This window comes from Triticum dicoccoides, chromosome 7A, assembly GCF_002162155.2.
Source record: "Triticum dicoccoides isolate Atlit2015 ecotype Zavitan chromosome 7A, WEW_v2.0, whole genome shotgun sequence".
NCBI classification, from domain to species: domain Eukaryota; kingdom Viridiplantae; phylum Streptophyta; class Magnoliopsida; order Poales; family Poaceae; genus Triticum; species Triticum dicoccoides.
Genome location: NC_041392.1, coordinates 287603009 through 287675097, shown reverse-complemented (window position 1 = coordinate 287675097; position 72089 = coordinate 287603009).

The following is a 72089-nucleotide window of genomic DNA, read 5'->3' as shown; positions in this document are numbered from 1 at the left end:
GATCATATAACTATCCCTCAACATGCAACAAAGAGTTACTCCAAAGTCACTAATAGCGGAGAACAAACGTAGAGATTATTGTAGGGTACGAAACCACCTCAAAGTTATCCTTTCTAATCAATCTATTCAAGAGGCCGTAGTAAAATAACACGAAGCTATTCTTTCCGTTCAATCTATCCTAGAGTTTGTACTAGAATAACACCTTAAGACACAAATCAACCAAGACCATAATGTCACCTAGATACTCCAATGTCACCTCAAGTATCCGTGGGTATGATTATACGATATGCATCACACAATCTCAGATTCATCTATTCAACCAACACAACGAACTTCAAAGAGTGCCCCAAAATTTCTACCGGGGAGTCAAGACGAACATGTGTGCCAACCCCTATGCATAAGTTCACGAGGTCATGGAACTCGCAAGTTGATCACCAAAACATACATCAAGTGGATCACGTGATATCCCATTGTCACCGCAGATAAGCACATGCAAGACATACATCAAGTGTTCTCAAATCCTTAAAGACTCAATCCGATAAGATAACTTCAAAGGGAAAACTCAATCCATTACAAGAGAGTAGAGGGGGAGAAACATCATAAGATCCAACTATAATAGCCAAGCTCGCGATACATCAAGATTGTGCCAAATCAAGAACACGAGAGAGAGAGAGAGAGATCAAACACATAGCTACTAGTACATACCCTCCGCCCCAAGGGTGAAATACTCCCGCCTCGTTATGGAGAGCGCCAGGATGATGAAGATGGCCACCGGAGAGGGATTCCCCCCTCCGGCAGGGTGCCGGAACGGGTCTAGATTGGTTTTCAATGGCTACGGAGGATTCTGGCGGTGGAACTCCCGATCTAGGTTTCTTTCTGGAAGTTTCAGTATATATAAGAGGTTTTGGGATCGAGAACAAGTCAGGGGGGTCTCCGGGCTGTCCACGAGGTAGGGAGGCGTGCCCAGGGGGGTGGGGGCGCCCCCATCCTTGTGGGCAGCTCGAGACTCTTCTGGCCCAACTCTTTTACTCCATGGCCTTCTTCTGGTCCAAAAATAAGTTCCGTGAAGTTTCAGGTCAATTGGAATCCGTATGATTTTCCTTTTCTATAAAACTCAAAACAAGGAAAAAAACAGAAACTGGCACTGGGCTCTAGGTTAACTAGGTGGTACCCCGCATGTTGCTGCGGGATTTCCTAGATGAGAGCTGGTGCAATGGTACATGTTGAAATTTGTAAGCAAACATATACTTGCGTGCTCCATGCTTGCTATGCCTTGCTTGGCCTTAAGGCTTGCTGTAACATTTTGAGAAACTTTGCTGATATATATTGATGTAAACAATATTTTGGGAGCAATTTCATTGAAATTTTTGGCATGGCCTATCTTTATTTTTGTACCATCTGCACATAGTAAAGTCTACATAATCATCCCAATAAAGTGGATAGCAGCCCATATATACTTCACAATTCAGATTTTCATAGTTCCATAAGGTGAATCCATATCTCACTACATGCATAGGATCATCATGTAATTATTAATGGAAGTTCGACTCAGTTACAATTTTAGCCACAATATAAATAATTTAGATAGAGGCAATGCAGTTAAGCCATATATAGTTGCATAAGCTTAATCCATATACATGCATATGATCATCATGAAGTAGTACGAATGAGAGTTAGAACTGATTACAAATTAAGCCACGATATAAAAAATTTAAATAGAATGTAGTTCAATACCAGTTGCATGCGTGATTGACGATAGCAGCCCATATATACCTCTTCTCATAATATAGTAAAATACTGACAGATCCATAAACAGAAACACCAAGTGATGGATTACATGAAATATTAACCTAGTGGAATAATAATTGAAGGGCATAATCATTTTTTACCCGGAAGGGGATAATATTTGGTTGTGTTTCTATCATGAAATGTCAAATAGTCTCTCGAACAACATGCAAGGGCGGAAATTCAGTTTCTGTTGTTTGCTAATCTAAGTTACCAAAGCTTGTGGAAAGTCCATGTTGAATTCCATGATACTCTTCAATAGAATGCAAAAAACCTCAGTTAGTCTGGTCGGCAGAGGTGCTAATTCAGGTCAAAAAAATACGAACTACTATTCTCTCTTCCCCATCTTCAAAAAACTGCATATGACATATTTAATAGGTTAAACTCTAGCATTGACAGATTATTCCTGTTAGAATACAATCAATCGTACTTGGAACACATACATATCAAAAAATAATATAGGTACCACGAGAGGTTGTGTGATTTTTTTCTTCGATGAGCCAAGCACATGTCGATCCAGAGCGCAAGCTAACAGGTTCAAAAGGCATAAGCTCATGGTTAGGAAAACCTGACGATGGATGAGAACCGAGAAGAGGGAGCATCCACCTACCAGAGAGGATGGCTAGAGCCGAACAGTAGAGGAATTGTGCGTGCTCTGGGACGTCTTTTTAAAGAGGAAGACAACAGTGAGCAGAAGTGAGAGCGACGGGGTAATGGAGGGCGGAGTAATGATCAGCGTTTAATGCTGCTGTTTCATGTGCAGTAGTGGCTGCCGTTTCATGGTGGCGAGTAGAAGGGAAGGTGGCGACGGGAGTAGAAGACAGAGCGGTGGCAGCGAGCGGAAGAGAAAGATGAAGCCTCATAGACCTAGTACGATGAGTTAGATGGGCTAACAACATGACCAAATAAGCTTATAGGCCTGCCTTTTACATGGGATAGCATGGACAACCAACGGGCCAGAAGATGTCACACGTAGTAGAACAGTTGGGCTTCTTCTATAAAATACACTACTAGGCTGGGAGACGATGTGCATAAATGAACATACGTTTGTGCGGCCGCAGCCTCTCATCTAGCCCAGTTTGGGTCATCTTCAACCTTCAGCACAGGCATGGATGAACAAATACAGACGCACAACTACCACCAAATCCTATCATACTGAACAATTTAGGCCATGGATTGCATCAACTCTAAACATAAAGTTTATTTCCCTATTCGTCGCGAACCCATTCCACCTGAGCGCATGAGGTATTGTCCAGTACCGAAGGAGATCGAGAAAAAGCTAGGCCAGCCATGGTCAGCGACCAGGCGCACTGTCAAGAGAACCACGCAAGGGAGCGGCGGCCGGCCATGAACAGACACCGGGCGGATTGAGCGGCAGCGGCCGCCTGGTGCGCCCTCGTAGATTGTGTGCTGCCACACAGGAGCAATGCGATGAGCTTTTGAAAGTGATGCCTTTTTTATGTGTGTTGTGATGTGTCCGGCTTGGTCAGGAAGAAAGAACGGAAGAGAGAGAAGGAGCAAAGGGTTATTTTCACTTAGCGGTGGCAACACTTCATAAATTTCATCAATTCCAGATCGGGCGGCTGAAGACTGCGCATGTATACTACTTCAACAGTTATAACAATTTGGGTGACGTGGCTTCACGAGGAGCCAGGAAAATCAGCTAGTGGGGTGCCCCTATTTAGATATAGAAGATACGTTAGTCCCAAAAATCATATAAAATAGCATATAAATGCATATAAAACATCCAAGGTTGATAATATAATAGAAAGGAACAATGAAAAATTATATATACGTTGGAGACGTATCAAGCCTCTGAAGGTTTGGGAATATATGTGAATATATAGGACGAAGAATTAGGTCAGGGGGTGTTGGAGTAGGCCACAAGGTAGGGGCGCCCCCCTCCTAGGGCATGCCCATGTGGCTTGTCGTCTACTCTAAGCTCTTCTGACTTGGAGTCCAAGTCCAACAGGCGTTTTATGGTCCAAGAAAAATCACCATGAAGGTTATATTCCGTTTGGACTCCGTTTGGTATTCCTTTTCTGCAAAGCTCAAAAACAAGGAAAAAACATAAACTGGGACTGGGCTCTAGGTTAATAGGTTAGTCCCAAAAATAATATAAAATAACATATTAGTGCATATAAAACATCCAAAATAGATAATATAATAGCATGGCATAATAGAAAATTATAGATACATTGGAGACGTATCAATCACCGTGCCGAAGTCAAAGCCGGGGTCACGGAGGTAAAGGTGGCTGAAGACGCGTGTAGCTGCCACAGAGAGGAGGTCGCGGCACTACCCCTCCATGATGCCATCCACCTTCTGGGAGGCACCTCCGAGCTCCTCGGTGAGCTTGGAGGAAAGCTCGGTCAGGGAGTCCTGGATAAGGGGGTGTCCGGATGGCCGGACTATACCTTCAGCCGGACTCCTGGACTATGAAGATACAAGATTGAAGACTTCGTCCCGTGTCCGGAAGGGACTTTCCTTGGCGTGGAAGTCAAGATTGGTGATACGGATATGTAGATCTCCTACCATTGTAACCGACTTTGTGTAACCCTAACCCTCTCCGGTGTCTATATAAACCGGAGGGTTTTAGTCCGTAGGACAACATACAGAACAACAATCATACCATAGGCTAGCTTCTAGGGTTTAGCCTCTCCGATCTCGTGGTAGATCTACTCTTGTACTACCCATATCATCAATATTAATCAAGCAGCACGTAGGGTTTTACCTCCATCAAGAGGGCCCGAACCTGGGTAAAACTTTGTGTCCCTTGCCTCCTGTTACCATCCGGCCTAGACGCACAGTTCGGGACCCCCTACCCGAGATCCGCCGGTTTTGACACCGACATTGGTGCTTTCATTGAGAGTTGCTCTGTGTCGTCGCCATCAGGAAGGATGCCTCTCCCCATCTTTGAAGACGGCACCGTTGCTAAGGGAGCTTTGGCTGTCGGCCAAACGCTCCGGCTAGGTGGTTTTCTTATGACCGCCTGTTCGGCTTCTGCACCGACGATGACCTCTCGAGCCATCGAAAACAATCTTCATGTCAGCTCGGAACTCGCCGAGCAGTTAGATCCAATGGAGCTCTCCTCCATAAACGAGCTCTTGGATCGCATCACCGCTCTGGGAGTCGCTACGGATTACGACCAGATTGGGCCTAAACCCGATCTGAGAGAGATTAACTCTCCCCAAGTCACCCATCACGTTGCCGTGGTAGAGGGACAGTGCGGCGACCCTTCATCTATCTTAAGGACTAGCTACGTCCGGATTCCCGATCCCTCCAAGCCGGATACCCGCAGAGGGGAGGATATCACTCAAGACCTGAACTTAGAGTCAGGCGACGGACTGAATTCATTGGACAACATCCAGGAATCCAAATTTTCGAGTTCGGAAATTCCTTGGCCTCTGAGCCTCAGATTGGGTGAGGCTTCGGATTTAATTCCACCCACCGACCCGAACATAAGCGATATATCCCGAATCAGGCAAGAGCCCGATGAAACAGTACATCATTACCGGGCCAGATTCCTCCTGGTTAGGAACATGATAAGGGACTGCCGCGAGGAAGACGCAATCTCAATCTTCTGCAATAATTACACGGACAAGGGAATCCTCAACGCCATAAGTCGTCGTGATATTACACGCTTCGCTGACTTAGCGTCCATTGTACGAAAGTACTGTGCGATGGAAAGTTCCTGGAAAACCGAAATAAAATTTTGGGACGATCCAGCCCTGAATACAAACCCAGTCCAAAATAAAAGGGTGCATCATCGCCAGACACCCGGGTCAAACACCAAAAAGCAAAAACCCTCTACAGGGCATGGAACCGTACTGGAAGGATGGCTTAATGGACCCTGTAAAATTCACAGTACAGAGGATGCCACACCAACTCACAGCCTTAGAGCATGTTGGATACTCCGGCAGGTGGCCAAAATTGGCGAAGATCTCCTAATTCCGGAGGCCACAGAAAGCCACCCAGAGACACCAATACGGTATTAACAGTCTTCGAGACTTTCACATCAAATAATATGCGAAAAAGGACACTCTGCAGCCTTGCCGAAGTCTACCAAGTAGCAACAATAAACCCATGGAGTGACACGACTATTACCTTTAACGGCAGTGATGAACCTAAATTCCAAACAGCCTGAGCACTAGCCGCATTGGTCCTCAGTCCAATAGTGGACAGCTTTCGTCTTACCAAGGTACTCATGGACGGCGGCAGCGGATTGAACCTCATTTATGAGGAAACCCTTCAAAAAATGGAAAAGACTAGAACCGCATTGAGCGAAGCAGCATAACCTTTAGAGGAATAATCCCCAGTCGGGAAGCGCGCTGTACAGGAAAAATCACACTAGATGTGGTGTTCGGCACGCCGGATAATTACAGGTCCGAAGAGGTCATGTTCCATGTGGCTCCGTTCAGCAGTGGTTATCACGCTCGGCTAGGGCGGGAAGCGTTTACAATCTTCCAAGCAATACCCCATTACAGGTACATGAAGCTCAAGATGCCCGGGCCTAACAGGATCATCACTCTCGCTAGTGATCCGGACATAGCACTCTGCGCAGAAAACAAGACAGCCGCACTGGCCCTCGAGGCACTATCCGAAGCCCTAGCGGCTGAGGAACTGACTGCGCTGCGCTCCACGGTGAATAGGGACGATGTGGTACTCGACAAAAGATCCAAGTCCACCTCCTTTAAACCGGTGGACGAAATAGTCAAATTCCAGGTCCATCCAACGGACCCCAATAAAACAGCTTCCATCGGGGCACAGTTAAACCCTGATGTAGACGCCGCACTGCAAGAGTTCCTATGAGAGAACTGGGATATTTTTGCCTGGCACCCTTCAGACATGCCAGGAATCCCACGCAGGCTGGCCGAGCAGAGCTTAAATATCGTAAAAGGATTCAAACCTGTCAAACAAGCTCTTTGGCATTTTTCCTAACCTAAGAGACAGGCCATGGGAGAGGAGCTAGCAAAGCTATTGGAGGCCGGATTCATCAGAGATATAAAACATCCGGACTGGCTAGCAAACCTGGTGATGGTACCAAAGAAGGACAAATCCTGGCGCCTAGCTCAAGACGGCCGAATCCGGACCGGTGATAGACTTTATATCCGGGGTTGTACACCGTTACGGCGTCCCCCATAACATCATCACTGATAACGTCACGGACTTTACGGCCGATGAGGTAAAACTCTGGTGCAAAAACATGGGCATCAAGCTCGATTATGCTTCCGTCTATCACCCACAAACTAACGGCCAGGTCGAACGTGCAAATGGTCTTATCATGAGCGGAATCAAACCCAGATTAGTGCGGTCCCTCAAGGAATCTAACACGCACTGGGTAGAGGAGTTCGACTCCGTACTCTAGGGGCTGCGGACCACGCCGAATCGCACCACCGGATACACACCATTCTTTATGGTGTACGGCGTAGAGGCAGTTTTGCCTTGCGACATAATTCATGACTCACCTCAAGTGCGCATGTACGAAGAAAGAGAAGCCGAGCTCGATCAGCAGGATAGTTTGGACGCATTGGAGGAGGAGCGTGATGTGGCAAAAGCCCGTTCCGCATTCTATCAACAACACGCTCGAAGATACCAAAGCAGAGAAGTACGGGCCAAAAATTACAACGTTGGCGAATTAGTTCTACGCCTGCCGGACAAGAAAAAGGACAAACTCAAGCCCAAGTGGGAAGGTCCCTTCATAATTGAACAAGTCCTGACTGGTGGAGCGTACCGCCTGCGAGATGCATCGGATAACCAACTCGAGCCGAATCCATGGAACGCAGCCCGTCTCCGAAGATTCTATGCCTAGCGCCGGACTCTGTGTTCGTCTCCCTCCTCTGTCCATTTTTATATACTGTCTGTCTTACATTTCTCTCCTTCTCCCCTTCCTTTATCTTATAGCCTTTAAAGGCTCATCAAATGACGTGCTATTCGCACTCATTAAACCTGGGGGCTTCTTTTAACAGAAGCTTATTTATACGGGCTTCATGCCCAACACATGTGTTACACTTCCGCATGTACCTTTTATTTCACCATTATATGCATCGATATGACTTAAGTTTTGGCCAAGCTGGGTTGCCTGGCTCCTGTGCTTACCCCTACGTTCCCGATTATTTGGCTAGGCGGTAAAGGGAGCACCTCTGCGATTGTTACTGCCGGATCAGCCGGATGTGTACCTCAGACTAGGTGAAGCCGAAAGCTAGCGTTCTTAAGGGAATATTCGGTCGGTGACCTAAAATATGATCTTTTCACTTATTTATTTATGCGCCCCCATATGCTTTTTCCCGCGTCTTTTTCGCAGAATGGGCATGCACTTTAGGGCATGCCTCCCAGGGAAAGGAACCCCTAACGGAACTATTCTCCCTGGAAGATGTTTCTTACTAACCATGTAATATAACATAACTAGTCAGGCACTTGTCTGTTCACGCACTAATGACCCCTACGCCTGGTCTCCATGCATTCCCTGGTTCTTATATAACCGCATGGGAATTCGGACACACTCCGGATCGTCAGGTCCCGAGGCTGAAGCGAAAAGGTCGGCCATGACAAACGATCTACAATCCGGCTAGAAGGCATTATAAATGTCAATTAAATTACATAGTCATTCTGACTGATTGTATTCCTCTTCAATACCATCTAACATGCTGTCTAATTTACAGTCCTGCTGGGAATACTTTGCGGCCAATTCTACTTGTCCGTATACTAAGCTTACATGGATCTCCTTCCCATCGGGCCCCATAGGACCGACCTCGGCCATGTGGTTGGGGTCAGCCTTTGTGTACCGCATCTTCACCATGGCCCAGGCCTCCCTAGCGCCTTGACGACAGGCCGATAGCTTCCATAATTGGAAGCACCGCCGTGCTCCCTTTAGCTTCTCCGCAAGCTCTCCAAGACCTTCGGGCATGGAGATGGATGGCCACAAGGCCTGGGCGACGCCTTGCATCGCCTGCCGAACATGCTCGAGCAGTTGCGAGAGCTCGGGAAGAAGGTCACCCGTAGAACCGGGCATCTCCTCTGCAGGACGACCTGTTAGCACACCTACAGACATTACTCTATTACTCGACTTCCCCGCCGAACTTTTCTTCAAAGGTTCGTTCAAGCACTTACTAAATATGCCGTGCCGAAGCCGCTGATTCTCCTTAATGGAGTCTGACAGCTAGGCACGAACATCTTTAAGGTCGACGCCTAGCTTGGTGTTGGCATCTTGGAGATCGTTCTTCTTCCCCCTCACCTTTGTCAGCACCTTCTCACCAACCTTCAGCTGGCGTAGGAGTTGTTGCCTTTCCAGACTCAATCCGGCGCCATCTGCAATTTCATTTGTCAGATTCACACCCATGCCATGCTTCGCAAAATACTTATCTTTCGAAGTGTATATTACCAGAGGGGGTCTCCTTGGGCTCCCCTGCTGCGGCTAGTGCGGCCTCAAGTTGGGCTTTGCACTCTTCCAGCTCCTGGGACAGTAGGGAATTCTTTTCTGTAAGAACCTGCATAACAAATGATCCTTAAATCAGTTATTCTAACTGCTTCAAGTCTCGGGGGCTACTGGTATATATATAATTACCAAAATTTTCTTACCCGTATATCTTTTACATATTGCTCCGTGGCTCTGGCTAGACCATTTTGAGCGGCACGGAGGTACGCATCTCCTGAATTGAAGGCATCTAATGCCTCTCGGGAGAAACAAGCGTCGTGAAGAATTGTCCGGCGACGCCTGTGGTTCATGGCACTCTCCACCTCAGAGTTGGTGGCATACAACCTGTCCACATCCCCCGTCGGAGGAGCGTCCGGTGCGCGCCTTGTGTTCGCCTCCGCCTCCGGACCAGGCTTTGGAGCCTGGCTGGTGGAGGCGCGATTGGCAGCCTCTCCGGATATAGTCCAGCGAGGTCTCTTTGTCCTGAAGAGAGCACGAGTGTTAATATGCCTTGAAGGTATACCACCTGGGATAAGGGGGCGTGCCATACCTTTCCGCTGACGCCTCGGTCCGGACTGCATCTCTTTTCTGCCCACGGGGCCCTGCGGCCCCTCACTGGCTTGTCGCCGCAGGTTCGGCCTCCCGTCTCAAAAACCTCCCATGCAAAGCTCGGTTGTAATCAGGAAACTGAAAACACGAGAGGGCGGACCCCTATTCGGATTACTGGGACTTCGATCTCAGTTACCTGGGAGGCCGGGATTAGCCCTGGGTAATCGGCCGTAATGGCCACCAAGGTGTTGTCCTTGCTCAATTGATGGAACACTCCATCAATCAGCTCCACAAATAAGTCCAGATGCTCTTGAGAGGCCGGGTCGAGGGACCGTCCTGGGTCCTCGGGTTGTGGAGGGGGGCTGTTTATTTCTTTTACAGCCTGGCGCAGTTCATGCGTTGAAGTCATTAGACTGAATATTTAACGATGGTAATATAAAACAGATGGGCAAGTAAATGTGACCACTTACCCAGCTTGGGGGATTGTACATAGAAAATCCACCCCATGGGTTGACGCGGAGAAATTCCTCCTCTTCTCCCTTGTACAAAGCGGACAAGGTCTTTGTTAGGGCCGCAGCCGAATCCAGTCCCTTACGGCCGTAGCAGGTGGCGTCGTCCTCCCTGTTGAAATCCCACATGGGGTGGCCTCTATACTGTAGCGGCTACACCCCTCGCATGGTGCATGCGGCCATGACCCCGATCATGGTCAGGCCGGAATGAGCTAACAATCTTATCCAGCCCATCAGGTAAAGGACGTCCTTGTCACTTTCCCTCTGAGGGCTCAGTGGACGCCAAATTAGGCGCTTCTTTAGTGGAGCACTATCGAACTCAGGGAGGCCGATCCGGACAGGATCCGGCAGCGGGACGTCCTCTATGTAAAACCATTCCGAAGGCCAGTCCTCGGACACCTTCTTTGGGGTTCCGGATAGATATCCAGTCCCGGCGATGCGCCACATTTCGGCTCCGCCCACTTGATATATTGACCCCTTCTGAGAACGGGGCATAAGGCGGAATAGCTCTTTCCACAGCCCGAAATGAGCCTCAACACCCAAAAACAGCTCGCAGAGGGCTACGAAGCCCGCGATATGCAATACGGAGGCAGGCGTAAGATTGTGTAGCTGGAGGCCATAGAACTCCAGGAGCCCCCGGAGAAACGGATGGATCGGAAATCCAAGCCCTCTTATTAAATAAGGGACGAGGCATACCCGCTCTCCTTTGGAGGGATTAGGGGCACTCTCCGCTTGCTCTCCGCCATTATAGATGGCAAGACTGGCTCGAACCGGGACCATATAGGCCGGGGGGAGAAATCCCTTGGTCTGGAGCGTCACTAGCTCGCTATGCGGGATGGAGCATCTCTCCCAATATCCAAGCTGAGGGCTGGAAGGGCGAAAGGAGGAGTTGCGACGGCTGGCCATGGTGGTATGGACCTTTGTCGGATGCGCTCTGATGAACACTCGCGAGGGGGAGAAGGTGTGGTTTGGATCTAAATCCTCGTCCCCTTAAATGGGCGGCTCATTTACGCGGCTATGGGTGTGGATGTAAAAACACTCAGACTTTTCATATTCGTTTGACACATGGGAGATGGCCATTATTGGGCGTAGAAGCCAAGGAGCGCAACATTTACAAGAAACCGGACTTTATTCAACAGGTACACGGAATTTGGAGGAGAACCCACCTTGCAATGTCGAAGACAATCTGCGCGCCGTACTCGTCGTCATTGAAGCCTGGTTCAGGGGCTACTGAGGGAGTCCTGGATAAGGGGGTGTCCGGATGGCCGGACTATACCTTCAGCCGGACTCCTGGACTATGAAGATACAAGATTGAAGACTTCGTCCCGTGTCCGGAAGGGACTTTCCTTGGCGTGGAAGGCAAGCTTGGCGATATGGATATGTAGATCTCCTACCATTGTAACCGACTTTGTGTAACCCTAACCCTCTCTGTTGTCTATATAAACCGGAGGGTTTTAGTCCGTAGGACAACATACAGAACAACAATCATACCATAGGCTAGCTTCTAGGGTTTAGCCTCTCTGATCTCGTGGTAGATCTACTCTTGTACTACACATATCATCAATATTAATCAAGCAGGACGTAGGGTTTTACCTCCATCAAGTGGGCCCGAACCTGGGTAAAACTTCGTGTCCCTTGCCTCCTGTTACCATCCGGCCTAGACGCACAGTTCGGAACCCCCTACCCGAGATCCGCCGGTTTTGACACCGACACTCGGCATAGCCAGCGTCGGGGACGGCGAGTGGAGCCTCGAGCTTCTCACGGCGTATGTAGCTCAGCGCCTGATGATCCCTGAGCTTGAGAGAAGAGAAGGCGGTGCGGTCTGCCACCGCTCGCAATTCGGCGTCGGCTGAGATATCCTTCTCATTGGCGTCCATTTGGGCGCCTACCTCGGAGACATGCTCGGTGTAGGCCGCTTGGGCTTAGGTCACCTCCTGCTACAACTTGCTTAGGTGCTCGTGCTATGCGGCCTTCTCGGCGCCCACCTTTGTCAGTGCGGAGTCACAGTCCACAAGCTTCCCCTCGTGATCCTTGAGGTCCTCCTCCCGCTACTGGAGTTGTTGCGTGCGCACGACCTGTCCCTCCCGAAGCGCCTTCGGGCTGGCCTCCGCCTAGCTGTAGCACTTGGCGGCCGCCGCTACTTTAGCCAGCGCGTCGTCATGAGCTGCTCTGCATTGGTGGCTTCTTCCCTGCTCTCTGTAGCGGCGGCCTCTGCGTGACTCCAGGTCTCCTTGGTTGCCCTCTCAAACTGGAGCCACGCTGAGGCGAGCCTAGACGCTCCCTGGCAAGCCATCCGTCGGCATCCCGGAGGTCCGCCCTGAGTCGATCGAGCATGGTGTAAGCGTCGGCCAGGGCCCCGTGCCTGATCAGGGGCCTCCGGGTCCTTCCCCATGCTTGGCTTCCGCGGCACGGCTAGGGCGACTGCCGCCTCGACCGTCTGAGTCCTGGGGGTCAGCACCACTTGAGGCTACACCGTGGCGCGCCCTGAGTTAGGTTGGCCGGCGGGGAGCGAGACATCGCCCCCTTGTCCATGGTCGGAGCTGCCGCTTCCATGGTAGGGGACGCCGCGTAATGAGCCGCCATGTCCTTGTTGGACGGCCTCCCGGTGGTGCCGGCGAAACACCGTGAGGAGATGGAGCGCCCGCGCGCCTAGATGCAGTGGTGCCCATGCGCCAGATCGGCGTTGCGCGCGCCCACGCCTGCCAAAGTTGTGGCCGAGTGTCGAAACCGCCTTCAGGCCGGAGGGCACTTCGCAATGGCAGTCGCCTTCTTCTTCTTCTCTGCGCCATCCCCTCTGCTCGACACGATGAGGGGCTGTATGAACATATGGACTATGAGTGCGCAATCAGAAGGTAAGGCCAGGGTACTTACTCGTCTGGCGCGGTCCACTTCCTCTTCTTCTCCTCCTCGGAGGCCGATGTGCCCCCGTCCTTCCTCGGCGTGGCCCTGTCCTCACCCTAGGGGCTGTCGAGGTGACTCCCAATAGGCCCCACTATAGCACCACTATCCGCAGGGGTGAGGGGATCCCCGGAGGGGCATTGGCTGGTGAGGCCACGACCGCCTCAGCGGAGGCCACCATGGCCAATGGCTGTGCGTCCTGCGGGGCAAAGCATGTTTCCTTGACCACCCCGGTGAGGCATGGAGGACCTTTAGGAGTAGGCGGTGCCACCCCCTCGCCCGAAGCTGCCTCGCCAGACACCCACACAACCGGGGGAGCATACTCCGCCCTCCTGGATGCTTTGACGGGACCTGGGGAGTCCATGGTTGGGAGCTTGTCAGTGTCATCATCATCCTCGAGGCTAAGGAGGAGTTGGCGCTGCAATAGTGGGGACGCCCTCCCAAGGTCATCCTCCTCCATTTCCTTTGAGTCCTCGTCGCCGTCACTGTCCCCAGAGGATAGCACCACGGGTGAATTGGGGTGGTCACACGGCTCAAGCCCCCACTCGTTAAAGGTGGGCATGGTTGCAACCAGCTCCTCCTTGTCATCGTGGCTGTACAGCGGGGCGGCGGCCTCGAGAATATCCCCTGGGATATAGACGAGCAAGGTGAACATGGCCATGTCTAGCTCCTCGCCTATTAGGCCAACGACGTGCAGCCTCATCACGTCCCCCGCGCCTTCGTACTCCCACAAAGGCTTTGGATGCGATTGGAGCAGCGCGATGTGCTGCGCCAGGAAATCCTTCACGATCACCACCCCCGTCAGCAGCTTCGCCTTCATATGCGAAGCTATCCTCTTCAGGACGAGTTTTGCTCGAGGGTTGGTGAGCTTTGTGGAGCCCCACCCAGGGGACTCCTCGGGCAGCGCCGCCGGAAGCGTCAGGTGCAGGTCGGTGCCGCTAGTGTCCAGGAAAGCCCAGCGCTGCTGAAAGCCTCGTGCCTTCATCCCAGCCTTCATGAGAGAGTTTCCGCTAAGCACATTGACAAAAAGGAGACGCACACAGATCGCTGGGTCCGGGCGGTGAACCGCAAGCTGAAGAAGTGGTAGAAGAGCGCCACCGAGGGCCTCACGCCCATGAAAGCCTTGCAGTAGAAGGCAAAGACGGACAAGAGGAGAATGCAGTTGGGCTGAAGGTGAAGGGCATGGATTTGGTAGTGCTCGAGGATGGCATAGAAGAACTTGGAGTAGGGTGGAACCAGCCCACCGAATACGTTGTGGAGGAAGAAGGGGTAGACGGACTCCGCCAGGCTGCTCCGCGCTACGGAGCTGGGCCAGATCTGGGTCACGCCCAATTCGTTCTGGCGGTCAGCGGGAGCACCGGATTGAGGTCCTCCTCCTTAGCGATGGAGGAGGTTGAGAGCATCGGCGCGCGAGAGAAGGAGCTCGCGACTGGGGGTGCCGATTTTGCTTTCCCGGTGGGCGCCACTCGCGAAGTCGCTGACACAAACGAAGAAGAAGAAAAGGCAGCACTCGGTCTAGATCTGGAGGGGCCTTACAATGAGGAAGATGAGGAATATGCTAGACAGGGAAGATGCAGTGAGGGCCCTACGACGTGCACCAGGCTTTTTGTCAGCCTGGGTGGTTGCCGAGGCATCGAAGGAAGTGGGAGCGTCATGTGCCCCGCCGTGTGCCACACGTCGAGCCTGGCCGGCCGGTGGTTGGGGCTGTGTCGCTTCGCCTTCTCTTCTTCTCCTTTGCCTCGAAGCAAGGCCGTGTGCACCGCGGGCCCGGGGGCTACTATCGGGGCTCCGGGACCAGGGGTACCCAGGCTGTTTGCCTGTGGCACACCGTGTCGCGTCATCTAAAGGCCCGTCGTGGCCCAGCGCCAAGACAACACGAGCAAGCCCCTCGCGAGGGCCCACGCCTTGCGACGTGAACTACTTCAAGGCCTCTTGAGGGGCGGTCTCCCGATGCCGCCTCCTGAGGTCCTTTGCGGGGTGGATACTTCTAGGCTCTCGACCCAACCTCATGAGGCAAGGGTCACATGAACAATGACAAGTGGAGCCAAAAGGGTGCCAGCAACCGCAGGCAAAGACGTACGCAGGTTCCCAAGGAATCCCCCTAAGGTTGCCATTCTGGTGCAACGAGACCAAGACCACAAACTCGTCGGTATGGAGGTCATCACCGAGCCCACCTGCGCGTCATGATAAGAAGCTTTGCTGGCGAATGCCACCTTTAGTCAGGATAGGATGTACTACTGTCCCCTTCCAAAATTGGCCATTGTGGTATCCCTTCCTACTTAGAGCCTTGGCGGAAGACGACCAGGCCAGTATAAATATAGGCTAGCCTCCACGTAGAGAGGGATCCGGGGATCGAACCCATCCAACCTCTTGAGCCCTCATGAGGAAACTCTCACTTGTACTAGTTCATACTCATCCTCCCCGCAAGGCAATCCACCACAAAGCAGCAGTAGGGTCTTACACCGCAAGGTGGCCCGAACCTGGGTAAATCATCGTGTTCCACTCTCTTTCCCTCTTGCTCAAGCACGACGGAGCATCACCGCAGCATAGTGAATATTAAGAAGTAGCTTGGCGGATTCCTTCACTCACACCCCACTGTTCGAAACTCATCTCGGGTCCGCAGAGCCCCAATTCCAACAGAACTCAACTATGATTTCAAACTTGCCAGTGAAAAGAGGTTTGATATTATCTCACTTGATTAATGGGGCCCCCATGCCTATGAAAATGCCAAATTGTTTAAAGAAAAAGTCAAAAGATGGCATGATAAAAGGATAAATAGCGGGAATTTAATGTAGGCGACCATGTCTTGCTGTACAATTCTCGTTTAAGATTTTTTTAGGAAAACTTCTCGCTAAGTGGGAAGGACATTACATTATCGAAGAAGATTATTGTTCTGGTGCCATCAAGATCAACAACGCCGAAGGCACTAATCCAAAGGTGGTGAATGGACAAAGAATCAAACATTATATCTTAGGTACGCCTATAAATGTTGAGACCAAAATTATTAATCTAATAACACCAGAGGAGTACATAAAGGAAACCTTCCAGAATGCTCCAGAACCCTGAAAAGGAATAGGTATGTGATACAGTAAGTAAATCGACTGCAAAAATTTTGCAAAAGCATTTTTACTCCGTTTTGGAATCTATTTAAAAAATTAGGAAAATAAAAAGTAGTTCGAAAAGTGCACGAGCAGGAGAGAAGCCTAGGGGGCGCGCCTCCCGATCTTGTGGCCACCTCGTGTACTTCCCGGACTCTGTTTTATCCCAGATTACTTGTTTAGGATAATTGCATTTGTGCCCTTAGTTGTGTCACCATTGACAGGAATACCCCTAGTTTCGTAAAACATGCGGTCTTTCCCAACTCAGTTAGCTTGGCTTGTGCTTTTGCCCTTCCGGCATGGCTTCATCTAGTCAACGCTGTTTGACCGTAAGCGGCGCTAGATTTTGGACAAGGCTTGCCGCCCGGTCAACCTAACCATCTCACACTCTCTCATCCCCCATCGTCTGTATTTCTCTCTCACCAACCCTAGCTCGCTCGGCGGCGGCGAAACCCGCACCGCTAGATCCATTGCGAGGTGATGGGAGACCATAGGAAGCGTCGGCGACCGCGGCCGCCGCCGTAGGGACGCCACATCTTCACTTGAGCCCGGAGAAGGCGGCGGTGTTGGTGGAGCCAATGGCAACAAGGGCAGCGGATCTGCACGGGAGCACGGACAAGGCGACACTGGCGATGCCTGATACATCTCCAACATATCTATAATTTTTGATTGTTCCATGCTATTATATTATCAACCTTGGATGTTTTCATATGCATTTATATGCTATTTTATATGATTTTTGGGACTAACCTATTAACCTAGAGCCCAGTGCCAGTTTCTGTTTTTTCCTTGTTTTAGAGTATCATAGAAAAGGAAAATCAAACAGAGTCCAATTCACCTGAAACTTCACGGAACTTATTTTTGGACCAGAAGAAGCCCATGGAGTATCGGAGTTGGACCAGGAGAGTCCCGGGCTGCCCACGAGGGCAGGGCGCGCGCCCACCCCCCTGGGCGCCCCCTGCCTCGTGGACAGCCCGGAGGTACACCGACGTACTTCTTCCTCCCATATATACCCATATACCCTAAAAACTTCGGGGAGCACAATAGATCGGGAGTTCCGCCGCCAGAAGCCTCTGTAGCCACCGAAAACCAATCTAGACCTGTTCTGGCACCCTTCTGGAGGGGGAATCCCTCACCGGTGGCCACCTTCATCATCCCGGTGCTCTCCATGACGAGGAGGGAGTAGTTCTTTCTCGGGGCTGAGGGTATGTACCAATAGTTATGTGTTTGATCTCTCTCTCTCTCTCTCTCTCTGTCTCTCGTGTTCTTGAGGTGATACGATCTTGATGTATCGCGAGCTTTGCTATTATAGTTGGATCTTATGATGTTTCTCCCCCTCTACTCTCTTGTAATGGATTGAGTTTTCCCTTTGAAGTTGTCTTATCGGATTGAGTCTTTAAGGATTTGAGAACACTTGATGTATGTCTTGCGTGGGATAACCGTGGTGACAATGGGTTATTCTATTGATTCACTTGATGTATGTTTTGGTGATCAACTTGCGGGTTCCGCACATGAACCTATGCATAGGGGTTGGCACACGTTTTCGTCTTCACTCTCCGGTAGAAACTTTGGGGCACTGTTTGAAGTACTTTGTGTTGGTTTGAATAGATGAATCTGAGATTGTGTGATGCATATCGTATAATCATACCCGCGGATACTTAAGGTGTCATTGGAGTATCTAGGTGACATTAGGGTTTTGATTGATTTGTGTCTTAAGGTGTTATTCTAGTACGAACTCTAGGATAGATTGGACGGAAAGAATAGCTTCATGTTATTTTACTACGGACTCTTGAATAGATCGATCAGAAAGAATAACTTTGAGGCGGCTTCGTACCCTACCACAATCTCTTCATTTGTTCTCCGCTATTAGTGACTTTGGAGTGACTCTTTGTTGCATGTTGAGGGATAGTTATGTGATCCAATTATGTTATTATTGTTGAGAGAACTTGCAATAGTGAAAGTATGAACCCTAGGACTTGTTTCAACGCATTGCAACACCGTTTGTGCTCACTTTTATCATCAGTTACCTTGCTGTTTTTATATTTTCAGATTACAAAAACATATATCTACCATCCATATTGCACTTGTATCACCATCTCTTCGCCAAACTAGTGCACCTATACAATTTACCATTGTATTGGGTGTGTTGGGGACACAAGAGACTCTCTGTTATTTGGTTGCAGTGTTGTTTGAGAGAGACCATCTTCATCCTATGCCTCCCACGTATTGATAAACCTTAGGTCATCCACTTGAGGGAAATTTGCTACTGTCCTACAAACCTCTGCACTTGGAAGCCAAACAACATCTACAAGAAGAAGGTTGTGTAGTAGACATCAAGCTCTTTTCTGGCGCCATTACCGGGGAGGTTAGCGCTTGAAGGTATATCTTTAGATCTTGCAATCGAATCTTTTTGTTTCTTGTTTTAGCACTAGTTTAGTTTATAAAAGAAAACTACAAAAAAAATATGGAATTGAGTTTGCCTCATACGCTTCATCTTTTTAATATCTTTCGTGAGTATGATGGAAAGGAAAATTGTGCCAAAGTGTTAGAAGAAGAATGCATTAGAATATTTGGCACTAAATATTTGAATGATGAGCATGACTGCAATGTTGTTAGTATGAATTCCTTGAATATCCATGATGCTAATGATATGCAAAGCCACAAGCTTGGGGAAGCTATGTTTGATGAAGATGATATTTTTTGTCCCCCAAGTTTTGATGATAAAATTTTATATTATGAATGCATGCCTCCTATTTATGATGATTATATTAATGAAAGTGGAATTGGAGAGGTCATGACTTTATTTAGTAATGATTCCACTATCTCGGAAGAGGTTCCAATTGATTATGAGAATAAAGTTGCTATATATGATGATTATTGTGATGACTTGTATGCTATTAATAATAATCATAACCATGAAACTTGTCATCATGATTTTAGTTTTCAATTGGATTATGCCTCACATTATAGTTATTTTGTTGAGTTTGCTCCCACTACTATTCATGAGAAGAAATTTGCTTATGTGGAGAGTAATAAAAATTCTATGCTTGTGCATCATGAAAATAGTGCTTTATGTGATGGTTATATTGTTGAATTCATTCATGATGCTACTGAAATCTATTATGAGGGAGGAATATATGCTTGTAGGAATTGCAATAATATCAAGTTTCCTCTCTATGTTCTTAAAGTTTTGAAGTTATCCTTGCTTTACCTTCCTATGCAAGTTGATTCTTGTTCCCACAAGTTGTTTGCTCACAAAATCCCTATGCATAGGAAGAGGGTGACTTATATGTGCTAGCCATATTCTTCATGATGCTCTCTTTATGTTTAAATTCTTATCTTTTATGTGAGCATCATTGAAATCATCATGCCTAGCTAGGGGCGTTAAACGATAGCGCTTGTTGGGAGGCAACCCAATTTTATTTTTGTTCCTTGATTTTTGTTCCTGTTTAGTAATATATAATTCATCTAGCCTCTGTTTAGATGTGGTTTTATGTTTTAATTAGTGTTTGTGCCAAGTAGAACCGTTGGGAAGACTTGGGGAAAGTCTTTTTGATCTTGCTGTAAAAAACAGAAACTTTAGCGCTCACGAGAATTGCTGCCATTTTTATTTGGAAAGTGCTACTTAGTTAATTATTTTTTCAGATGATTAATATATAAATTCCTCACGTACATAAATTTATTTTAGAATTTTTGGGGTTCCAGAAGTTTGCGTTAGTTACAGATTACTACAGACTGTTCTGTTTTTTTACAGATTCTGTTTTTCATGTGTTGTTTACTTATTTTGATGAATCTATGGCTAGTAAAAGAGTTTATAAACCATAGAGAAGTTTTAATACAGTAGGTTTAACACCAATATAAATAAAGAATAAGTTCATTACAGTACCTTGAAGTGGTGTTTTGTTTTCTTTCGCTAACGGAGGTTACGAGTTTTCTGTTAAGTTTTGTGTTGTGAAGTTTTCAAGTTTTGGGTAAAGATTCGATGGACTATTGAATAAGGAGTGGCAAGAGCCTAAGCTTGGGGATTCCCAAGGCACCCCAAGGTAATATTCAAGGACAACCAAGAGCCTAAGCTTGGGGATGCCCCATAAGGTGTCCCCTCTTTCATTTTCATTCATCGGTAACTTTACTTGGAGCTATATTTTTATTTACCACATGATATGTGTTTTGCTTGGAGCATCATTTTATTTTATTTAGTTTTGCTTGCTGTTTGAATAAAATACCAAGATCTGAAATTATTAAATGTTAGAGAGTCTTCACATAGTTGCATAATTATTCGACTACTCATTGATCTTCACTTATATCTTTCAGAGTAGTTTGTTGTTGCTCTAGTGCTTCACTTATATCTTTTTAGGACACAGTGGTGGTTTTATTTTATAGCAATTAATTAACTCTCATGCTTCACTTATATCATTTTGAGAGTCTTTAGAACAGCATGGTAGTTTTATTTGCTTATGAAACTAGTCCTAATATGATGGGCATCCAAGAGGGATATAATAAAAACTTTCATATAAAGTGCATTGAATACTATGAGAAATTTGATACTTGATGATTGTTTTGAGATATGGAGATGGTGATATTAGAGTCATGCTAGTTGAGTAGTTGTGAATTTGAGAAATACATGTGTTTAAGTTTGTGATTCCCGTAGCATGCACGTATTGTGAACCGTTATGTGATGAAGTCGGAGCATGATTTATTTATTGATTGTCTTCCTTATGAGTGGCGGTCGGGGATGAGCGATGGACTTTTCCTACCAATCTATCCCCCTAGGAGCATACACGTAGTACTTTGTTTTGATAACTAATAATTTTTTGCAATAAGTATGTGAGTTCTTTATGACTAATGTTGAGTCCATGGATTATACGCACTCTCACCCTTCCACCATTGCTAGCCTCTCTAGTACCGCACAACTTTCGCCGGTACCATAAACCCACCATAAACCTTCCTCAAAACAGCCACCATACCTACCTATTATGGCATTTCCATAGCCATTCCGAGATATATTGCCATGCAACTTTCCACCATTTTGTTTATTATGACACACTCCATCATTGTCATATTGCTTTGCAAGATCATGTAGTTGACATCGTATTTGTGGCAAAGCCACTGTTCATAATTCTTCCATGCATGTCACTCTTTATTCATTGCACATCCCGGTACGATGCCGGAGGCATTCATATAGAGTCATACTTTGTTCTAGTATCGAGTTGTAATCATTGAGTTGTAAGTAATAAAAGTGTGATGATCATCATTATTAGAGCATTGTCCAAGTGAGGAAAGGATGATGGAGACTATGATTCCCCCATAAGTCGGGATGAGATTCCGGACGAAAAATAAAAAAAAGAGAAAAAAAGAGGCCATAAAAAAGAGGAAAGGCCCAAATAAAAAAATAAAAAAATGAGAGAGAAAGAGAGAAGGGGCAATGCTACTATCCTTTTACCACACTTGTGCTTCAAAGTAGCACCATGATCTTCATTATAGAGAGTCTCATATGTTGTCACTTTCATATACTAGTGGGAATCTTTCATTATAGAACTTGGCTTGTATATTCCAATGATGGGATTCCTCAAAATGCCCTAGGTCTTCGTGAGCAAGCGAGTTGGATGCACACCCACTAGTTTCTTTTGTTGAGCTTTCATACATTTATAGCTCTAGTGCATCCATTGCATGGCAATCCCTACTCACTCACATTGATATCTATTGATGGGCATCTCCATAGCCCGTTGATACGCCTAGTTGATGTGAGACTATCTTCTCCTTTTTGTCTTCTCCACAACCACCATTCTATTCCACCTATAGTGCTATGTCCATGGCTCGCGCTCATGTATTGCGTGAAGATTGAAAAAGTTTGCGAACATCAAAAGTATGAAACAATTGCTTGGCTTGTCATCGGGGTTGTGCATGATTTAAATATTTTGTGTGGTGAAGATAGAGCAGCCAGACTATATGATTTTGTAGGGATAGCTTTCTTTGGACATGTTATTTTGAGAAGACATGATTACTTGGTTAGTATGCTTGAAGTATTATTATTTTTTTGTCAATATTAAACTTTTGTTTGAATTTTATGGATCTGAATATTCTTGCCACAATAAACAGAACTACATGGATAAATATGTTAGGTAGCATTCCACATCAAAAATTCTGTTTTTATCATTTACCTACTCGAGGACGAGCAGGAATAAAGCTTGGGGATGCTGATACGTCTCCAACGTATCTATAATTTTTGATTGTTCCAGGCTACTATATTATCAACCTTGGATGTTTTATATGCATTTATATGCTATTTTATCTGATTTTTGGGACTAACCTATTAACCTAGAGCCCCAGTTTTTGTTTTTTCCTTGTTTTAGAGTATCACAAAAAAGGAAAATCAAACGGAGTCCAATTGACCTAAAACTTCATGAAACTTATTTTTGGACCAGAAGAAGCCCACGGAGTATCGGAGTTGGACCAGGAGAGTCCCGGGCTGCCCACGAGGGTGGGGGGCGCGCCCACCCCCCTGGGCGCCCCCTGCCTCGTGGACAGCCTGGAGGTCCACTGACGTACTTCTTCCTCCCATATATACCCATATACCCTAAAAACTTCGGGGAGCACAATAGATCGGGAGTTCTGCCGCCAGAAGCCTCCGTAGCCACCGAAAACCAATCTAGACCCGTTCCGGCACCCTTCCGGAGGGGGGAATCCCTCATCGGTGGCCATCTTCATCATCCCGATGCTCTCCATGATGAGGAGGGAGTTGTTCTCCCTCGGGGCTGAGGGTATGTACCAGTAGCTATGTGTTTGATCTCTCTCTCTCTCTCTCGTGTTCTTGAGGTGATACGATCTTGATGTATCGCGAGCTTTGCTATTATAGTTGGATCTATGATGTTTCTCCCCCTCTACTCTCTTGTAATAGATTGATTTTTCCCTTTGAAGCTGTCTTATCGGATTGAGTCTTTAAGGATTTGAGAACACTTGATGTATGTCTTGAGTGGGATAACAGTTGTGAAAATGGGTTATTCTATTGATTCACTTGATGCATGTTTTGGTGATCAACTTGCGGGTTCCGCCCATGAACCTATGCATAGGGGTTAGCACACGTTTTCGTCTTGAATCTCGGGTAGAAACTTTGGGGCACTCTTTGAAGTACTTTGTGTTGGTTTGAATAGATGAATATGAGATTGTGTGATGCATATCGTATAATCATACATGCGGATACTTGAGGTGACATTGGAGTATCTAGGTGACATTAGGGTTTTGATTGATTTGTGTCTTAAGGTGTTATTCTAGTATGAACTCTAGGATAGACTGAATGGAAAGAATAGCTTCATGTTATTTTACTACGGACTCTTGAATAGATCGATCAGAAAGAATAACTTTGAGGTGGTTTCGTACCCTACCATAATCTCTCCGTTTGTTCTCCGCTATTAGTGACTTTGGAGTGACTCTTTGTTGCATGTTGAGGGATAGTTATGTGATCCAATTATGTTATTATTGTTGAGAGAACTAGAATTAGTGAAAGTATGAACCCTAGGCCTTGTTTCAACGCATTGCAATACCGTTTGTGCTCACTTTTATCATTAGTTACCTTGCTGTTTTTATATTTTCAGATTACAAAGACATATATCTACCATCCATATTGCACTTGTATCACCATCTCTTCGCCGAATTAGTGCACCTATACAATTTACCATTGTATTGGATGTGTTGGGGACACAAGAGACTCTCTGTATTTGGTTGCAGGGTTGTTTGAGAGAGACCATCTTCATCCTACGCCTCCCACGGGTTGATAAACCTTAGGTCATCCACTTGAGCGAAATTTGCTACTGTCCTACAAACCTCTGCACTTGGAGGCCCAACAACTTCTACAAGAAGAATGTTGTGTAGTAGACATCAATTCCCACGGCGACAAGGGCAGCGGATCTGCACAGGAGTGCGTACAAGGCGACGGTGGCGGCGCCCGCAGCGAGAAGGGCAACGGATCTACACAGGAAATTCCTGCGGGGTAAGTATCATACCTAGATCTTCTCGTGTTTACTACCATAGGATTGATTCAATGATGCTTTAGGCTTGGTTTTGTTCGTTTTTTCATGGGAGATGGCATGTTTCTTATCGTAGGATGAATCCAGCGACTGCATTCTATCTTTCTATTAGAATGGAGACCGTTGTTCTAGTTTCTATGGGTACTAAAGGAAAATATTGCGGCTTCACTTTTCCATTGTTTGTGGACAACACTACTTCATACCAGGATTTTAGGACTGCCATTTGTGCCAAGGATCCATGGGGATTGTTTGATGCTGTTGAGATGAGATATTGGGATAGTAGCAATCTTTGGTGGGTCCCTATATAGTGTGACCAGAGTTAGGTGTGACATTTACAACAAATGCAGAAACTATGTCATGCAACTTGGAAATCACAGTGATACATAGAACTAGAACACAATGGTTTGAAAACCCATCTACTTCTAGGCCCTCTACATCTAGGCCATCTTGTTTTAATCCCACTGCTGGAGGGACAAGGGCTAGAACAAGGGCTAGCGGTAGAAGAAGGGCAGCAAGTGACACCTCTACTGCTCCTGGAACTCCAAGTGTTAATGAAAGTCAAGAACAACCAAAAAAAATAGGTGATCCAGTTGTGGAGGAGGAATTTCCTGATGCACCAGGTCTGGAGGATGAGATACTTTATCATGGATATGTTCAACACAATAATGAAGAAGAAAAAGTAGACAAGGACTATATTCCCGCTGAATTTTCAGATACAGATGCTGATGAGATGAAAGAGGATCATGAAATGGAAGCTTTTGAATATGTAGATGAGGACAGGCCTGTGATGATGTATGATAGGGAAAATCCTTCTATTGAGGAAGGTGTGGTCTTCCCTTCTGCAGTTGATTGCAGAAATGCAACTACATCCTACTCAATCAAAGCTGAAACTGAGTTCTCTATTCTGAAAAGTGACCCAACTAGGTTTACTGTCAAATGTTCTTATCACAGGTGTAAATGGAGGCTACATGCCTCTTTAATGAGGAGGAGCACACTGTTTTAGGTATTAAATGTTGTGATCCCTTAAATGTTTGTTATATTTTCTGCACTCACTGCTGTTATGTGTGCTTATTGTTTATCTTATTGTTTGTTGTGTTGTCTTGTTTCAGATTAAAGTGAACCAACATCAGCATACTTGTCCTAGTGTCAACAGATCTCAAAGATTGAGAGCTGCAAAAAGAAGGTGGATTGCAGATGCTTCTATGCCTTGGATTAGACAAAATCCATCTATTAGTCATAAGGAAATTCAGTTGAAGTTTTTAGAGAAGTATGGTGTGGAGGTTCCATATGACAGGTGCTACAATGGTAAAGAGATGGCACTTCACAAAATATATGGCAAGTACAGTGATAGTTTCCAACTTCTTTATTCTTTCAAAGCTGAAATGGAGAGGGCATCACCAGGCAGTCTTGTAGAAATTGATAGGCACACAGTTGAGTATTAGATTAAAGGCAAGAAGTACTACAAGGAGTGTTTTAGAAGGGTGCTTGTTTGCTTCAAAGATTGTTAGAAGGGTTTTCTGGAGGGATGCATGCCATACCTAGCTGTAGATGCTACAACATTGAATGGTAGGTTTAGAGGGCAGCTTGTAGCAGCTTGTGCACTGGATGGACAGAACTGGTTGTTTCCAGTTGCTTATGGTGTTCTAGAAGTGGATTCTACTGAGAGTTGGACATGGTTTTTCACAAACCTGAAGAAAATGCTAGGTCATCCAGAAGGTTTAGTGTTACATACTGATGCTTGCAAGGGATTGGAAACTTTTGTTGATGATGTGTACCCAGGAGTGGAGCATAGAGAGTGTATGAGACACTTGGCTCAGAATTTTGGTAAGAAATTTAAGGGTAAGTTCTATGATGATAACTTATGGCCTTGCTCACTAACCTACAGTATCAAGAAGCATAATTATCATCTGAACTAGCTCAAAAGCAAACCCAAAGTGAAGGAATTTCTGGAGGAGCACCACACAAAAATCTGGGCAAGAGCTGATTTCAATGAGATGTGCAAGGTTGACTATGTGAACAACAACCTTGCTGAATCATTCAACTCAAGAATCAAGAAATACAAGAGTCTTCACATAGTTGACCTGCTATACAAGATTAGGCAATACATCATGGAGAAATTTGACTTGAGAAACAGAATTGCCACTTAGCATTTCATTGGGCACTACATCATACCAGCAGTAATGAAGGTTTTGATGGAGGAAGACAAAAGGTTTGGAGATGAGTATAGTTAGGAGAAGCCCAACAAAGGCTGAGGTGACTACAACTAACAGAGAGAAAAGATAATGGAGGTACCCTGTTGACTTAGAGAAGTGGTCTTGCAATTGTAGGCAGTGGCAGATCACTGGTATACCCTGCATCCATGCCCTTTTTTTCATCACTGCTCTAGATCAGTATGTCCACAAATATTACTCAGTTGAGATGTTCAGAGCTACTTATTCTGACAATCTACCAGCTCCAGAAGGCAAAGAACAGTGGGACTGTATAGATCCAGGATTCAAGCCGTGTGCTCCTGTTCAAAACAAACCACCAGGCAGACCAAGAAAGAAGAGGATAACATCTACCAGTGAAGGAAAGGGACTTGGTCCTAGAAAGTATAAGTGGAAGAGATGTGGAAGATGTGGACACAAAACCAAAGGCTGCAAAGAATCTGTTGATCCAGCCTTTAGAGAAGAAGAACATTGGAGATCAGATAATGCAGATGATCATCCTACAGCTAATGAGCTAGCAGAAGCAGAAGTAGAAGATGAGGAGGAGGATGAAGAGCTGGAAGTTGATCTTCCTCAGCAGCACATGCCACCACCAAAGGAAACCTCACATGAGGCATCTTCACAAGCTAGTGTAGTCAGGTCTATGCCAGCAACTTGTGTTAGTCTTCATTCATATCTTCAACTTGTTTTAGTTTTCATTAGTTAATATGTTAAAATTTTGTGTAATGTTTGAACTTGTTTTAGTCCTACAAAGAATTATAAAATAGGAGCAGAGAGGGGAGCTTCTCCAAGGTGTTGCAAGCAGAAGATAAATGTACCAGCAGCAACATTTTGCTTATTTACTATAAGTAGTGTTGACAGCAAGGGTGTCTCTCCATTGAAAAAGCAGCAATAGCAGTTGAAGCTCCATCCAGTGCCCCCAATCCAGCAAAGAACACTAGAAGCAAGGAAAAGCTGGCTCCAAACCCAGCCAAGAACACCAGGAGCAAGAAACTTAAGTTTTAGCGCTGTTACTACATAAAATTGTTATGCACTTGATGATGTTATGTGTGCACTGTGATAGCCAGTACTTTTATGTTCTTAGTGCTTTATGCACTAGTTATGCCCGGTGTTTGGTACATTTGTGATGATCAACTTCTTAATGCTTTATGCACTTGTGCCCAGTGTTTCGTACATTTGTGATGATCAACTTCTTAATGCTTTGTGCCCACCGTGGTGTTTAATAAGTTTGTTGTTGATCTACTTTGGCATAGTTTTGTCATCGACATCGTCGACGACAAAAACTACATCTACTTTGACATAGTTTTGTCATCGACGTCATCAACAACAAAAACAACATCTACTTTAGCATAGTTTTGTCATCGACGTCGTCGATGACAAAAAATACATCTTCTTTGGCATAGTTTTGTCATCAATGTCATCGACAACAAAAACTGCATCTACTTTGGCACACTTATGTCTACTTAGGACATCTCAACCAGCATCTACTTTGCACCTATCCACACCATCATCTAGTTTGCAGAAACAAAATAGCATATTTCATCTTGACCACAACGGTGCATCATCGTCTTCAAATACATCATACTAGGTTGTACCATTCTGTCAACAAGCAAAAAATGATACAATTACAACACAAACAATAGTACAACACAAATTCCTACAAACAACAATGCTAAAAGAAGCATCATCTCATCTCTTCCTCTCAGCTTCTTCTTAAAAACAAGATTCTTCCTTGACAGCTCATGGTTTTCCTTCTTGAAGTTGTGACTTTTGATCCAGCTCTGTTCTACCTCTGCGTGCATGTCTTCAAAAGCTAGGGCAACACGCAATGGAGGAGGAGGATCAACCCAAACCACCCACTGACACTCCTGTGGTAATTGATTGCACATCACATTAACCAAAATTAGATATTTCATAAACAAGAACTAGAAGATGCTCAAATTCACAAAATCTTACATCTAAAGGACACCCTGAAAACCAGCGGCCAGTGCTTGCCCCTCCCCAGGAAACACGACGGGCAGGAACAAGGTCGTGACCAGGGCAACGATGCATTGAACGATACTCCAATCCAAATGGAAGGGAAGGAAGGTCAAAATTTCCCCCAAATATCACAAACCCTAGAACAAATTAGGAGTGGAGGAAGGCACACAAGCTCATGTTACCTCACCGGCCGCCTGCGAGTAGTTGGACGAGCCCAAGCTGCCGTGCTGCGCTGCTCCATCCTCTTCCTCATCAGGCCTCGCCTCATTAGCTCTGCTCCTCTGTTTTGTTCAGCGTGAGCTCACTGAGGACGAAAGGGTACTAAGTGTAGCAATGACAGGGGCACAAATTTCCAAAATCTAGCGCCGCTTACGGTCAAACGGTGCTGACTGGACGGAGCCGTGCCGGAAGGACAAAAGCACAAGACAGGCAAACTAGGTTGGGCAAGACTGCGTATTTTCCAAAACTAAGGGCAATCCCGACGAGTGGTACCCAACTAAGGGTATAAAACTGATTATCCCTAATTGTTTCGCATGGTAAAAATTCATTATATAATCTCCTGAAGGTTTTGACCACTGTATCATGACAATATCCTCTATTCTTGTTTCGAGCTATTTTCTGATAGATCTAGATCTCCATGACGTCTCCAAGTGCCTCCAAGGACAAGTTCTACGAGAAGGTCATCAACCCCTACCTTCCGGAGGTGATGAAACACCCTCAAGCCATTGAGATGCATGAGGGGGTGCTTCACATCCAGGATGTTCAAGGGCCAAAGAAGACCAGAAGCGTGGAGGCTAGGCTCGAAGCAGTGGAGCAGGAGGTCTTCAACTGCCAAGGGATGGTGGAATGCCAACTCAACGCCAACCACTCCATGATCACGAAATTCACCCATGACCACAAGCTGGATAACAATAGTATTGGAGAGGCCATCTTCAAGCTTCATGAGAAAACTGAGCATCTCCAAGCCCAGATCTATGACCTGCAAAACCAAAAATATGAGTATGAATACAGATTTAAGAGGATGAGTTTGGCTGCAGATTTGGGGATTCCGGAGACTCATTCATATTTTTACGATGGTGAGCCTATGCCTTGGGAGATGGAGGACAAGCTTCCTGCATCATCAACTTCATCCCCACCACCTCTGAAGAAGGAGACTTGAGTACATGGGTATGGGTACTCCTCTTGGCTTGTGGCAAGCTTGGGGGAGGTGTCCTAGTATTGTATCACCATCACATCTTTATCTTTATTGTTTATCTTAGTTCATTCCTTTTGGTTAAATCTTGATCTAGTAGAATAAAAGTTTTAGTATGATCTAGTCTTTTAGTTTATTGCTTTATGATCTATCTATGTAATCGAGTGTGGGAGTAATATAATAAAGATTAGTTTTGAGTTGAGGGCTTTGCTTTCTTGCTTTGATCTTGGAAAAGAAATAACTGAAAGAAATAAAAGATTATATAATAATCTTATGGAGAGTGATGACTTCACATATAAGAAGTATGATGATTAAAATTTGTTGAGGGTTGACAAACATAGTAGTGGTCATTGTTGCAATTAATAGGAAGTAATAAAGAAAGAGAGGTTTCACATATAAATACATTATCTTGGACATCTTTTGTGATTGTGAGCACTCATTAAAATATTATATGCTAATAATTTGATGTTGGAAAATTAAGACAACATAATGTGTTATGTTCCCTTATATCTGAATATAAGTTATATTGTCATGGATCCTCCAACATGTTGAGCTTGCCTCTCATCCTATGCTAGCCAAAAAATCCACACGACGTAGAGATACTACTTGTGCATCCAAAAACCTTTAACCCAGTTTGCCACGAGACTCCACTATATCTACCTATGGATTGAGTAAGATCCTTCAAGTAAGTTGTCATCGGTGCAAGCAATAAAACCTGCTCTCTAAATGTGTGTTATATTTTAGTGTGAGGAAAATAAGCTTTATATGAACTCGTGACATGGAAGAAATAAAAGAGACGGACTTCATAATAAAGTTCTCTATCACAAGCGGCAATATAAATTGACGTTCCATTGCATAAAGATTTAGTGCATCCAACCAAAAAGCGCATGACAACCTTTGCTTCCCTCTACGAAGGGCCTATCTTTTACCTTTATTTCTACCTTTATGCAAGAGTCATGGTGATCTTCACCCTTCCATTAATATTTTTCCTTTTTGGCAAGCACTATGTGTTGGGGAAAGATCCAGACATACATATCCACTCGGATGTAGGTGATCATAAAGTATTATTGTTGACATTACCTGATACGTCCATTTTGCATCATGTTTTCCTACTGTAATTTATGATGTTTTTATGCATAATAATGCTTTTTGGAGTAATTCTAATGCCTTTTCTCTGATAATATGCAAGGTACACACAAAGAGGGAGAATTCCGGCAGCTAGAAATCTAGACCTGGAAAAGCTACGTCAGGGCACCTATTTTGCACAACTCCAAACAAGCTGAAACTTTATGGAGATTTTTTATGGAATATATGAGGAATATTGGAGCCAATAAGTACCATAGGGGGCCCACCAGGTGGGCACAACCCACCTGGGCGCGCCAGGGAGCCCAGGCGCGCCCTGGTGGGTTGTGCTCCCCTCGGCCCACCTCTGGTACCCATCTTCTGGTATATAAGCCATTTTGACCTAGAAAAAATAAGGAGAGGACTTTCGGGATGGAGCGCCACTGTCTCGAGGCGGAACTTGGGCAGGAGCACTTTTGCCCTCCGGCGGAGCGATTCCACCAGGGGAACTTCCCTCCCGGAGGGGTAATCATCGTCATCATCATCACCAACAACTCTCCCATCTTGGGGAGGGAAATCTCCATCAACATCTTCAACAACACCATCTCCTCTCAAACCCTAGTTCATCTCTTGTGTTCAATCTTTGTATCAGAACTATAGATTGGTGCTTGTGGGTGACTAGTAGTGTTGATTGCATCTTGTAGTTGATTACTATATGGTTTATTTCATGGAAGATTATATGTTCAGATCCATTATGACATTTAATACCCCTTTGATCTTGAGCATGTTTATCACTTTTGAGTAGTTACTGCCGGCGTCCTGGGAACGGGGGTCCCTAGATTTGCCTGCCTGCGGCCCGCTGCGTGGCTAAGCCAGCAGGACGTACGACCCATCTTCATCAACAAGGCATCCAGGACCCTCGCGAGGAGGACGACACGAGACCTCCTCTAGAGCGGCCTAGTCAGGTAGGCTCATGAGGAGCGGAGATATCAAGGCGAGGCGAACCTCACGAGGCTCTCATTACGTGATCCATGACGATCGGCACCAGGCGGGCGCCAGGACGCGCATCGTCCTTGTTTCCTCTTTGGTGCTAAGGAAACTAGCACAGGCGAGGAGTACAGAGGCATCAGGAAAAGGTTGCCATTTTGGTGCAACAAGACCAAGACCATAAGGACGACAAGACGGAGGTCACCGTGGAGCCCAAGACGGCGTCACCACCAGAGCCTTTCGCAAGCGCAGACCACCTTTGTCAGGATGGCTTGCACTAGTTGTTCCCCTTCAAATTAGCCCGCCGTTGTTGGCTCCCTTCCCGCTCAATATTTGGGAAGAGGACCAGGGCCTCTATAAGTAGGGCTAGTCACCACCATAGAAAGGGGGCGAGGAGACGTCATCTTAGATCACTCTCTCACCCACACAAGTTAGGCACGCACAAGAACACCTCAACCTCAGGAGGCTGTTCTTCCCCTTGTATTGTTCATCATCAGCCCAAGAGGCAATCCACCACCACCACACTGGAGTAGGGTGTTACACCACAACGGTGGCCCGAACCAGTATAAATCCTGTGTCTTTCTGTGTTGCGAGTTCATCGAGTTCGTCTCGAGATCTTAGCGAGCTAGGGCGTAGATCGGTAGAAGGGAAAGACTTCACGCGCACCCCAGTGTTTGAACCTTAAGGGTTTGCCGGAACCCCACATCCAACATTTGGCGCGCTAGGTAAGGGTGTGCCGTATCTTTCCTTCTATCAGTTCGTCGCTCCATCGCTCCATCGTCTCCATGGCAGACGCTCGCTGCGCTCGAGCTGAGCGTCGGGATGCTCTCACCGCCCGCGTTGCTTAGTCAGCTCCCATCGGCGGGCCACCACGTCGTTCTCCGTCCCCCGCCGCCAACGCTGCCACCGGCCCGGTGGGGAACGAGCAGCAAGCGTCTTCGCTGCATCCTTCAGTGCAGCAGGATGGCCGCACCGCCACTCCATTGCTAGCCCCAGCCGGTTCTTCGTCTCATGCACACCGCGCTCCCATGGAGGCACGGGCCGCACTCCTCGCCGCAAACGAGCTCCTGTGCTACCGCCCAGTCGACGACCTCTACGAGGAGTGGCTCGACCGCGTCACCGAGCTCGTCCGCGCCGCAGCGGGCTCCCCAGCGCCGTCCCTCTCTCGGCCTCCACCACCCCAGCCCAAAGACGGTGCCTTGGCACCAAGGCGTGCAGCCCCGCGATGCGATCCGCCACGACCGGTGCCCGCGCGCGAAGAGAGAAGATGGCAAGAAATCCCACGGCCGCGAGAAGCTGCACCCGTGCTTCCCGTGCCGCCTCGTCAAGATTGTGCGCCGCTTGCGACGGCGCTGCGTGGACCTCGACAAGACCAAGCTCCACCTCCGAGGTGGGCCTGAGTAACCACGGCCGGCTGCCGTGCCTTTGCCCCCGAGCTCGGCAGCGTCACCTGGCGAGGCAAGTTCAAGCCGGATCTGCCTCCTTGCTATGACGGCACCGCCGACCCCGTAGAGTTCCTGCAGCTTTATGAGCTGAGCATCGAAGCATCCAACGACGACGAGAAAGTTATGGCGAACTGATTTCCCATGGCTCTCAAGGATGGGGCCCGCACCTGGCTCCTCAACTTGCAGCACGGTTCGATCTCCTCCTGGGACGAGATGCGCGACCGCTTCGTCGCCAACTTCCAGGGCACTCGCGACCGCCCGCCGGCCGGGACCGATCTGCGCCGCATCAAGCAACAACCAGGGGAGACCCTCCAGAAGTACATCCAGCGCTTCAACAACACCCGCCTCAAGATCCCCAAGGTCACAGATGAGGCCATCATCTCCATGTTCTCCGACGACATCCGTGATGTCAAGATGAAGGAAGAGCTCGCCATCCACGAGGAGCTCTGCACGTCTCAGGAGTTGTTCAACCTGACGACCAGGTGCGCAAGAGCTGAGGAGGGGTGCCTTTCCCTCCTTGAGCTGCCAGCCGCAAGCACAGAGGAGAAGAAAGCCAAGGCCAAGGACGTGAAGCGCAAGGAAGCGGTAGTGCTAGCTGCGGAGCCCGACACCAAACGAGGCAGAGATCAGCCCGAGTCATCTAAGAACAGCCGACTGTTCTGTGCCTTCCACAACCTGAACACCCACAACACCAGCGACTGCTATGTGAGGGACATTATGGTCGACGCCCCGAGCACGGCGACCGGGGCTACGGCCATGGAGGAGGACGAGGAGGCGGACGCTAGGACGACCGCGGCCCGCGCCAAGAATGGCGCGACAGGCCTCGTGAGGACCGCTGGGAGGACCGTCCTCGCGAGAGGCCCTGGAGGGACCAGCCTCGTGAGGATCGCCCCCAAGGCAACACCGGTCTTCCTCCACTGCCGCCACCAAGAAGGAACTATGACCACCATCAAGACGAGGGGGCTGGGGGCTTCCAGGAGCCGCGGGCAATCGCCTGCATCTTGGGCGGCACCTAGGCCCCCGCCTCTCAGCGCATCTTCAAACGATTCGCTCGCCAGGCGAACGCGGCTCTCCCTAAGCTTTAGGCCGCGCGCCCGCTCAAGTGGTCCTAGTGCGCCATCACTTTCGACTCGGCAGATCAGCTCAAGTGCGCGGCCACCGTCGGCGTCCTCCCGATGTTGTGTTCCCTAGTCATCACCAATGTGTAGGTTACCAAGACTCTCATCGATGGTGGTGCAGGACTCAACGTCCTATCTGTTGACACTTTCGACAACCTCCAAGTGCCATATGAGCAGCTCCAGCCTACCAAACCTTTCTCGGGAGTGACCGACGGTTCCATCACACCGATAGGGCAGGTTCGCCTGCCTGTCACCTTCGGCACACGCGACAACTACCGTACTGAGCTCATCGACTTCGACGTCGCGCACATCCGCCTGCCGTACAATGCCATCCTTGGGTATCCGGCCCTGGCCAGGTTCATGGCAGTCACCCACCACGGCTACAACGTCCTCAAGATGCCTGGAAGTGGTGGGGTCATCACGGTCCCGTGTGAAGAGAGGGACGCGGTGTGCTCCCTCGAGCGTGCCTTCCAAGCTGCACCAATCGACGACCCCGACAGCAGAAGTGAGGGTCCTCCGAAGGCCATCCCCAAGAAGAAGCAGACGCGCCACGCAGGACCTCAGAAAGATGGAGTCGCGGCAGTAGCCTCGTCAGGATCAGCGTCCGTCCCAGGGGCGCCTCCCTCCATCGCATAGGAAGGTGCGCCCGGCGCCCTCCTCGGGCAGGACTCGGGGGCTCTCTTCTGGAGGGCCTCAGACCTTGCCCACCTCACGAGGGAGGCGCTTGGGCACCACTTGGAGGCATGCTACGCAGCACGTTTTCCTTAGGAGAACATCCGGCAAGGGGTGCCGCCACTCAGGAGTTCATCGCCAAGACCACATAGGAACTGCAAGACGCAAGAGCCATGCGCGGCAATAGCCACTCACAGGGCGCGGCTCACCACCCAGGTGAGTGTGTCGAGCTGCGTGTCTGCATCGACATTCCAGGGCTCAACAGGGCCGCGTCTCAAGAGTGCTTCTGGCCTTCATGTGTGGGCCGTTGCGGAGGCCTGCCACACATCTACGTTCGCATGCCCTTCGGCATGCCGAGCGTGGCGTCGGCCTATCAGCGCGCTATGCGGCGTGACCTGGCGGCTCAACGGGCCATGTACCGCTTCGTCCTGGAGGGAATGGAGACGGTCTTCAGGGAGCCTCCTGAGCCCCCAGAGCCTCCCGAGGCTCAGGGCTCCGGTGGCTCATGAGGAGTCGTTTCTTCAACACACTCCTTCAGCTGCACCAACTCTGCTTCGTCTACAGAACCAGGTGACATCTTCCAAGCTCGATTAAGCTGGGAGCGCCCCTTGGGCTGCATCTTTCCCAGGCCATGTGGGTCCGTCCCTACGGCATGTATACCATTTGCTTATGTCTTTAGCTTACCTTGCTGGGGGTGCCCCTCAGGCTGCATCATCCCCAAGCCGCTCGGGCCGGACCAAGTGGCATGTATCTTCCTGTATTTACCCAAGCTGATTTGCCTTCCCCGCTTAACCTGCCTATGGTTATCACCTGCTCGATTGCCACCCACCGCGGATACATTCACCTCGTGCAATTCGCTTGCGTGTTAAAAGGGGGGCTCATGCGCATCATGACTCAGGAGCTCTTACTGGCTCTCCAGCCCTCACCCCCTGGCCTTGACCACGGCATCGTGACCTGGCATACCAGCGGCGGCTGAGCTCGCTCGAGGGGCGGGACCTGAGGACGTAGAGTGCTTGCACCTGACTGCCTTGCAGGAACACACAGTCACCAAGACTCAAGACCAGGCGCAACCCGCCTTGAGGTAGGGGCTTGTGAGTCCCGCGCTGGCTCACAAGTGCCCAGGTACACCTCGCAGCCCTGCCGTGCAAGCCAAGTGTCAGGGCGGGGATGTACACACCCCAGGGGATCCTCCCAGAGGGGGCCCCCATCCCACACACAAGTGGAAGCACCATGCTCCGTGCTGGCCGTCGACACTGCCGAGGAGCGGCTATGCCCGTGCACAAGCAGAAGCACTATGCTCCGCGCTAGTGATAAACAACTGAGGGCGGCCCCATGGTCGTACCGACCTCAGGGAGCCCAGAGCTCAGCGTCCAGCCTCACCGCAGTGCCTCCCCTCAGGAGAGCCACGCGAGGGGGCTGGGCACAGGGGCTGCGCTCGGGCCACACCCAAGCACACGCCACCCAACCAGGTCTCCCGGACCTGGGCGTCACGCGCCCCTCCCGAGGCCTTGGCGAGGGCAAGTATGGAAATTGTTTGCGCATCAAGGGGGACTCCTGAGCATCGCGACTCAGGAGCCTAACTGGTCATGTAGCCCCTCACTCCTTGGTCTGTCCTGGTCTCCAGTCGGCCCAATGGCGGTTGAGGTATGCACAGGCCCAGGCCCTGCTGGTGTAGAACATCAGTCTATCCTCGTGAACTCTCCCTATAAGCTGTTTGCACGTCAAGGGGGACTCATGAGCATCGTGAGTCAGGAGCCTAACTGGTCACGTAGCCCCTCACTCCTTGGTCCGTCCTAGTTTCCGGTCGGCCCAATGGCGGTTGAGGTATGCGCGGGGCCGGACTCTGCCGACGTAGAACACAAAGCAAATAGGAAGGAAATCGCAAAATCTTGAAGCAAATATTACAAATATATTGTCCTCACACATCGTCCTCACAATACCAAATGAAAAGTCTAAATGCCTCACCGAGGCCTAATGCATGTTGCAGGAACGAAACAGGAGAGTGGCCGTAGGTCATCCTTGGATGCCGCCATCACCTGCGGAAGGCGCTACCTCGTGAGCAACATTGTCTTCGCCTTCACCACCAGCTGCAGGATCGGCGACGTCGCCGGACTGAGGAACGGAGACAAAGCCGCGGAACTTCTCCAACAAGGCCTCCACCTGACCCTGCACAGCTGCGGCGGCAACCACGTATTGGTCTTCAGCCACAGGCTCCAGCAGCTCGTCAAGGCAAGTGTCAGGGTCGCGAAGGTTCAGGTGGCTGAAGACGCAAGTTAATGTAGCTGAAGACAGGATGCGAGCCTCCGCCTCTGCCATAGGACCAACGTCGTCAACGACTTCCTCGAGCGCCTGCACCAAGAGAGGAAGCAGCTAGGCAGGGCCGTCCTGTTCGGTGGCCAGGGACCACTTCAGGCCGTGCTCGTAAAGCATCTTCAGCGCCTTGCAGGACCTCTTCTCGAGATTGGCAAAGGTCGCACGGTCTTCGAACAGGACTCGCGCCTTGGCGTCGAGCTCAGCCTCCCTTGCCTTCACCTCCCGCTCCAGCTCTTCCAACCGGTTGCGCTCGGCGGCCTGCGTCCGCCCCAACTCTGCCTGCTCAGCATCACGGTTCTTGACGGCATCCTCCCGGGCCTTCATTTCCCCCTCCTTCGCTTGGTGGCAGCGTGCTTCTTTGGCGAGCTTGGCGCGCAGGCCCTGCAATTCGTCCTCCAGCGCCTGGCAGCGGTCGCGGGCGACCTCAGCGTCTTTCAATGCCATCTCACGACCAGCTGCGGCGTTGGCGGCACCCTGCTTCTCCTTCTCTGAAGCCGTAGCGGCCTGGCCCAGTGCTGCGTGAACCACCAAGTTGGAGTGGAGCCAGCCTAAAGCCAGCTCCAGGCGCCCGGCCACAAGGCGTGGGTCTGCGCCCAGGAGATCCGCCTGCAGCTGGGTCATCGCCGAGAGAGCACGTTCCAGAGTAGCAGCAGGAGCAGAAGAACCTGGGAGTGGAGGTGCAGCAGTGGGAGGAGGCGACATCATCACCAGGGCATGGGAGACCGCAACCTCCGGAGCAGCTGGGACCTCGTTCGTCACGCCGAGCGCCGGCGCTTCCAGAGCAAGCGGGGCCATGGAGGCTGGTTCCATGTGGCGATGCTCCTCTTGGCCCCGCGAGGACGACCGAGCTTGGGAGATGCGGGCGCTACTCCCACCTTTCCCTGAGGAAGGAGGCACGAACGCCACACCCTCCTTCACCTTCTTCGCAGAAGGTCAGCCTGACCAACCAAGGGCCAGCATCAAGAGACGAAGAGTGCAAACAGGGACAAAGCGAAGCTCGAGACACTTACTGATCCATCGCGACATACTTCCTCTTAGGAAGCCTGAAGCTTGATAGCATCGGGGCAGAGGCGGCATCGCGAGGCACCAATGACGACCTGACCCCCGTCCGGATGGGGGGCTGCTCCCTCTCCCCTTGGCGGGCATCGGCCTCGGCATCGTCAGGAAGGGCGCGGAGGATCTCGGCCTTGCTCAGAGGGAAGTCTCCCCCACCTCTTCTAGAGTCTTCTCCGGGTCCACCTACTCTTCCCGCACTCATTGCTCTCGCCCGCCGTCAGCAGGCGCACGAAGGCGAGGCTCTTATCTGTAATAGTGGGCGCCTCAAGGGCCGGCTCGTACCAAGCTGGTGCTGAGGAAGCCTTGGCCTTGCGTGGAGCCATGGATCGCAGCTGCGAAATGAGATTGGAGCGGATCTAGAGATAGCGGTGGCGGAGAGCAAGGAAGGGGATCTGAAGCAAGGCGAGGGAGAAGCAATGAAGGTAAGTACTACCTGCGCCAGCCTTTTTCACAGGGCGAGCAGTTGCCGAGGCAGCGTGGGGAAGCGGAGACACCCATGTCCAATCAACCGCCATGCGTCAACCAAGGCCGTAGGCTTTGGGGGCCCGCGGTGCTCCGTGATTGGCCCTTGGCTTCGGTGGGAAGCCAAGCCTGAGCGCACCTTGGGCCAGGGGGCTACTATCGGCGTCCTGGGAATGGGGGTCCCCAGACTTGCCTGCCTGCGGACCGCTGCGTGGCTAAGCCAGCAGGCTGTATGTCCCATCTTCATCAACAAGGCATCCAAGACCCTCGCGAGGGGCCGAGCCTCGCGAGGAGGACGACATGAGACCTCCTCTGGAGCGGTCTAGTCAGGCAGGCTCACGAGGAGCGGAGATATCAAGGCGAGGCGAACCTCACGAGGCTCTCATGACATGAGACATGACGATCGACACCAGGCGGGCGCTAGCACGCGCAGTGTCCTTGTTTCCTCTTTGGTGCTAAGGAAACTAGCATAGGTGAGGAGTACGAAGGCATCAGGCAAAGGTTGCCATTTCGGTGCAACAAGACCAAGACCAGAAGGACGGCAAGACGGAGTTCATCGTGGAGCCCAAGACGGCGTCTCCACCAGAGCCTTTCGCGGGCGCATACCACCTTTTGTCAGGATGGATTTTACTAGCTGTCCCCCTTCAAATTAGCCCGCCGTTGTTGGCTCCCTTCCCGCTCAATATTTGGGAAGAGGACCAGGGCCTCTATAAGTAGGGCTAGCCACCACCATAGAAAGGGGGGGGCAAGCAGACGACATCTTAGATCACTGTCTCACCCACACAAGTTAGCCACGCACAAGAACACCTCAACCTTAGGAGGCTGTTCTTCCCCTTGTATTGTTCATCATCAGCCCAAGAGGCAATCCACCACCACCACACTAGAGTAGGGTGTTACACCACAACGGTGTCCCGAAGCAGTATAAATCCTGTGTCTTTCTGTGTTGCGAGTTCATCGAGTTCATCCGCGAGATCTTAGCGAGCTAGGGCATAGATCAGTAGAAGGGAAAGACTTTGTGCACACCCCAGTGTTCAAACCTTAAGGTTTGCCAGAACCCCACATCCGATAGTTACTTTTGTTCTTGAGGTCACGGGAGAAATCATGTTGCAAGTAATCATGTGAACTTGATATGTGTTCGATATTTTGATAGTATGTATGTTGTGATTCCCTTAGTGGTGTCATGTGAACGTCGACTACATGACACTTCACCATATTTGGGCCTAAGGGAATGCATTGTGGAGTAGTTATTAGATGATGGTTGCGAGAGTGACAGAAGCTTAAACCATAGTTTATGCGCTATTCCGTAAGGGACCGATTGGATCCACAAGTTTAATGCTATGGTTAGGATTTATCCTTAATACTTTTCTCATAGTTGCGGATGCTCGCGAGGGGGTTAATCATACGTATGAGGTTTTTTCAAGTAAGAACAAGACCTAAGCACCGGTCCACCCACATATCAAATTATCAAAGTAGCGAACATGAATCGCATCAACATGATGAAAGTGACTAGATGAAATTCCCGTGTACCCTCAAGAACGCTTTGCTTATTATAAGAGACCGTTTTGGCCTGTCCTGTGCCTCAAAAGGATTTGGCTACCTTGTTGCACTTTTGTTATTATTATCATTACTTGCTCGTTACAAAATATCTTATTACCAAATTGTTCTGTTACTTACAATTTCAGCACTTGCAGATGTTACACTACTGAAAACCACTTGTCATTTCCTCCTGATCCTCGTTGGATTCGACACTCTTACTATTGAAAAGAGCTACAGTTGATCCCATATACTTGTGGGTCATAAAGGCTATTTTCTGGCATCATTGTTGGGGAGTGAAGCACCTTTGGTAAGTGGAAATTGGCAAGGAAACATTTATATAGTGTGCTGAAATTTACTATCACTTGTTACTATGGAAAACAATCCTTTGAGGGGTTTGTTCGGGGTATCTTCACCTCGATCAGAACCACAATTAGCTACCCCTCAACCTACTGCACCTACTAAAAATATTGAATATGAAATTCCTTCGGGTATGATAGAACAACTGCTAGCTAATCCTTATGCAGGAGATGGAACCGAACATCCTGATATGCACTTGATATATGTGTAACAAATTTGTGGATTGTTTAAGCTTGCAGGTTTACCCGGAGATGAACTTAAAAAGAAGGTTTTCCCTTAATCTTTGAAAGTAAAAGCATTGGTATGGTATAGGCTATGCGATGATATTGGATCTTGGAATTGGAATCAATTAAAATTGGAGTTCCACCAAAAAAATTATCCTATGCATCTAGTTCATCGTGATCGGAATTACATATATAATTTTTGGCCTCATGAAGGAGAAAGTATCGCTCTAGCTTGGGGGGAGGCTTAAGTCAATGTTATATTCATGCCCCAATAATGAGCTCTCAAGAGAAATTATTATTCAGAATTTTTATGCTCGGCTTTCTCGTGATGATCAATCCATGCTCGATACTTCTCGTACTGTTTCTTTTATGAAGAAGACTATTGAATTCCAGTGGGATCTTTTGGAAAGAATTAAATGCAACTCTGAAAATTGGGAACTCGATGAAGGTAAAGAGTCAGATATTAAGCTTAAGTATGATTGTGTTAAATCTTTTATGAATACCAATGCTTTTCAAAAGTTTAGCACTAAATATGGACTTTACTCTGAGATACTCATGTTGATCTCCCTAAGGAGAAGTGGTTTAAATATCACCCACCTATTAAAGAAGAAATTAAAGAACCAGAACTAGCTAAAGAGGAAACTATACTTTATAATGTTCATTCAGTTGTTCCTACTGCTTATATTGAGAAACCACCTTTCCCTGTTAGGATAAAGGAACATGCTAAAGTTTCAACTATGGTTAACAAAAGTTATATTAGAACACCTAAACCTGATGACCAAATCAAAATAGAACCTAGTGTTGCTATGGTTAAGGATCTCCTGGAAGAAAATATAGATGGGCATGTTATTTACTTCTGTAATGAAGCTACTAGAATTGCCAAACCTAATAAAGAGGAAAAACATAGACCCGTTGTTGGCATGCTTGTTGTCTCAATTAAAATAGGAGATCACCGTTATCATGGTTTATGTGACATAGGTTCTAGCATGAGTGCTATTCCCTTTACCTTATATCATGAAATTATGAATGACATAGCACCCGCTGAAATAGAAGAAATAAATGCCACTATTAAACTTGCTAATAGAGACACCATCCCACCACTTGGGATTGTTAGAGATGTTGAAGTCTTGTGTGGGAAAATAAAATACCCTACTGATTTTCTTGTTCTTGGTCCCCACAAGATGATTTTTTTCCATTATCTTTGGTAGACCGTTCTTGAACACCGTTAATGCTAAAATAGATTATGAGAAACAAATTGTCGATGTTAGCTTTGGTGATGAGTATCATGAGTTTAATTTTTTCCAAGTTTAGTAGAAAGCTTCATGAAAAAGAATTGTCTAGTAAGGATGATATAATTGGTCTTGCTTCTATTGATGTGCATCCTACTGATCCTCTAGAACAATATCTGCTAGACCATGAAAATGATTTACATATGCATGAAAGAAACGAGATAGATAAGTTTTTCTTTGAACAACGTCCTCTGCTTAAACATAATTTGACTATTGAAATTCTAGGAGGTCCTCCTCCACCTAAAGGTGATCCTGTGTTTGAATTAAAACAATTGCCGGAAACTTTGAAATATGCTTGTCTTGATGAGAAGAAGATATATCATGTTATTATTAGTGCTAACCTTTCAGAACATGAAGAAGAAAGATTATTGAAAGTTCTAAGGAAGCACCGAGCTGCTATTGGATATACTCTTGATGATTTAAAGGGCATTAATCCCACTCTACGTCAGCACAAGATTAATATGGAACCTGATGCTAAACCCTTTGTTGACCACCAACGTTGGTTAAGTCCGAAAATGAAGGAAGTGGTAAGAAATGAAATATTAAAACTTCTGGAAGCAGGTATAATCTATCATATAGCTGATAGTAGATGGGTAAGTCGTGTTCATTGTGTCCCGAAGAAAGGAGGTATCACTGTTGTTCCTAATGATAAGAATGAACTTATTCCACAAAGAATTGTTACATGCTATAGAATGGTAATTGATTTTAGAAAATTGAACAAAGAAACTAGAAAAGATCATTACCCTCTACCTTTTAGTGATCAAATGCTAGAAAGATTACATAAGCACACACATTTTTGCTTCCTTGATGGATACTCACATTTTTCACAAATACCTGTTTCTCAACCTAATCAAGAAAAGACCACTTTTACTTGTCCTTTTGGAACTTATGCTTATAGACGTATGCCTTTTGGTTTATGCAATGCACCTGCTACCTTTCAAACATGTATGACTTCTATATTCTCTGAATTTTGTGAAAAGATCGTTGAGGTTTTCATGGATGACTTCTCCGTTTATGGGAAGTCTTTTGATGATTGTTTAAGCAATCTTGATCAAGTTTTACAGAGATGTGAACAAATAAATCTTGTCTTGAATTGGGAGAAGTGCCACTTTATGGTTAATGAAGGTATTGTTTTGGGACATAAAATTTCTGAAAGAGGTTTTGAAGTGGACAAAGCTAAGGTTGATGCAATTGAGAAAATGCCATGTCCTAAAGATATCAAAGATATCCGTAGTTTCATAGGTCATGCTGGTTTCTATAGGAGATTTATCAAAGACTTTTCTAAAATTTCTAGGCCGCTCACAAATCTTTTGCAAAGGGTGTTCCTTTTGTTTTTTATGATGATTGTTTAGAAGCCCTTGAAATAATCAAGAAAGCCTTTATTTCTACATCTATTGTTCAACCACCTGACTGGAACTTGCCCTTTGAAATTATGTATGATGCTAGTGATTATGCTGTTTGTGCTGTTCTAGGACAAAGAGTTGATAAGAAATTAAATGTTATTCATTATGCTAGTAAAAGTCTAGAAACTTCTCACCTAAATTATGCTACTACTAAAAAAGAATTTCTAGCAGTGGTGTTTTCTTGTGATAAATTTAGATCTTACATTATTGATTCAAAAGTAATTATTCACACCAATCATGCTGCTATTAAATATCTTATGGAAAAGAAAGATGCTAAACCTAGACTTATTCGATGGGTTTTCTTGCTACAAGAATTTGATTTACATATCACTGATAGAAAAGGAGCTGAGAACCCCATAGCTGATAACTTGTCTAGGCTTGAAAATGTGCTTGATGACCCACTACCTATTGATGATAGTTTTCCTAATGAGCAGTTAGCTGCAATAAATGTTTCTCATAACACTCCTTGGTATGCTGACTATGCTAATTACATTGTTGCTAAATATTTACCACCTAGCTTTACATACCAACAAAAGAAAAAAATTCTTCTATGATTCAAGACAATACTTTTGGGATGACCTACATCTTTATAAAGAAGGAGTAGATGGTATTATTAGACGTTGTGTACCTAAGCATGAACAGGGACAAATCCTACGGAAATGTCACTCTGAAGCTTATGGAGGGCATCATGCGGGAGACAGAACTGCTCACAAGGTATTGCAATCTGGATTTTATTGGCCTACTCTCTTCAAGGATGCCCGTAAGTTCGTCTTGTCTTGTGATGAATGTCAAAGAAGAGGTAATATCGGTAAGCATGAAGAAATGCCTATGAATTATTCACTTGCTGTTGAACCATTTGATGTTTGGGGATTTTATTACATAGGACATTTTCCTTCCTCTAATGGATATACACATATTTTGCTTGTTGTTGATTATGTTACTAAGTGGGTAGAAGCTATTCCAACTAGTAGTGTTGATCATAACACCTCTATTAAAATGCTTAAGGATATTATTTTCCCAAGGTTTGGAGTCCCTAGATATTTAATGAATGATGGTGGTTCACACTTTATTCATGGTGCTTTCCGTAAAATGCTTGCTAAGTATGATGTTAACCATAGAATTGCATCACCTTATCATCCTCATCTAGTGGTCAAGTTGAACTTAGCAATAGAGAAATAAAATTAATTTTGCAAAAGACTGTCAATAGGTCCCGGAAGAATTGTTCTAAGAAATTAGATGATGCACTTTGGGCTTATAGAACAACATATAAAAATCCTATGGGAATGTCTCTTTATAAAATGGTATATGGAAAAGCTTGTCATTTGCCTCTTGAGTTAGAACATAAAGCATATTGAGCAATTAAAGAACTCAACTATGATTTCAAACTTGCCGGTGAAAAGTGGTTATTTGATATTAGCTCATTAGATGAATGGAGAACCCAAGCTTATGAAAATGCCAAGTTACATAAAGAAAAAGTTAAAAGATGGCATGATAAAAGAATCCAAAAGCGTGAGTTCAAAGTTGGAGAATATGTTCTTTTGTACAACTCTTGTTTCAGATTCTTTGCAGGAAAACTCCTCTCCAAATGGGAAGGACCCTATGTTATCGAGGAGGTTTATCGGTCTGGAGCTATCAAAATAAATAATGCCGAAGGTACTAACCCAAAGGTTGTTAATGGGAAGGACCCTATGTTATCGAGGAGGTTTATCGGTCTGGAGCTATCAAAATAAATAATGCCGAAGGTACTAACCCAAAGGTTGTTAATGGGCAACAAATAAAACATTACATCTTGGGTACGCCCATTAATGTTGAAAGTAATATTATCCAAACTATGACATCGAAAGAACACATAAAAGAGACCTTCCGGAACACTCCAGAATCGTTAAAAAGAGGAATTGCGTGATACAGTAAGTAAACAGACTCTAAAAAATCTGCAAAAATATTTCCTGTCAGTTTTGGAATATAACAAAAATTAGGAAAATAAGAAACTACCAGGAAGTGCACCCTGGTGGTCACAAGACACAGCCAGGCGTGCCCAGGTGGGTTGTGCCCACCTCGGGTACCTTCTAGACTCCGTTTTCTACAACTTTCTTGTTTCCCAAGATAAAAAATCTTTATATACCCCCCGAACCTATTGACCACTGTATCACGGAGAAATCTTCTATTTTCTTTTCCTTGTTGTTTTCTGCCAGATCTCATCTCCCATGGCCGCTTCAAGCTCCTCCAAGGACAAGTTCTTCAAGAATGTCATCAACCCATATTTGTGGGAGGTGGTGAAGCACCCTTAGGTCATCTAGATGCATGAGGGGGTGCTTCACATCTGCGATGTGCAAGGTCCCAAGGGGACGGGAACCGTGGAGGCCAGGCTTGAAGCTATGAGCGGAGGTCTTTCGGTGCATGGGGATGGTGGAGCGTGGACCTTACCCGTGATCTCAAGGTGGATGGCAAGTCCATGAAGGACATCGTCTTCACCCTCAACGAGCAAATCAACTTCCTCTAAAGCCAGATCTACGATCTCCAAAACCAAGTCCTTGAATACGAGGCGAGGTTTAAAGGTATGAGTTTAGCTGCCGGTTGCAGGACCCGTGAGACTCACTCCTCCTCTTATGATGGTGGCCCTCTACCATGGAAACACAAACACAATATCACCTCTACTTCATCACCACCGCCTTCTTCTTTAGCACCAAAATAAAATTGAGTATCGGGTATGGGCACTCCCCTTGGCTTCCGCCTAGCTTGGGGGAGGTGCCCCGGTATCGTATCACCCCACTATCTTTTGCCTTTACTTATTTTACTTCGATCCATAGTTATCTTTTGCTTTAGATGAATAAAAGTTTAGTTTGATCCTTCCTTTCCGAGAGTTTGCTTAGTGACCTATCCTTATAATCGTGTGCGAGATATATAATAAAGTTTAGTTTGAGTTTTTGCTTGCTTTACTTTCATGTTCCACTAAAAAGAAAGGAAATAAATGAAAAAGATCATATGCTAACTCTATGGTAGGTGAAGACACCACATATAAGGAAAGGTATAAGTAGAATTTTTTTTAGAGATTAACAAACATAGCATTGGCCAATGATGCAACTCATGAAAGAATTAATAAGGGAAGAGAAGATTCACATATAAATATACTATCATGGAAATCTTTTGTGATTGTGAGCCTCCATCAAAATATTATATGCCAAAACTGTTGATGTCGGACAAGGAAGACAACTTAATGATTTATGTTTGTTCATATTCACATAGAAGGTATATTGTCATAGATCATTCAACATGTGGTGCTTCCCCCTATCTTTGCTAGCCAAAAATTCTGCACTAAGTAGAGATACTACTTATGCATCCAAAAACCCTTAAACCCAAATCTTATTTTCAAGTGTCGACCATACCTACCTAAGGATTGAGTCAGATCCTTCAAGTAAGTTGTCATCGATGCAATAAGGCACTAAAAATTGCTTCTAGAAGTGTGAGATCATTTAGTGTAAGAGAAAATTGAGCGTTGTACGAACTTGTGATGGTGAAGAATAAAAGTGACAGACTGCATAATAAAGGTTTCCATCACAAGGGGCAATACAATGTGACGTTCTTTTGCACTAAGGGGTTCAGCATACAAAAAAAATAAGCACATGGCAACCTCTGCTTCCCTTTGCGAAGGGCCTATCTTTTACTTTTATGTATTTACTTTTATGCAAGAGTCAATGTTTTCTCTCTATTTCTTTTTATTTTTCTCCTTTGGCAAGCATCATGTGGTGTGGAAAGATCTAGGCACATATGTCCAGTTGAATACGGGTAGCAGGAGTTATTATTATTGACAACACCCTTGAGGTGAATACATTGGGAGGCAAAACTATAAGCCCCTCTCTTTCTATGTGTCCAGTTGAAACGTTTTACTCATGTGTATGCGGTGAGTGTTAGCAATCATAGAAGACTATATGATAGTTGAGTATGTGGACTTGCCTAAAGGCTCCGATACGTGACCCTTCCAGAAAACATGATGAATTGTAGTTGTAGAGTTGACTGAGAACATAGTTTGTTGGTTTCTAATAGAGATTATGATTTGTACTTCGATAGTGTGATGAATTATTACTTATTCATGAGAAGTCTATGATAAAAGTTCTGTGATAATTTTTTTATGTTAAAGTTTGTTGTTGTTATAATAATTCACATGATGCTTCTATGTCTATATTTTGTTTTTATCGACAGCTCTCTCTCTCTAAGCACGTGGACGAGTTTTTCGATTTCTGTTTTCGCTTGAGGACAAGCGATGTCTAAGCTTGGGGGAGTTGATACGTCCAATTTGCATTATAGTTTCCTACTATTATTTATGATGTTTTTATGCATAATAAGGCATTTTGGAGTAATTTTAATGCCTTTTCTCTCATAATATACAAGGTACACACAAAGAGGGAGAATTCCGGCAGCTGGAAATCTGGACCTGGAAAAGCTACGTCGGGCCACCTATTATGCACAACTCCAAACAAGCTAATACTTTATGGAGATTTTTTATGGATTATATGTGGAATATTGGAGCCAATAAGTACTAGAGGGGGCCCACCAGGTGGGCACAACCCACCTGGGCACGCTAGGGAGCCCACGCGTGCCTTGGTGGGTTGTGCTCCCCTCGGCCCACCTCTGGTGCCCATCTTCTAGTATATAAATCATTTTTACCTAGAAAAAAATTAGGAGAGGACTTTCGGGACAGAGCGCCGCCGTCTCGAGGCAGAACTTGGACATGAGCACTTTTGCCCTCCGGCAGAGCGATTCACCGAGGGAACTTCCCTCCCCGAGGGGGAAATCATCGTCATCATCATCACCAATAACTCTCCCATCTTGGGTAGGGTAATCTCCATCAACATCTTCAACAACACCATCTCCTCTCAAACCCTAGTTCATCTCTTGTGTTCAATCTTTGTACCGAAACTATGGATTGGTGCTTGTGGGTGACTAGTAGCTAGTGTTGATTACATCTTGTAGTTGATTACTATATGGTTTATTTGGTGGATGATTATATGTTCAGATCCATTATGATATTTAATACCCCTTTGATCTTGAGCACGTTTATCACTTTTGAGTAGTTACTTTTGTTCTTAAGGTCACGGGAGAAATCATGTTGCAAGTAATCATGTGAACTTGATATGTGTTCGATAGTTTGATAGTATGTATGTTGTGATTCCCTTAGTGGTGTCATGTGAACATCGACTAAATGACACTTCACCATATTTGGGCCAAAGGGAATGCATTGTGGAGTAGTTATTTCATGATGGGTTGCGAGAGTGACAGAAGCTTAAACCCTAGTCTATGCGCTATTCCGTAAGGGACCGATTGGATCCAAAAGTTTAATGTTGTGTTTAGGATTTGTCCTTCATACTTTTCTCGTAGTTGTGGATGCTTGAGAGGGGGTTAATCATAAGTAGGAGTTTTGTTGAAGTAAGAACAACACCTAAGCACCGGTCCACCCACATATCAAATTATCAAAGTAGCGAACATGATTGAATCAACATGATGAAAGTGAGTAGATGAAATTCCCGTGTACCCTCAAGAATGCTTTGCTTATTATAAGAGGCCGTTTTGGCCTGTCCTTTGCCTCAAAAGGATTGGGCTACCTTGCTGCACTTTTGTTACTATTATCATTACTTGCTCGTTACAAAATATCTTATTACCAAACTACTCGGTTACTTACAATATCAGCACTTGCTGATATTACCTTGCTGAAAACCACTTGTCATTTCCTTCTGCTCCTCGTTGGGTTCGACACTCTTACTTATCGAAAAGAGCTACAATTGATCCCATATACTTGTGGGTCATCATTACCCTTGAGGTAAATGGTTGGGAGGCAAAACTATAAGCCCCAATCTCTCTATGTGTGTGATTGAAACTTTGATCTCATAAGTATCGCGTGAGTGTTAGCAATTATGGAAGACTGAAAGATGGTTGAGTATGTGGACTTGCTACAAGAGCTCTTACATTTACTCTTTCCAATGTTATGATAAATTGCAATTGCCTCAATAACCGAGATCATAGTTTGTTAGTTTTCAATAAAGTTTTTGAGTTCATACTTTACCTTGTGAATGAATTATCACGTTGGCATAAGAAGTTATATGACAATATGTTGTTGTTATAAGAATGATCATGATAACCTCATGTCTGTATTTTATTTTGTTGACACGTCTATCTCTAAACATATGGGCATGATTATCGATTTTGACTTTTGCTTGAGGACAAGCGAGGTCTAAGCTTGGGGGAGTTGATATGTCCATTTTGCATCATGTTTTTATGTTGATATTTATTGCTTTATGGACTGTTATTTCACATTATAGTGCAATACTTATGCCTTTTCTCTCTTATTTTACAAGATTTACATGAAGAGGGAGAATGCCGGCAACTGGAATTCTGGACTGAAAAGGAGCAAATCTTAGATACCTATTCTACACAACTCCAAATTTCCTAAAACTTTTCGGAGAAACAATAGAAGGGAACCCACCAGGTGGCCACAAGCCCGGGGCACGCCCTACCCTCCAGGGCATGCCTCCCGAGCTTGTGGGCCCCCTGGCCAGCCCCCGATGTCCATCTTCTGCTATATGGAGGGCTTTGACCTAGAAAAATCATAAGAAAGCATTCGGGACGAAGCACCGCCATCTCGAGGCGGAACCTGGGCAGAAGCAATCTAGGGCTCTAGGGAGCTATCCTGCCAGAGAGACTTGCCTTCGGGAGGGGGAAATTGAAGCCATTGTCATCACCATCGATCCTCTCATCGAGGGAGGCTCATTCTTCATCATCATCTTTGCCAGCACCATCTCCTCTCAAACCCTACTTCATCTCTTGTATTCAATCTTTGTGCCAAAACCTCAGATTGGTACCTATGGGTTGCTAGTAGTGTTGATTACTCCTTGTAGTTGATGCTAGTTGGTTTATTTGGTGGAAGATCATATGTTCAGATTCTTAATGATATTTATTACCCCTCCGATATTGAACATGAACATGCTTTGTGAGTAGTTACGTTTGTTCCTGAGGAGATAGGAGAAGTCTTGTTATAAGTAATCATGTGAATTTGTATTTGTTTGATATTTTGAATAGATGTATGTTGTCTTTCCTCGAGTGGTGTTATGTGAACATCGACTACATGACAATTTACCAATGATTTGGGCCTAGGGGAAGGCATTGGTAAGTAATAAGTAGATGATGGGTTGCTAGAGTGACAGAAGCTTAAACCCTAGTTTATGCGTTGCTTCGTAAGGGGCTGATTTGGATCCACATGTTTCATGTTATGGTTAGATTTATCTTAATTCTTCTTTCGTAGTTGTGGATTCTTGCGAGAGGGGTTAATCATGAGTGGGAGGCTTGTCCAAGTAAGGATAGCACCCAAGCACCGGTCCACCCACATATCAAATTATCAAAGTAAGGAACGCAAATTATATGAGCATAATGAAAACTAACTTGACGATAATTCCCATGTGTCCTCGGGAGCGCTTTGCTTTATATAAGAGTTCTTCCAGGCTTTCCCTTTGCTATAAAAAGGATTAGGCCACCTTGTTGCATCTTTGTTACACTTGTTACTTGTTACCCGTTACGAATTATCTTACCACCAAACTATCTGTTACCGATAATTTCTGCGCCTGTAGAAAATACCTTAATGAAAACCAATTGTCATTTCCTTCTCCTCCTCATTGGGTTCGACACACTTACTTATTGGAAGGACTACGATTGTTCCCCTATACTTGTGGGTCATCAGGATGGCATAGAAAAGCGCAAGGAAGGAAAGGTGTTCTTACTTCCAACTGATCAAGAAGCAGCCCCGTCTCGAACCTGCGACCTTGGCCTATTGTAGCCAGTGCACTAGCATGCATGTCGGACTTTTGTATCTTGAGGATGATCCATAGGACCCTTGCCGTGGGGACGCTCAAAGCCGCCGACACCATGGTGCTGCTCATCACGCACGGCCTAAGATGGTCGCGGCGTGGGTGCCGGTGTGGGCATCTTGGAGTGGGACATGTTATCCCAGGAGTTTGGCGCACCGCTCGCAGGTAGCATGGCCCTATCCTTAGACCTGGAGGCATACAGGTTGTTGTTCTCATTGCGGACGATGCCGCTGGCCTGGTTCTGATTGCCAAAACATCATAGAGGTTGCTCCTGGCCTCCCCCTTTGCGATGGCACTGGTGGCCTGGACGTCGATGGACCGACTATCATGGCACCCTTCTTCTTGGGAGCCATGGCGATGAACATGATGAAAAATCTGATGCGCTAACTGCTAGATCTGGTTCGCACAAGCAGTTCTCCTGCCTGGCGCGCCAAAGATGTGCGTACGATGATCTATGGGACTAGGAATGGTCCCTTTGCGGTTCTACTAGGGGATTGACGAGCACAAAGAGCAGAGCTAGTAGAAACGCACGAAATTTACCTAGGTTCGGGCCACTGAGAAGCGTAAAACTCTACTCCTGCTTTGTGTATTGGATGTGTATATGTCCAGTTACAAGGTGCGCACGCCCCAGCAAGGTGCTAGAAGGGTGCAGCTACGCGTGCAAATGGACAGGGTTTCGACCCTTGTTAAGGTTGCCATGGGCCTCCATTTGTACATTAAGGGGCCACCACAGTGGCAAAATGGTAAATACGCACTGTAAGTAGTGGCTACAGTGCCGAATACCTAACTCTGATGGGTTAGGACAAATGCATTAATTGCGCTTTGAGGTGTCTTGTGGATGGAGCTCCCCAGCAAGGATGGTCTCTCCTTCCATGTCGTTCACTCATCTACCTTCTATTTCCTTGACACATCACCTGGACGAGTGTCATTAAAGTTATATCTTTCGTGGCGAGCTGCCACATGCCCAGACAAGACTCACCTAACTACATGCCTGCTCGACAAGTGACAACCTGATCGATGAGGTGGAGCGGTGGCAAGGTAGTGGGATTCTTGCCGGGCTCGGAGCTTGGCGGGCTTTGTTAGCTCCTCCCCAGCAAGGATCTACCGGGTCTTCAAGCTGGATCTTTAGTATTTATGACCTCTTTCTTGGAGATCTTCTTTGTATTCTTGTAATCTAGTTTTGAGTAACTCTTTAGTTGTCCTTCGACGAGACTTGCCATCGGGAAGGCTACTACTACATGTGCATAAGTCTGGGGTACTAAGGACCCAAATCTTAGTACACCGACACTCAATGATCCATGTTTGAATTGAATGGACAATCTAATTTTCAACTAGGAGACATTGATTTTTGAAACTTGCACTTTTTTTGTGCACAACAAATAAATACTCGGCCATGATATCATAGTTGGTCGTACAAGAGCGGTACACTTAATTTCAGCCACCAAAATCTTTCAAACTTCCCGCTCACATCGAAATATCTCGCGCCTGAAAGTTTAGCCCTGTGATATCCCTCTTTTACCCCTGCCACATCAACTAAAAAGGGCCGCTTTGGTAACTCCATTGATTTCCCCTCTTCGCCCCCAACATTCTTCCCCAGAACCCCTCCCCTTCCCCTCCCCACCTCCCGCACCCCCAAGACGCCGAATCTAGTCCTCCGTCGCAGCGGTGGACCTCACACCCCGCCAGATCTACCTTCCGCACCTTGGAACCCCAAATGTCAACTCACCACTGCACTGAAGCCGCTTCAGCGATTGGCTTGTGCACCGCTCCAGATCTCCTTGACCGCCATCATGGTCCACCGCACTGTATCTACTTCACCGGTGCTCTCTTCCACCATAGTGTAGGCCCTTCACCAACTCCCTCGTCTGCCATATTGATGGCCCTTCATACAAGCCCTTGTCCGCCGCAACAAATCCGCCTCACGGAAAGCACTGTACACCACGCCGGATGTGCTTCACTGACACCTTCGTCCACTACACCGGACTCGCTCCATGGACGCCATATTCAGTTCCATCGGCCCAGCTTTACTGATGTTGCCGCCTCATTGGGTTATTTCGATTTGTACTCCTTTGGTTTTTCTCTTCTTTATTGTCCAACAGTCCACTTACCAAATATCAGCTTTCTTGGATGTCGATAGTCGCTGCAACCGAAGCACCAGAGTTCCTTCAGCAATGATGACAGTCGGCCCAAATTCAACCGCCACACGAGCAACATCGATGATACTTAGCTTTCACATATGACAATGATGCCCACACGCCACCGAGAATCAGGAACTATTCTCCAACGGTCAGCACCTACGTTCAATTTCTTAACATAAGCACCGCACCTTCAAATTTCTTTAGGGCATCATCCAATTTTTCATGAGAGGCATTATTCTTGTACCTGTAGGTCCATACGTGTGGCAGTGAACAGGTTACATGTGCTAAATTAGAAATCAGTGCACATGTAGTTACTATGCTTTTGTTTTCTCCTAAGTATTCAATACAAAAAAGACACATCCGTGACATTTTGGGCCGAACAAAAAAATGTCATGCTTATGACACTTCTATGATGATAATCGTGAAAAAATCCAGTATCATCATAGATGTGGTGGGCTCCTACTTCTATGACAAAAAATCATGACAAAAAATGGGCTTTTCGTCTTGGGCGGGCCAGAGACGCGGCTGCATGACATTCTTTGGACCGTCCATGATGGAAAAAATCATGGTAGAAGCGAGGGCGAGGAAAATGTCGGGGAGTTCCCGGTTACTGTGGGTGGTCGGGGACGAGCGATGCACAGAGGTTTGCGCGTTTATCCCGTACACGTACGTGTGTGTGTGAGAGGCATTGTGCTCTAACTGAACCCGAGTGAGGCGTTGGGCTCTAACTGAACCCGAGTTATTGCAGTAGCTGCATTAGTGAACCCCAATCGATCCCTTGCTGTTAACTGAACCCGAGTGATTCCTTCGCTAGTACTGCTAACTGAAGCCGATCGAAGCTGCTTCTTGATGAACAGTTCTCGGTGGGGGTTGGAGGAACAGTTCCCGCTGGGGGTTGGACGCAGTAGAGGCTATTGCCGCTGGATGAATAGGACCCCGATTGAGGAGGCATGGGGGTGGATGAATGCTACCTCTTGAGCACTGCGGTGGTTTTCCCTTGAAGAGGAAAGTGTGATGCAGCAAAGTAGCGTAAGTATTTCCCTCGGTTTTTGAGAACCAAGGTATCAATCTAGTAGGAGACTACACGCAAGTCCCTCGCACATACACAAACAAATAAGAACCTCGCAACCAACGCGATAAAGGGGTTGTCAATCCCTTCACGGTCACTTACGAGAGTGAGATCTGATAGAGATAATAAGATAAATATTTTTGGTGTTTTTATGATATAGATTGAAAGTAAAAGATTGCAAAGTAAAATAGATTGGAAACTTATATAATAAAAGATAGACCCGGAGGACATAGGTTTCACTAGTGGCTTCTCTCAAGATAGCATAAGTACTACGGTGAGTGAACAAATTACTGTCGAGCAATTGATAGAAAAGTGCATAATTATGAGAATATCAAGGCACGATCATGTATATAGGCATCACGTCCGCGACAAGTAGACCGAAACGATTCTGCATCTACTACTATTACTCCACACATCGACCGCTATCCAGCATGCATCTAGAGTATTAAGTTCATAAGAACAGAGTAACGCATTAGGCAAGATGACATGATGCAGAGGGATAAAATCAAGCAATATGATATAAACCCCATCTTGTTATCCTCGATGGCAACAATACAATACGTGCCTTGCTGCCCTTGCTGTCACTGGGAAAGGAGACCGCAAGATTGAACCCAAAGCTAAGTGAGGGAGTCCTGGATTAGGGGGTCTCCGGACAGCCGGACTATATCCTTTGGCCGGACTGTTGGACTATGAACATACAAGATTGAAGACTTCGTCCCGTGTCCGGATAGGACTCTACTTGGCATGGAAGGCAAGCTAGGCAGTACGGATATGGATATCTCCTCCTTTGTAACCGACCTTGTGTAACCCTAACCCTCTCTGGTGTTTATATAAACCGGAGGGTTTTAGTCCGTAGGAGAACATACAATCATACCATAGGCTAGCTTCTAGGGTTTAGCCTCTCCGATCTCGTGGTAGATCAACTCTTGTAATACTCATATCATCAAGAATAAATCAACCAGGACATAGGGTTTTACCTCCATCAAGAGGGCCCGAACCTGGGTAAAACATCGTTTTCCCTGCCTCCAGTTACCATCCGCCTTAGACGCACAGTTCGGGACCCCCTACCCGAGATCCGCCGGTTTTGACACCGACATTGATGCTTTCATTGAGTTCCTCTGTGTCGTCGCCATTAGGCTTGATGGCTCCTACAATCATCGATAGTGATGCAGTCCAGGGCGAGACTTTTCTTCCCGGATAGATCTTTTTGTTCGGCGGCTTCGCACTGCGGGCCAACTCGCTTGGCCATCTGGAGCAGATCGAAAGTTACGCCCCTGGCCACCAGGTCAGGTTTGGAAGCTTAAACTACACGGCCAATATCCGCAGAGACTTGATCTAAGATGGATTCGAGCCCCTGCCTTGTGCGCCACGCGGTCACGATGAGTACGATTTAGCTCTGCCATCAGACCGTATTTAGGAGATCGCACCGGCAGCCACCCCGAGCCTTAATTCGGAGCCAGTTGCGCCATCCGTGGACGGGTGGATGGACCCTGTAACGGAGGCCGTATCCTCAGCGGCGATTGAGCCGAATATGGACCTTACCATTCATGAGAGCCATGTTGTCAAACTGTCGGATCCTTCTCCGGCCACGGACTCCGAACCGCCTGCGCCCGTTCCTAGCGAATCCGATTGAGCGCCGATCATGGAGTTCACCTCCGCAGATATTTTTCAACACTCTCCCTTTGGCGACATACTTAACTCATTAAGGTCTCTCTCCTTGTTAGGAGGATCCTGGCCGAACTATGTCTGGCAGGATTGGGATGCGGATGACGAAGAAATTCGCTGCCCACCCACCACCCACTTCATAGCCACTGTCAATGACTTAACCGACATGCTCGACTTCGACTCCGAAGACATCGACGGTATGGACGATGATGCGGGAGACGAAGAGGAACCACTTCCCACAGGGCACTGGACATCCACCTCATCATATGATATATACATGGTGGACACACCCAAAGAAGGTAATGGCGACGAGACAGCGGAGGATGACCCCTCCAAGAAGCAACCCAAGCGCCAACGTCAGCGGCGCCGCTCTAAGTCCCGCCAAAGCAAAAGTGGTTATACCGGCACAGGAGATAATAACACTCCCGGATAGTGCCGAAGATGGCAACAATCCCCTCCAGCACGATTTAGGACAGGAGGATGGAGAGGCCAACCCTCCAGAGAGAGCGGTAGATGGAGAGGCGAAGGATGATAATTACATGCCCCCCTCGGAAGACGAGGCAAGCCTCGGCGACGACGAATTTGTCGTGCCTGAGGATCCCATTGAGCAAGAGCGCTTCAAGCGGCGGCTTATAGCCACGGCAAATAGCCTTAAGAAAAAGCAGTAGCAGCTTCAAGCTGATCACGATCTGCTAGCTGACAGATGGACTGAAGTCCTGGCGGCCGAGGAATATAAACTCGAACGCCCCTCCAAGAGTTACCCAAAATGTAGGTTGCTACCCCGACTGGAGGAAGAAGCGTATGATGCGACTGATCGGCCACCCCGTGGCCGCGACAGAGAGGCATTCCAGCCAAAAGCTCAACCTGCACCCTGACGCCATTCAAATAAAAAGGCATGGGGAAATACGCCAGAACTGCGAGACGTATTGGAGGACAAAGCAAAACATGCAAGATCGATCTACGGATGGGCGTGCCACTACGCGAGATGATAATCGTCACGCCGGATACAACAAAAGTAAATCCGGCCGGGCCGAGCACAACGGGCAAGACTCATTGGAGCTACGTCGCGATATAGCCCAGTACAGAGGCACCGCACACCACTTATGCTTCACAGACAAAGTAATGGATCATCAAATCCCAGAGGGTTTCAAACCCGTAAATATAGAATCATACGACGACACAACAGATCCTGCGGTATGGATCGAGGATTTCCTCCTGCATATCCACATGGCACGCGGTGATGATCTACACGCCATTCAATACCTCCCACTCAAACTCAAAGGACCAGCTCGACATTGGCTCAATAGCTTGCCAGCAGAGTCCATTGGCTATTGGGAGGATCTGGAAGCCGCATTCCTCGACAACTTTCAGGGAACTTATGTGCGACCACCAGATGCCGATGACTTGAGCCACATAATTCAGCAGCCAGAGGAATCGGCCAGGCAATTCTGGACAGGGTTCCTAACAAAGAAAAATCAAATTGTCGACTGTCCGGATGCAGAGGCTCTAGCATCTTTCAAGCACAACATCCGCGACGAGTGGCTAGCCAGGCACCTTGGTCAGGAAAAGCCGAAATCTATGGCAGCCCTCACGACACTCATGACCCGCTTTTGTGTGGGAGAAGACAGCTAGCTGGCTCGTAGTAATAACATATCAAAGAACCATGGTACTTCGGATACCAAGGACGGCAGTAGCAGGTCACGTCGCAACAAACATAAGCGCCGCATTAACAACGACAATACCGAGGATACGCCAGTCAATGCCGGATTCAAAGGCTCTAAACCCGGTCAGCTGACAAAGCCATTCAAAAGAAGCACTCCGGGCTCGTCCAGTTTGGACCGTATACTCGATCGCTCGTGTCAAATACATGGCACCCCCGACAAGCCAGCCAACTACACCAATAGGGATTGTTGGGTGTTTAAGCAGGCCGGCAAGTTAATTGCCGAAAACAAAGATAAAGGGCCACATAGCGATGACGAGGAGGAGCCCTGACAGCCGAATACCGGAGGACAGAAGAGGTTCCCCCCACAAGTGCGGATGGTGAACATGATATACGCAACCCACATCCCCAAGAGGGAGCGGAAGCATGCACTCAGGGACGTATATGCGTTGGAGCCAGTCGCCCCAAAGTTCAACCCATGGTCCTCCTGTCCGATCACCTTTGATTGCAGGGACCACCCCACTAGTATCCGTCATGGCGGATTTGTCGCACTGGTCTTAGACCCAATTATTGACGGATTTCACCTCACTCGAGTCCTTATGGATGACGGCAGCAGCCTGAACCTACTTTGCCAGGACACGGTGCGCAAAATGGGTATAGACCCCTCAAGGATCAAACCCATAAAAACGACCTTTAAAGGCGTCATACCAGGTGTAGAGGCCCATTGCACAGGCTCAGTCACACTGGAAGTGGTCTTCGGATCCCCGGATAACTTCCAAAGTGAAGAGTTAATCTTTGATATAGTCCCGTTCCGCAGTGGTTATCATGCACTGCTCGAGCGAACCGCATTTGCGAGATTCAATGCGGTACCGCATTATGCATACCTCAAGCTCAAGATGCCAGGACCTCAGGGGGTCATTACAGTTAATGGAAACACAGAGCACTCTCTCCGAACAGAGGAGCACACTGCGGCCCTCGCAGCGGAAGCGCAAAGCAGCCTCTTAAGGCAATCCACTAGTTTGGCGTTTAAGGACCCGAACACCTTCAAGCGCGCCCGGAGTAATCGGCAATAGGACCGCCTGGCACGTTGTGAGTTCGCATAGCAATGCGGCCCCCACCCTGGCCCAAGCCAAACGGCGAAACTCATGCCACGCGTACATAATTACGCATTAAAAATACCATGGGCGTAGGTAGGGAGGGGGCACGACTAGGACATGCCCCAAGACGCGGCTTAAAACGCACTTGGGGCTTCCCGCTTTGTTATTTTTCTCTCTTTCAGGACATTAATCTCTGGATACCCTGTCCGGCAGCATGATTGCCGAACACATGATGCAGCAACAAAGGAGGCAAAATGCTACATCACACCACGGAACTCCCAGGTGGATTACAATAACGAGTGAAATACTTGCTTTAATATTATTCCTCAGCTTGCCCTTGGAGGGGACATAGTCCTACTTTTTGCTTCTCGCACTACCTGTATCATTCTGCTCTAACGCATGTTTTTAATAAACAATGCATTGTATTAAGGCTTTTATTGAATTCTTCTTTATGTATATATATATATATATATATATATATATATATATATATGTGTGTGTGTGTGTGTGTGTGTGTGTGTGTGTGTTCATTCGTGACATCTAGCACCCGTACACTTTGGTACGGCCAATACACCAGGGGCTTAAGTACCCCACAATATGGTGTGAGAAGTCCGATGTCACAGCCCTAGAAATCTTCTTGTAATTAGTGGCATTGCATCCATGCATCATTTTCGATTTCAATTAAACTTGAAATGGGGATGTTAAAACCCTAGCACTAAATGAGATACAACTAGGGTCAAATTAAATCTTTTCCATCTACCCAAAATGGCCTTCAGAAAAGTTCATCAATTTTGGAATGGGTGAAAACTTCTCCCAAAAATGATGCACACATTTCTAGGACATTTATGGATTTTGGAGTCAATTCATAAGTATTTGAATTTGGACAATTAAATTCTATAAATACTTTTAAATGTCCAAATAATCTTGAAAGCATTTGAGGGCTATGGGAAATAATTTCCCAAATGCCACAAATATTTTGAGCATTTTACAAAGTGGTTTGGCATTTTTGCTAAATCAAAACTAATTGCAGAAAATAGAAAACATAAAGAAATAGAAAGAGAAGGGAGAGAAAGTTACCTGGACCTACCTACTGTGCAGCCCACCTGGCCTGGCCCTGTGCCGGCCCAGCCCACCTCCACCTCCTCTGTCGTCTTCCTCCCTAGGCCAGTAGGCAGAGCGTGTGCTCGCCGCACGCGCACACGCGCCCTAGCCACCTCCTGCCTGGCTGCCTGCGTCCCCGATGCCCTAGATGCATGCATGCGTCGCCATGCACCCTCGGACCTCTGCACCTCTCCCCTCTCTTGTTGGACCTCCCCCCTCCTCTACATCTTCACGCGGTGCCACCGAACGCTGCCGTCGCCGCCGCTTGCTACTGCCGCGGCCACCGCTTCCCCCTCGACCCCTCGCTGTGCCTGCGAGCCCCGTCTCGATGTCCCCGACCCCCTCGACGAGCCACGAGGCCCCGGACGCGCTGCAACACCGCCACCGATGCTTTTCCCCTCCTCGGCCGCCGGAGATCGACCTCGCCGCCCCGCTCAGCTCTGGCCTTCCCCGAGCTCGCCGTGTGCACCGTTGCAACCGCATAAGACTCTCCCTCGAACCCCCCTCTATGTTGTCCCGTTTTCACGCAGTAGCTCCTAATTCACTGACGACCGAAGCCCGCCACCACCATGGATGTTGAGCCATGCGCTCCTGAGCTTCGCTTGCTCGCCCTAGTGGCACAGACGTGCTCCTGGTGACCCCATGACGCCCTCTATGCCCTTGGTTGAGCTCCCCATGCTCCGCCACGCCGCGCCTGTGCAAACCCGTAGCTGCGCCGCCGCCAAAGCTCGTCGCCGGCGAGATTCCGGCCGCCCCGCGACCCCCTGTCTGGCCCATTGGATGCGCCCGAGCAATGGCTTCTCCCTGATGCTTTCTGCACGACAAACCGCGGCCCCTAGCGCTTTCCCGACGCACGTCCGCCGCGGCAAATGGTTGCCGGCGGCTGAACACCGGCGGGCTGACGTGGCAACGTCGTTAACTGCTAATGACGGGGCTAACTAACCCGCTCTCTCACTGACTACTGGGCCCCACGCCCTTAACTAACACCAGTTTAATTTCTGTTTAGTTTTATTTAATCACAGTGGCCCGACGCGTCGGCGTTGACCTTGCTGACGTGGCCATTGACTGGCCCCACCTGTATGTGACTTAGGCAGCACTTGGTCATTGACTAGTGGACCCCACTGGTTAGATTTGACCCGGACCAGCCCTAGACGCAGTAAATACTTTCTGGAATTTTGAAATAAATCAGAAATGATTTATTATTTTCAGAAAATACCCAAAACTTCTAATAATCATATTAAATCAACCGTAGCCCAGAATGAAATAAATTATATATGAAAAATGATCAGAAAAATATGAAGAATCTGTTTATGGAATTCTCATGCATGTTTGAACTACTTACAGCCACTGTATATGACAATTTGAATTAATGGTATTTGGAATGCCTCATGGGGAATTCAAATTTGAATCTAGTGTTCAAACCAACTCCATTTGAATCGTTGCAAGCTGCATTAGCTCAAATCAACAGCATATTGCCATGTCATGAGCATGCATCATATTTTTGCATTGCATTGATTGTGTTTGCTTCTTTATTGCCGGAAGTTGTCCCCTCTCCATAGACGTGGTTTCAACGATGAGTTCGATGACACCGATGAAGAGCTATACTATCTTCAGAAGTGCCAGGCCAGCAAAACCCCCTTGTTCATTCTGATACAATCCCACTCTCTCACTCCTGCTCTCTTTTACTGCATTTGGACAACAACGATTCAACTGTTACATGATGCGGTAGTTGAACCCCTTTCCTTTGCATGACCTGTCATTGCCACAGTAAATAGATGAAACCCACTAGCATGAGTAGGAGTTGTTTGAGCCCTGATGTGCCTACTCATTCATGTTTTCTTGTCATGCCTGCTATTGCTTAGAGTTGTGTCAGGTCTGATTCATCGGGGATGAATTGGAAAGTTGTGAACATGTCCTACTGTGTGTGGGCTAAGTGTGTGAACACCATTTGGTAAAGGTAGCGGTGAGAGGCCATGTAGGAGTACATGGTGGGTTGTCTCATTGAAACCTCTCTCAGGAACTGAGTTCTATGTTTGTGATCCATGAAACAGCTACTACCACACATTGGGTCCTGAAATATGACCCCGCTCGACTTACTGACCCCTCTCGTCCTCTGTCCAGGAGTTACAACTAGTTTCTGGTGTTTATAGGGTATGTGTTGGCGGCCGTGCATAGCGCTGACCCTAGGGGTGGGCTATGTTGTGGTAGATACACTGTGGCCGGGTATGCCGGGCACCCATTTGGCGTCTCGAGACCCTGTACACATCGTTTGGGTCCGTTGAGGACACCCTGGCCCGATTTCCTTGCGGATGGAACCCAAATAGGCGATAAACCTGGACTAGAGACTTGTGCGGTTAGTCAGGTCGTGGTCTACACCCATGTCGGCTTTCGCTTGAAATCTGCCGAGCACATGTCGTGTGCGGACGCTAAGTGGTGGAAACATGTGTGACGAAGTACACCCCTGCAGGGTATAAAACTACTCGACTAGTCGCATCCGCGGTAAAGGACTTCTGGGTTGCCTATAACGGTTCATAGACAAGTGAAAGTGGATACTCTAAAATGCGCAAGATAAGCGTGAGTGCTATGGATGGCATTCTCGTAGGGAGACGGGAGAGGATCCATAGTGGTGTATTGATATGGTGAATATGTGGACTCGTGTGCGCCACCTCAAAAGAGTTACTTGCAGTCGTAGTTTAAGATAGCCACCAAGTCAAAGCTGGCTTGCTGCAGTTAAACTCCACCACCCCCCTTTGTTGATACCGATGCATATGTAGCTAGTTCTGATGTAAGTCTTGCTGAGTACTTTTGTACTCATGTTTGCTTAATTTATGTTTTGCGGAGAGACTTCAGTCTCGCTAGTAGTTTCGCGTGGACTTCGATGTTTAGCTTGATACCTCAGCTACGATCTTGTGCCCTCGGCAGGATCTGGTAGATAGTCAGGCTTCTTAGCCTTTTTCATTTGTAGATGTCTGTACTCAGACATGTTAAGCTTCTGCATGTGCTTTGATTTGTATGCTATGATTGTTGGGTCATGAGACCCATGTTTGTAATATCTTGCTCCTCGGAGCCTAATGAATAAATACTTGAGTCGTAGAGTTATGTTGTGATGCCATGTTGTATTTACACATATCGAGCATATTGTGTGTATGATTGAAATGCTTGGTATGTGTGGGATTCGACAATCTAGTTGTTTATCCTTGGCCGCCTCTCTTATGGGGAAATGTAGTCTAGTGCTTCCATGAGCCATAGTAGTCCGCTACAGCCCGGTTCACCGGAGTCCTGCTAGCCAAGCACTACTGCTCAGGACACTTGACTGGCCGGCATGTGTTTCACTTCGTTTCCATGTCTGTCCCTTCGGGGAAATGTCATGCGGTGACATCCGGAGTCCTGCCTAGCCCGCTAGAGCTCGGGTTCCCGGAGTCCTGTTAGCCCAGTGCTACAGCCCAGATTCACACGCTGCTGACCGACATGCTCGATGTGATTCATGTATGCCTGTCCCCATAGGTTGGTGCCGCTTTGGGTTCACGACTAGCCATGTTGGCCCGGGTTCTCTGTCATATGGATGCTAGTGGCACTATCATATACATGAGCCAAAAGGCGCAAACGGTCCCGGGCCATGGTAAGGTGACACCCGTGGGAATACCGTGCGTGAGGCCGCAAAGTGATATGAGGTGTTACCGGCTAGATCGATGTGACTTGGAATCGGGGTCCTGACATCCGAACACTTTCACAAGTGCGACACCCCAAACTTATAGCATTATATGCATCAACTCCGAATCATGTCTTTGGTCAATAGTTGGGTTTGCCCGGCTCCCATGTTTTGGTACCTTACGTTCCGCTATATCGGCTAAGGTAGCACTGGGAGAACTACTTCGATTGTGCCCCGGTTCAGCTGGGCTAAGCACCTCAGTAGAGAAAGCTAAAACTGACTGTCATGATAAGGCGAGAGACTGGTTGCTGTTCGAGAGGTTTTCGAGTCCTTAAACACTTATGCCACTTAGAGCGAGGAGTCGGCCCTGTCCGGCTTAAGGCGTGTATCGCGCCCCTAGTTCGGCCTTCCGAACACTAGGGGCTTCGCTGAAATTTAGAATTATAGAATTCTATGGCTAGGTGAGAGTGATAACGCATTATAGTCCGATTGCCTTGTTTGTTGTGCTCAGCACCTCCCTCGAAGGACCGAAAAATGGGAACAAGAGTGCTCAGGTTTATCCCGAACACCCCAGCACTCGTGGCACGGGGGCAGAAGCCGACGACTAGCCATCTCTCAGATTTGATAAATAGTCGAACAGAAGGTAATATTTTAAATTCAAACAAGCGTTGCATAGAGCATATGAACAAGTTTTCTTGAATACAGGATTACACGAGCGGGTTTACTCAAATATTGTATCTTTGGTACACTCGTCTGCTACGAGACGGGCACCCTTCAGGACACCCTCATAGTACATCTCGGGGTGGCGATGCTCCTTGCCCGCCGGCGGCCCTTCCTTAATCAGCTTCACGGCATCCAGCTTGGCCCATTGCACCTTCACACGGGCGAAAGCCCGGCGTGCACCTTCGATGTAGACGGACCGCTTGATGACTTCCAGCCGTGGGCAGGCATCCACGAGCCGCCTCACCAGCCCGAAGTAGCTGTTGGGAAGGGCGTCGCCAGGCCACATCCGTACTATAAAGCCCTTCATGGCCTGTTCGGCCACCTTGTGTAGCTCGACCAGTTGCTTTAGCTAGTCGCTCATGGGCACCGGGTGTTCGGCCCCAGTATACTGAGACTAGAACAACTTCTCCGTTGAGCTTCCCTCCTCGGCCTGGTAAAATTGTGCGGCATCCGACACATGCTACGTCTTGAGCTTGCGTTGGTTTTCCCCGAAGAGGAAGGGATGATGCAGCAGAGTAGCGTAAGTATTTCCCTTAGTTTTTGAGAACCAAGGTATCAATCCAGCAGGAGCCCATGCTCAAGTCCCTCGTACCTGCACAAAGCGATAGCTACTCGCAACCAACGCGATTAGGGGTTGTCAAGCCCTTCACGGTCTCTTACGAGAGTGAGATCTGATAGATATAATATTTTTGGTATTTTTGATATAAAGATGCAAAGTAAAAAGTAAAGTCAAAGCAAGATTAAAGTAATGGAGAGTGATATGATGAGAATAGACCCAGGGGCCATAGGTTTCACTAGTGGCTTCTCTCAAGAGCATAAGTATTCTACGGTGGGTGAACAAATTACTGTTGAGCAATTGACAGAAATGAGCATAGTTATGAGAATATCTAGGTATGATCATGTATATAGGCATCACGTCCGTGACAAGTAGATCGAATCTACTACTATTACTCCACTCATCAACCGCTATCCAGCATGCATCTAGAGTATTAAGTTAAAAACAGAGTAACGCCTTAAGCAAGATGACATGATGTAGAGAGATAAATTTATGCAATATGAAATAAACCCCATCTTGTTATCCTTGATGGCAACGATGCAATACGTGCCTTGCTGCCCCTTCTGTCACTGGGTAAGGACACCGCAAGATCGAACCCAAAGCTAAGCACTTCTCCCATGGCAAGAACTACCAATCTAGTTGGCCAAACCAAATGGATAATTCAAAGAGACTTGCAAAGATAACCAATCATACATAAAAGAATTCAGAGAAGATTCAAATAGTATTCATAGATAGACTTGATCATAAACCCACAATTCATCGGTCTCAACAAACACACCGCAAAAAGAAGATTACATCGAATAGATCTCCATAAGAGAGGGGGAGAACTTTGTATTGAGATTCAAAGAGAGAGAAGGAGCCATCTAGCTACTAACTATGGACCCGAAGGTCTGAGGTAAACTACTCACACTTCATCGGAGAGGCTATGATGATGTAGAAGCCCTCCATGATGACGGCTCTCTTCCGACGGAGCTCCGGAACAAGCCCCGAGATAGGATCTCTTGGATATAGAAAGTTGCGGCGGTGGAATTAGGTTTTTGGCTCCTGTTCTGATAGTTTGGGGGTACGTGGGTACATATAGGAGGAAGAAGTACGTCGGAGGAGCAACGAGGGGCCCACGAGGCAGGGGCGCACCCTAGGGGGGGCACCCCCCCACCCTCGTGACCACCTCTTTTGTTCCTTGGAGCAGGGTCCAAGTCTCCTGGATCACATTCGGTGAGAAAATCACGTTCCCAAAGATTTTATTCCGTTTGGACTCCGTTTGATATTCCGTTTATCTGAAACACTGAAATAGGCAAAAAACAGCAATTCTGGGATGGGCCTCCGTTTAATAGGTTAGTCCCAAAAATAATATAAAAGTGGAAAATAAAGCCCAATATAGTCCAAAACAGTAGATAATATAGCATGGAGCAATCAAAAATTATAGATACATTGGAGATGTATCAACACGCTGCGGGGCAAATCGGTGAACGCTCCTGGAGAGCTCCGGATTCGGGTAAGTAACAAGTAATTTACTTTCACATGCTTGCTTTGCATAAAGAATGCCTTACCCGCCATTATTTTCTTCATCGCCTCAATCTCCTGGAGGGCTTTTTGGGCTTCAGCCTTGTCATTTTTCGCGCTTTCGAGGGCCGCGCCATGCTCGGACTCTCGCGTCTTCGAGTCACGCTCCGACGCCTCATGCTTCGACACGAGAGCTTGGAGCTCTTGCTGCACCTCGCCCACCCGTGCCTCTTGCCTTTCCCGCTCGGTGCGCTCCTTGGCCGCTTTGTCTTCGGCCTCGGATAGCGCTTGCTTCAGGGTCGCCACCTCGGTCGTGGCCCCTGGCAAATTGACGATGATCCTGTCATTTTGCAATCGCGTCTTCTTTTATATATACATATCTATAGATAGGTTATTACTTACCCTTTTTTTCCTCGAGCTGCCTCTTGGCAAGGCCGAGTTCTTTCTTGGACCCCTCGAGGTCCTGCTTCAATGCGGCAACCTCCACAGTCTGTGCGGCAGAGGCCAGCAGCGAAGCCTGCTTACACATATAGACATACTTATGTTAGACTCCTGCGATATTGTTTGATCCTCTATTCGGCTTTTCTTTGTGAACACCAAACAGAGCATCAGGGGCTACTGTCTATGCGGTAATGTTTTTCCTATATTTTAAATACTTACCTCAAAGCATGTTAGAAGGCTGGCACAGGCTTCAGTCAATCCGCTCTTAGCGGACTAAACCTTCTTGATCACCGCACTCATAATAGTGCGGTGCTATTTGTTAATGGAAGCGCTGCGAAGCGCTCCTAGCAGATTGTTCGGTGCCTCTGGATGGGCAGAGGTCACCTGCCCAGGCATCTTGCCCCTCTTGGAAGGAGGCCGCCTGCCCGAGTCCGGAACCACAGGAGGTTCCGGCGTGGTGTTCGGCTGAGGGCCGAACTCGGAGCCCTCGGGGGCTTTGCTCCCCCTGCTCCCGGAGCCCAGAAGGTCGCTTTGAGGCGCCTCCGGGACTGTCTCCCCTTGACCCATTGCCTCTTGAGACAACACCTCGGCGTTTTCCGTAGGGCAAGGGGAGGTGGCGGTCGGAAGTGGATCGCTATCCATATCCGACGAGCCCAGGGAGCCGTCCGACGATGATACGTCGATACGGGTTCGGGGCGTCTACACAATCATAATTCGGCGTTAGGAGAAGCAGCGCGACAAAGAAATGCTATGAGTTACTCTGGTATCCAAATACTTACGACTTCACCAGGGGCTTGGCCCTGAGCAGCCACTCGTCTTCGCCTTCGGCGGCGGTGGTGGTGTAGTCTGGAAGGAGAGTCCTTCCCTTCTTAGACCCTTCGCCCCCCCAATAGGGGCGGCCTTCCTTTTCTTGTCTCCCCCGACTGGAGGGGGAACATCTTCATCTTCCTCCTCGTCCTCGGGGGAGGAGTGCGTCGCGGAGTTGTTGGATGATAAGTCCGATAAACCCTGGCGTCGGGAACTCTTTCGGGTTCCCTTGGCCTTCTTGGTCTTCTCCGGCACCTTGTAAGGAGCCAGAGTCAGCATCTCCGTCAGGAAAGCGTCCGCAATGTCTTCGGGCAGAGGGGCCGGACAGTTAATCTGCCCCGACGTCTACACCCAGTCCTGTCAAAGGCATGGAGCTCAGACCCCGCACATGGTTAAGCTGGGTGAAATAAATATCCTACCGGATGTATAGAACTCACCGAATGCGCTTGGCGCTTCGCGCTTAGCCCGCGGTCCTCGGTGAGGGAGGGAGGGACCTCGGCGCCCTTGAACAGCACCTTCCAGACGTCCTTGTGTGTCGTGTCAAAGAGCTCGCTCAGAGTCTGGTGCTGGGCCGGGTCGAAGTCTCACAAGTTGAAGTCCCGTTGTTGGCACGGGAGGATCCGGCAGATGAGCATGACCTGGACTATGTTGACAAGCTTGAGCTTCTTGGTTGTCTTGTTCAGGATACATTTCTGGAGTCCGTCCATCTCCACCGATGAACCCCACGACAGGCCCTTCTCTTTCCAGGAAGTGAGCCGTGTAGGGAATCCGGATCGAAACTCGGGGGCAGCCACCCATTTGGAGTCACGCGGCTCGGTGATGTAGAACCACGCCGATTGCCACCCCTTTATGGTATCCACAAAGGAGCCTTCAAGCCATATAATGTTGGGCATCTTGCCCACCATGGCTCCACCGCATTCTGCTTGTTGGCCTCCCACCACCTTCGGCTTGATATTGAAGGTCTTTAACCACAGGCCGAAGTGGGGCCGGATGCGAAGGAAAGCCTCACACATGACGATGAACGCCGAAATGTTGAGGATGAAGTTCGGGGCCAGATCATGGAAGTCCAGCCCATAGTAGAACATGAGACCATAGACGAATGGATGGAGGGGAAACCCCAGTCCGTGGAGGAAGTGGTGGAGGAAAACTACCCTCTCGTGAGGTTCAGGGGTAGGAACGATCTGCCCCGCAGCGGGCAGCCGATGCGCGATATTTGCGGCCAATTATCCGGCTCCGTGCAGCTTCTTGATGTGTCCCTCCGTAATGGAGGAAGCCATCCATTTACCTCCCGCTCCGGACATGATTGGAGGAGGTTGAGGGGAAGGATGTGGGCTTGGGCATTGGAGCTCGAGTGCGCAAGAATGGATGAGCAAGGAGGAAGAAGGCGTGGGTAGAAAAAAGGTTAAACCTTGTCCCTTTATAAGGGCAGCCGAAAACTATACGCCCCCACTAGCCTAGTGAAACTCTCTTATCCCCCAAGCATCGTAATCAATGGCGCGGTTGGGTTACCCACGCCCGTATTGATGAGAATCCCGTAATAAGAAGGACACGATCCCTGCTTCGACAAGACGTGTCAAAAAACTGCCTCGCGTTATGTGTGGGGCTAGTTAAAGGAAACGGTTTGAATAATCACCGGGCCATGGCTTAATGTCATGTTGCCAAAGCGTGTCAGCAGATTAAGATTTGTGGAAATATTATTCTCTCTATAGTGGTATGTGGAATTTATTTTGCAGGGTCGGGCACTATCTTGGTATTCAAACTCTTCTGTGATGTGTTCGGAGGAAGAACCCGCATTGCGATGCCAAAGACAACACTGCGCGCCGGACTCATCGTCATTGAATCTTGGTTCAGGGGCTACTGAGGGAGTCCTGAATTAGGGGGTCTCTGGACAGCCGGACTATATCCTTTGGCCGGACTGTTGGACTATGAAGATACAAGATTGAAGACTTCGTCCCGTGTCTGGATAGGACTCTACTTGGTGTGGAAGGCAAGCTAGGCAGTACGGATATGGATATCTCCTCCTTTGTAACCGACCTTGTGTAACCCTAACCCTCTCCGGTGTCTATATAAACCAGAGGGTTTTAGTCCGTAGGACAACATACAATCATACCATAGGCTAGCTTCTAGGGTTTAGCCTCTCCGATCTCGTGCTAGATCAACTCTTGTAATACTCATATCATCAAGAATAAATCAAGTAGGACGTAGGGTTTTACCTCCATCAAGAGGGCCCGAACCTGGGTAAAACATCGTGTTCCCTTCCTCCTGTTACCATCTGCCTTAGACGCACAGTTCGGGACCCCCTACCCGAGATCCGCCGGCTTTGACACCGACACTAAGCACTTCTCCCATTGCAAGAAAGATCAATCTAGTAGGCCAAACAAACTGATAATTCGAAGAGACTTGCAAATATAACCAATCATACATAAAAGATTTCAGAGAAGAATCAAATATTGTTCATAAATAAACTTGATCATAAACCCACAATTCATCGGATCTCGACAAACACACCGCAAAAAGAGTTACATCGAATAGATCTTCAAGAAGATCGAGGAGAACATTGTATTGAGATCCAAAGGGAGAGAATAATCCATATAGCTAATAACTATGGACCCGAAGGTCTGAGGTAAACTACTCACACATCATTGGAGAGGCTATGGTGTTGATGTAGAAGCCCTCCGTGATCGATTCCCTCTCCGGCGAAGCTCCGGAAAAGGCCACAAGATGGGATATCTTGGGTACAGAAGGTTGCGGCAGTAGAAATGGGGTTTCGTGGTGCTCCTGGATGTTTTTGGGGTATATGGGTATATATAGGAGGAAGAAATAGGTTAGTGGAGCTATGAGGGGCCCATGAGGGTGGGGGTGCGCCCAGGGGGGCAGGCGCGCCTCCCTGCCTCGTGGCCTCCTCATTGATTTCTTGACGTCCACTCCAAGTCCCCTGGATCACGTTTGTTCCAAAAATAACTCTCCCAAATGTTTCATTCCGTTTGGATTCTGTTTGATATTACTTTTCTGTGGAACACTGAAATAGGCAAAAAACAACAATTTGCACTAGGCCTTGGGTTAGTAGGTTAGTCCCCAAAATAATATCAAAGTGTATAATTAAGCCCATAAACATCCAAAACAAATAATATAATAGCATGGAACAATCAAAATTATAAATGCGTTGGAGACGTATCAAGCATCCCCAAGCTTAATTCATGCTCGTCCTCTAGTAGGTAAATGATAAAAATAGAATTTTTGATGTGGAATTCTACCTAGCATAATTCTCAATGTAATTTTATTTATTGTGGCATGAATGTTCAGATCCAAAAGATTCAAGACAAACGTTCAATATTGACATAAAAATAATAATACTTCAAGCGTACTAACTAAGCAATCATGTCTTCTCAAAATAACATGGCGAAAGAAAGTTCACCCCTACAAAATCATATAGTTTGGTCATGCTCCATTTTCGTCACGCAAGAATGTTGTCATCATGCACAACCCCGATGAGAAGTCAAGCAATTGTTTCATACTTTAGTAATCTCAAACTTTTTTCCACTTTCACGCAATACATGAGCGTGAGCCATGGATATAGCACTATGGGTGGAATAGAATAATGATAGGGGTTATGTGGAGAAGAAAAAAAAGGAGAAAGTCTCACATCGATGCGGCTAATCAATGGGCTAGGGAGATGCCCATCGATTGATGTCAATGCAAGGAGTACGGAATGCCATGCAACGGATGAACTAGAGCTATAAATGTATGAAAGCTCAACAAAAGAAACTAAGTGGGTGTGCATCCAACTTGCTTGCTCGTGAAGACCTAGGGCATTTGAGGAAGCCCATTGTTGGAATATACAAGCCAAGTTCTATAATGAAAAAATCCCACTAGTTTATGAAAATGACAAAACAAGAGACTCTCTATCATAAAGATCATGGTGCTACTTTGAAGCACAAGTGTGGAAAAAAAGGATAGTAGCATTTCCCCTTTTTATTTATTTTCTCTTTGGGGGGGGGGGGCTTTCTTTCTTTATTCGGCCTTTCTCTTTTTTGGGGACAATGCTCTATTAATGATGATCATCACACTTCTATTTATTTACAACTCAATGATTACAACTCGATACTAGAACAAAATATGACTCTATATGAATGCCTCCGGCGGTGTACCGGGAAGGGCAATGAATCAAGAGTGACATGTATGATAAATTATGCATGGTGGCTTTGCCAAAAATACGATGTCAACTACATGATCATGCAAAGAAATATGACAAT